The 66,995-nt window shown below is 41.6% G+C and overlaps 11 protein-coding genes and 1 long non-coding RNA gene across 16 annotated transcripts in view; 4 read left to right on the forward strand and 8 right to left on the reverse strand.

Moving 5' to 3' along the window:
• Positions 1-640: 640 nt before the first annotated feature.
• Positions 641-2,238, reverse strand: vhl (von Hippel-Lindau tumor suppressor). Its single transcript, XM_062473904.1, has 3 exons — positions 1,826-2,238; positions 1,457-1,582; positions 641-1,241 (listed from the first exon to the last, which is right to left on the reverse strand). Exons 1-3 carry the CDS (start codon positions 2,019-2,021, stop codon positions 1,021-1,023), a joined length of 543 nt encoding a protein of 180 aa, XP_062329888.1. The 5' UTR covers positions 2,022-2,238; the 3' UTR covers positions 641-1,020.
• Positions 2,239-3,233: 995 nt separating this feature from the next.
• On the forward strand, positions 3,234-5,605 carry LOC134029698 (vasopressin V2 receptor-like). The gene is made up of 2 exons (XM_062473993.1): positions 3,234-4,151; positions 4,332-5,605. Exons 1-2 carry the CDS (start codon positions 3,296-3,298, stop codon positions 4,538-4,540), a joined length of 1,065 nt encoding a protein of 354 aa, XP_062329977.1. The 5' UTR covers positions 3,234-3,295; the 3' UTR covers positions 4,541-5,605.
• A 5,258-nt stretch (positions 5,606-10,863) lies between these two features.
• crbn (cereblon) lies at positions 10,864-20,576 on the reverse strand. The gene is made up of 11 exons (XM_062465414.1): positions 20,472-20,576; positions 19,801-19,907; positions 19,478-19,680; positions 19,161-19,310; positions 18,118-18,280; positions 17,124-17,186; positions 16,878-16,962; positions 16,606-16,721; positions 14,764-14,828; positions 13,453-13,584; positions 10,864-12,561 (listed from the first exon to the last, which is right to left on the reverse strand). Exons 1-11 carry the CDS (start codon positions 20,536-20,538, stop codon positions 12,378-12,380), a joined length of 1,335 nt encoding a protein of 444 aa, XP_062321398.1. The 5' UTR covers positions 20,539-20,576; the 3' UTR covers positions 10,864-12,377.
• Positions 20,577-21,058: 482 nt separating this feature from the next.
• On the reverse strand, positions 21,059-22,130 carry LOC134029848 (uncharacterized). Its single transcript, XR_009931689.1, has 4 exons — positions 22,041-22,130; positions 21,912-21,938; positions 21,406-21,428; positions 21,059-21,315 (listed from the first exon to the last, which is right to left on the reverse strand). It is a non-coding gene; the product is annotated as an uncharacterized LOC134029848 (long non-coding RNA).
• An 810-nt stretch (positions 22,131-22,940) lies between these two features.
• Positions 22,941-27,819, reverse strand: pa2g4a (proliferation-associated 2G4, a). Its single transcript, XM_062465428.1, has 13 exons — positions 27,628-27,819; positions 26,543-26,671; positions 26,142-26,247; positions 25,308-25,377; positions 25,096-25,188; positions 24,895-24,958; positions 24,692-24,770; positions 24,504-24,582; positions 24,258-24,391; positions 24,056-24,150; positions 23,839-23,966; positions 23,621-23,674; positions 22,941-23,504 (listed from the first exon to the last, which is right to left on the reverse strand). Exons 1-13 carry the CDS (start codon positions 27,707-27,709, stop codon positions 23,442-23,444), a joined length of 1,176 nt encoding a protein of 391 aa, XP_062321412.1. The 5' UTR covers positions 27,710-27,819; the 3' UTR covers positions 22,941-23,441.
• Positions 27,820-28,158: 339 nt separating this feature from the next.
• On the reverse strand, positions 28,159-42,538 carry erbb3a (erb-b2 receptor tyrosine kinase 3a). The gene is made up of 29 exons (XM_062465439.1): positions 42,223-42,538; positions 38,417-38,574; positions 37,835-38,021; positions 36,988-37,113; positions 36,749-36,811; positions 36,519-36,637; positions 36,107-36,248; positions 35,835-35,948; positions 35,600-35,717; positions 35,398-35,471; positions 35,197-35,287; positions 34,722-34,739; positions 34,034-34,251; positions 33,748-33,880; positions 33,348-33,441; positions 32,831-32,985; positions 32,687-32,740; positions 32,423-32,564; positions 32,208-32,327; positions 31,914-32,012; positions 31,630-31,815; positions 31,360-31,515; positions 30,994-31,069; positions 30,764-30,910; positions 30,507-30,604; positions 30,208-30,393; positions 30,021-30,080; positions 29,642-29,912; positions 28,159-29,398 (listed from the first exon to the last, which is right to left on the reverse strand). The coding sequence occupies exons 1-29, from the start codon at positions 42,302-42,304 to the stop codon at positions 28,536-28,538; spliced, it is 4,350 nt and encodes a 1,449-aa protein (XP_062321423.1). The 5' UTR covers positions 42,305-42,538; the 3' UTR covers positions 28,159-28,535.
• A 1,618-nt stretch (positions 42,539-44,156) lies between these two features.
• Positions 44,157-49,138, reverse strand: arf3b (ADP-ribosylation factor 3b). Its single transcript, XM_062465450.1, has 5 exons — positions 49,045-49,138; positions 47,254-47,543; positions 46,922-47,032; positions 46,460-46,584; positions 44,157-46,177 (listed from the first exon to the last, which is right to left on the reverse strand). The coding sequence occupies exons 2-5, from the start codon at positions 47,399-47,401 to the stop codon at positions 46,016-46,018; spliced, it is 546 nt and encodes a 181-aa protein (XP_062321434.1). The 5' UTR covers positions 47,402-47,543; positions 49,045-49,138; the 3' UTR covers positions 44,157-46,015.
• A 612-nt stretch (positions 49,139-49,750) lies between these two features.
• On the forward strand, positions 49,751-51,936 carry fkbp11 (FKBP prolyl isomerase 11). Its single transcript, XM_062465503.1, has 7 exons — positions 49,751-49,824; positions 49,943-50,135; positions 50,383-50,445; positions 51,206-51,293; positions 51,392-51,425; positions 51,530-51,600; positions 51,680-51,936. Exons 2-7 carry the CDS (start codon positions 50,022-50,024, stop codon positions 51,886-51,888), a joined length of 579 nt encoding a protein of 192 aa, XP_062321487.1. The 5' UTR covers positions 49,751-49,824; positions 49,943-50,021; the 3' UTR covers positions 51,889-51,936.
• On the reverse strand, positions 51,922-55,162 carry ccdc65 (coiled-coil domain containing 65). 2 transcript variants are annotated; one of them, XM_062465483.1, is made up of 9 exons: positions 54,655-55,162; positions 54,328-54,541; positions 54,038-54,205; positions 53,753-53,922; positions 53,493-53,631; positions 53,188-53,385; positions 52,861-53,079; positions 52,543-52,695; positions 51,922-52,435 (listed from the first exon to the last, which is right to left on the reverse strand). In XM_062465483.1, the coding sequence occupies exons 2-9, from the start codon at positions 54,469-54,471 to the stop codon at positions 52,142-52,144; spliced, it is 1,485 nt and encodes a 494-aa protein (XP_062321467.1). In that variant the 5' UTR covers positions 54,472-54,541; positions 54,655-55,162; the 3' UTR covers positions 51,922-52,141. The 2 variants fall into 2 exon arrangements, with proteins under 2 accessions (XP_062321467.1, XP_062321475.1); XM_062465491.1 differs by lacking the exon at positions 54,655-55,162 and having other exon boundaries at positions 54,328-54,648.
• Positions 55,047-56,623, forward strand: LOC134023411 (small ribosomal subunit protein eS26-like). Its single transcript, XM_062465518.1, has 4 exons — positions 55,047-55,185; positions 55,829-56,006; positions 56,234-56,364; positions 56,514-56,623. The coding sequence occupies exons 1-4, from the start codon at positions 55,072-55,074 to the stop codon at positions 56,547-56,549; spliced, it is 459 nt and encodes a 152-aa protein (XP_062321502.1). The 5' UTR covers positions 55,047-55,071; the 3' UTR covers positions 56,550-56,623.
• Positions 56,624-57,765: 1,142 nt separating this feature from the next.
• On the reverse strand, positions 57,766-64,249 carry LOC134023381 (zinc finger protein Eos-like). Of its 2 annotated transcripts, XM_062465463.1 has the most exons (8): positions 63,987-64,247; positions 62,965-63,016; positions 62,742-62,846; positions 62,342-62,611; positions 61,917-62,084; positions 61,647-61,796; positions 61,414-61,545; positions 57,766-61,192 (listed from the first exon to the last, which is right to left on the reverse strand). In XM_062465463.1, exons 2-8 carry the CDS (start codon positions 63,002-63,004, stop codon positions 60,309-60,311), a joined length of 1,749 nt encoding a protein of 582 aa, XP_062321447.1. In that variant the 5' UTR covers positions 63,005-63,016; positions 63,987-64,247; the 3' UTR covers positions 57,766-60,308. The 2 variants fall into 2 exon arrangements, with proteins under 2 accessions (XP_062321447.1, XP_062321456.1); XM_062465472.1 differs by lacking the exon at positions 61,917-62,084 and having other exon boundaries at positions 63,987-64,249.
• Positions 64,250-65,577: 1,328 nt separating this feature from the next.
• LOC134023430 (limb region 1 homolog-like protein) overlaps positions 65,578-66,995 on the forward strand; it is a 9,191-nt gene continuing 7,773 nt past the window's right edge. For 2 of the 3 annotated variants that reach the window (XM_062465550.1, XM_062465560.1), the window contains exon 1: positions 65,580-65,828. In XM_062465550.1, coding sequence (XP_062321534.1) covers positions 65,763-65,828 — 66 coding nt within the window. In that variant the 5' untranslated portion in view covers positions 65,580-65,762. Of the gene's footprint in view, positions 65,829-66,995 lie in introns of all 3 variants that reach the window. The other variant, XM_062465568.1, reaches the window with a different exon arrangement.

Raw genomic sequence — 66,995 nt, forward strand, 5'->3', positions numbered from 1 at the left:
AAAATACAAATAAAACATTACATTTCAATATATTATATTATTTTGGAACAGTGACATGTATATTCACTGGCACTAATTTTTATCAAATACATAGTTATAGTATTTTAAAAAAGGGATAAAGAAGACTAAACTTACTGCTGTTGTCTGAAAGGACTCGGGTCCCAAGTTTTCTTCATTTCCATGGCCTGCATACTTCTGCCACTTGTCTCACAAAGCCAGGGATAGATTGTGTTTCTATGTCACCTAGCAACAGTTCTGCAACAGTATTCTTTCTCCGTCAGTACTGGATATAATTTCAGTTACTTAAGTTACACATCTAAGCACATCTGTAAATGTAGAAGTTAGAAAGAACACACACACATACCAGTTCAGAGTTGAACCAGTCTATTGTAACAATTCATTTTGGTTAGTCTAATTATGAGTGTCCAATATTCACCTTATGCAACAATACTAGTGATTATCCCTGACATGTCAAACTGCCCCATATAATACCACCCATTAAGTCCTAAAAGCTTCTCATCTGGCTTACTTTCAGGATGTCACACTTTCACTAATGGGTGAAGTGATTAAAATACAATTTTATGCACCATATTACCTGTATAGTAAAATGGGAAATGTATCCCAAAAAATGACTAAACCACAGATTTCAAAATAGGTTTAATATACAGTTATAAATATGTATATACAAATTAAAATATATGGTTAATTTACAAAAGTAGAAAAAGTAAGTTAATATTTTCAGTAAGAAAATAATATTTTCAGAACCACTGAGCATAACGTTGTGATTACTAATCCTTGTATCTTGTTCATATTATACTTCTCACATTTACGCTTCACAGGATTGAGGTCAGTGTTATCCCACACAGGTCCATGCTACAGGGCATACTGTTAAATATTTTGTTGAATATGATGTAGAGCAGATAGTGTGTGTGTGTGTGTGTGTGTATACTTTTTACAGTTTTTCTATTTGTAGGATGTTTTATCAACTCAATCAATATCTTCACCAGATGGCCTAACTTCTCAATGCAGCTGGCCTCCTCCCTCAGCCTGCTTCTCCTGGTTTGGCCTTTTCTCCTCCAGGTGCTGTCTCACACGCTGGCCAATGCGTTTTAGGTCTTTCAGCATACTAGGTTGATCCTCCAACTCCTCGTGTAGGCAACGGGCTATTTCAAGTCTCCTGTAGTCCTCTGACCGCACAAGCTGCCGGACAACTTGGAGGGCACGCTCCTTCAGACTGAAAACTGAAAATGATAAGAAGGTGTTCATTGAGCATTATAACACTGGGATACACAAGTCAACTGAAACGGTGTGAACACACCTGCGAGAAAGCTTTCAGCTACCAAAGACTTGTTTATTGATCTTCTAACAGTTATTGATGTCTAATGATTTTGTCAGTAGGTAGTTCGAAGGATTTTCCCACCTCAATAAATACTTAAATAAATGACGTGATGTTTACCTGGTAAGGTGATGTTGATGAAATCCGCCTCTCCAGTTCCTGTCGCTTTAGGCAGGAACAGTTCTCTTGTGTTATTAACCTTGAGTGGCTCGTCTGTCTCTGCGTCTCTGAACATCCAGGGATGGCCTAGGCAAAAATAGCAGAAAGCGCTATATATCTACCTTAACACTGTTTACACCAAGAACAATGGACATGTGTACTGTACATGGTTTGTTTTGACGGCGACATGCCATTGTTGGTCTACTCTTAATATAACAATGACAACTCAATCAGCTACCTGCGCTAACACACTGTAGAGCTAGAGCTAGCTAGCTCTAGGTACCTTGTCGTATAAGATCTACCAGGCTAGCTTATTCTTTCACGACTTACCTACATACGTGTTCATTTTTCGACCTGTTCCTGGATGTAAATCAGCATAGGCCTGAGGCTGTCCGCTGAAATTAATCCAATACATCCGTGCTGTTCGGGGACTTCGATTACAAAACACAGCATACGAAGGTATTCCGGTATTCACGGACCTAACATATTGGAGCTGTTCGTGCTCATCTTGAACTTCTTGAGGCATACTGTATTGTAGCTTGCCGTCGCTAGTCCCTCTCTCTTACACGTAAGTTCGTACAGAAGTAAATTACGTTTTAAAATGTACCCTACCAGAAGAATAAAATACGTTAAAGTGGAGTATTTCTACAATTATCAAACATAAAAGAAAAACAGTTTGACATAAACGTTTGTCGCACATATCCTTTTTCACAGGCGTTGTTTACGTTCTGTAGCTAGTCTTCCTTTTCTGGAACAGACGTGGTGCGTCAAGCAACTGAGAGATTGTATTGGTCGTATCTAGTGTCAATCAGGCAGAGTCAACTCACCGTGAAGCTAGAGGACTACTTGGGAGAAGCCATTACACTTGGGTTCAAAGCCACTGTCAAAATTCGGATCACTAGCCTATGAATGTCCCATTTAACATAAGAAGTAATTCAGTGTGATGTTCATGCATAGGACACCGAAGAATATTTTAGGTGTCCTGTGGTTCTTATTTAACATGTTTTAGTCTGTTTCTATTGAGGTTGACATTAGACCTACCAATAAAGGAGCAAAAACGTTTAACTTTTTGTTAAAGGTTATTTTAAGGGTAATTATCTCACCCTACAATAGACTAAACATTTAATGTAATCTGGATAATTTAACTTAATTCAAGAACACAAAGTTAAGTAAACGTTCATATTTCAATAGGCCTAACACTGATTAGGTAGGCCTATCTATTTGTCTTACGATACACTGTCAAACGTGCAACTCCGATCATGAAACATGTAGACCGAAGAACTTGATTGTGGCAGTCGGTGGTGCTGATGGATAGCTCCACCCCGCTTCGATACGCGGCTCTATAAAACACCGATCGACAGCTTCAATTCTTCTCCAACAAACACAGACTTCTGCGAACCTAACTTCTTCTAAAATAACAGCTATCAGTGAGTTTATTTTTATTTTAACTTTTCTTGTATCCTATTCAAACACTGGTAATGAATTCGGATTGACTACTCACGCAAAAAAGAAACAAACAATCAATTTGGTATTCTGGTAATAATTGGAATTCCACAGCTGAATGCATATAAGGTCTCTTTTCAAAAAGCTTTAGAATGAAACATTCTAAACTGCGTGGCTAAAACAAATGAATGTGTTTTGTTTTAATTTGGCCCATGTTTTCATCTGAGCATGCAGGACATTGGGTCAATGTATAAATATTTCTAATATAAATATTTACTTTTTATTTTAGCAAAGGCAGCCACCTAAACTACTGGTGTGCATAGTCTTAGGAAGGCCTTGCCAAAGTTTTCCATAAGTATGAACCTGTTCAATGGAAGTAACTACAGCCAACCTATGGAGTTGGAGAACCTTCCCAGAGACGAAAATCTGGCTAAGGCAGAGATCGCGCTTCTTAGTGTGATATTCTTCAGCGCAGCCATCCTCAACACCGGGGTTCTGCTGATCCTCTGGAGAAGACGCAAACAAGTGTCCAGGATGCGCGTCTTCGTGTTTCACCTCTGCTTGGCAGACCTGGTGGTTGCATTCTTCCAGGTGTGCCCACAGCTCATGTGGGACATAACCGACCGGTTCATCGGGCCGGACCTTGTTTGCCGCTTAGTGAAATATCTGCAGGTGGTGGGCATGTTTGCCTCTACCTACATGATCGTGGCAATGACCATCGACCGATATCAGGCAATCTGCAACCCAATGGTCACATTCCAGAGGAGGCGTGCGCGTTGGAACATCCATGTGTGCGTCGCCTGGACGATCTCTCTTCTGGGAAGTCTGCCGCAGATATTTATCTTCTCGCGCGTCCAGTTGGCGCCGGGTGTCTATGACTGCTGGGCAGATTTCATTCAACCGTGGGGTCTAAAGACGTACATCACGTGGACTACCCTTGTAATTTTTGTCCTTCCCATATTCACCGTGGTGGTGTGTCAGGTGCGAATCTGCCGAGCCATCCAGATCAACCTGTATTTAAAGACGCACCAGGACAACGCAGGGATAGCCTTCCCTCTACCTTCAAGAGCCAGCAGCGTGGCCGGTGTGTCCAAAGCTAGGATCAAGACTGTGAAAATGACGGTGGTTATTGTGCTTGCCTACATCATTTGTTGGGCTCCGTTCTTCACTGTCCAGCTTTGGTCCGTTTGGGACACTGATGCACCAACAGAAAGTAAGACACACTTTTGATACAAAATGCGATTGTCATTTGCAAGCCTACAATTGAACTATTTTGTTTAAATAGGCCTACTTTATTAATACATTGTCTGGCTGTTTGGGTCTGAGTAAGTCTGTATAAAAAAAGTCGCACTTTTACCCACATCATTGCTAACCATCTCCTTTTTTAATACAGCAGCGACCTTCACCATCCTGATGCTTTTGGCCAGTCTAAACAGCTGCGCGAATCCTTGCATCTACCTGTTCTTCAGCGGTCAGCTACCTAAGAAACTGGTGACAGCTCTTTGCCAGAGGCACTCCGACAGTAATGACTCCATGCACGATGAGACTACAGCTGTGAGCTCGCTTTACATGAGCTTTAAAAGCCTCTCCGACTCAAAATAATTCACGTAGTAAATGATCGATAATGGGACAGCATGGAAAATCAGGACAAAGGTCCATTCAGCCACTGTGTCGAAGCAGTGCAGATGACCGACCTTTTCCTTTCTAATCTGACCCCTTGATATCATGGTCAAGGTATGCCAAGTGAACCATCGAGCTGCGTAAGCACTCGCCACTGAAACCAGAAATAGTTTGGATGAGCCCGAAAAAAGGAGGGAGCTAAACAGAAATACGCTGTAAAACCTGGTGTTGCCGAAGCCGCAGCTGATGGATAAAATAAAGCCTTAGGATCGCGGCGATCGTGAAGCAGAGACAACAGACAATTGTGTTGTTGTCGAAACTTCAGTTTAGTTGTGAATATTATATTATTTAAAAAGACTATGATACCATCATTGAAAGTCTTCTGTTATGCCAAATATCAAATTTATTTTGTGTATATCCCACATAGGCCTACACACAAAATAACAAGCTACAGTGTATTGGCACAGCTGAATCAGGAATCTCAGGCTATAGGCATAGGCCTATAAGTAAAAAAAAAAAAAAAGACTAAAAAAAATGTCTATTTTACGACCAGGATTCATAGGCTTTATCTTCGTGAGAATGTAGGAAAATTCCAGAAACTCTTAAACAATTTACTTCCTGTTTGATAAGTCTGTTGTGCAATCCTAACATTTGTTTTTCAACACCAATCCCTGTTTAGTAAGACCAAGAGACCAAACACAATGCCAATATGCACACAGACGTTGACTCACAGTTTGTAACGCATATTAAATTCCTTAATTCATTTCACAGCCTACAATCATTCAACTGTGAAACACATTAACTACATCTCATTCAGATGCTGAATAGAAAAGCTAGAGAAATAAAAGTTCATGAGAAGTGGAACTGTTTCGTGCAATGTTTTGTCTGCATTAATGTCGTCTTAAAGTGTCTGTGTATTTATGTGTTACATTGTGTAAATCTAGGTGCATATTATACTGTAAAGTTTAATCTTACTCTCTGTATTGTATTTTATAAAGAAAGACAACTCTCTGAATGAATAATAAAGTGTTACATTCCTGAAGAAGTATGCTGCTCTTCAAAACTGTCATATGTCTTGTCATTTATTGTGAAGGGACAATATTACACCAGTTTCATACTGGACATATGACAATGGTTGTTTCTTTCTGCTCCTTTACACGTTACAACAAATCATCTCCATGATCTTGATTGGGTGGAGGAAACAAGATCAGTTTCCCAGATATGGATTAAGCCTAGTCCTAAAGTAAGAGAAAATGTAAATGAAGATCTCCATTGAAAACGCTTTTAGTCTAGGACTCAAATCTATTTTTTATTACATCGGCCAGTATTTAAACTTTTATACGACACTTTCCAAAACAATCTTATGAAGGACGTGAAATGTTCACATGGTTGAATGAAATGAAAGTGAATAGATTAAAACAAAGTTATAAAGTAAGATACGTACAATATATTAATCGTCCGACAAACACTATTAAAATATCCTACTAATGTATCAGGATGAACAATGTATTTGGTAGCTGTAATTACGGATATAGTGTACAGTGTGACAGAGCATCCATCTATCCATCCTTCCATCTTCTTCCTGTTATGCTCTCAGGTCCACTTAAATGCTACATCATAATAAAAGCCTCTCCAGGTCCATAATGCATAATTCTAATATCTGTATTATTGATTTAGGTCTGATGTATAGACATACACTCACAAAACATGGGACAAACCTATGGATAATTGATGTGTCCTCTACCAGCATGTTTTATGTGTGTTTTACACGTGTGGAGGAAAAGGTGGGCAAGGGGGTGCAGCCTTTTCCAAAACAAACACCTTTGTCTGGTCTTACCTTGCACAAAATAATCAGCGAGGATAAGAGGTAAAGCAGTTAGATGTTATGACCAACTGTGTTGACAGCAAAGAGAGCAGACACTAACCCTCACTGGACCATTAGCAACTCTGATGCCTAGCTACTGGCATTATTCCAAGTCCAAAAGCAGTCACAAGGAATTGTATTTTCACAGAGAATGTTTATGTACTAGTTGTCACAACTACCTCAAGAGGGTATGGTCAGTTTTAGATATGTGTCTGTCTATGCAGATGATTAGTACAGATGATTATCTCAAGAGGAAATGGAAGGGGGAATTGAACCCTCTCTTCCCACATCTGTGGAATGATTCATGGCATTTTCCATAAAGAAATTGTCCTTATAGCACTGCATTACTGTTTGTGTTTAGAAGATGTGAGGGACTTTATAAAGACTTAATTCCTTTCAATATTTTAAATGTAAAGAGAAGAGGTTGCTGGTGATATACCATCACTGATACTGAGGGGGAGCTGCTATTGCATGAGCTGTCATTTGGCTCGACATCATGCGAAACAGGACTGATTGGAGGAATAGGGGTACTGTTGTTTACCATTGCTAAATAGCAATTGTTACGTTTTAAAGATTCAGCAGCTAAACCTTTTAATATATTAGAACAGTCCCTTTTGAGTCTGGCAGTGAAAGTACATAATGTCACCTTAGAGAACAGTTCTTGTTTATTTACAAATATCAAGCATTTGATGGTTCATCAGCATCCATTCTCTGACTGTCCTATTGCACAATCAAGTCCAATCAGAGCCCTATTTATACCCACACAGTGCCAGCAGGTGAGGAAAAGGAGAGAGCGCCTGTGGGCGTAGCCACCGCTGATGTACTTAGCTACAGCTAAAGTGGATGAATTGACATCACACAGGTCACACAGACTGGGTGAATGAATGAATCTTTGGAGCTATTAGAAGGCCTATTCCTTGCAAGGCTTTGTCAGGGTAACAACAAGGTACTGTTACATCAACTTTTTTTGCTGTGCTCGTCTACTCTCTACTGGCCACTTAATGGCATGTCGAGCTGAAAGGAAATAGCTCACCCAGGAAAGCAAACTTGTGTAATTCGTCCTTTAGGCGAGTGGGAACACCTAGAGCCACTTCCTTCCACCAATCTCTGAATGTAGCCCAGATCATTTTGCTATGAGTTTTAAGTGGGAGTCAGGTGGCTGAGCGGTGAGGGAATCGGGCTAGTAATCCGAAGGTTGCCAGTTCGATTCCTGGTCATGCCAACTGACGTTGTGTCCTTGGGCAAGGCACTTCACCCTGGAATGTCCCTGTACTTACTGTAAGTCGCTCTGGATAAGAGCGTCTGCTAAATGACTAAATGTAAACTCATTGTCTGTAAAGTGTTTATTCAGTTTTGGTAGGTATATTACATCACAGAGATGAATGTTTCTGGAATTTAAATATTGCAAATAGGACTGCACTTTCCTGTAGGAGAGAGGGCAGTTTAATTGGACAGGATGAAAGCAGATATGCTGTAGATACAGAGGATAAGTGGGACCAGGACTAAAGTCTCTGGTGGAGCCGTGTTCTGGCGGTCAGTGCAACAACATGAACAATTCTCTCATAAGGACACACTTCACCCAGTATACATGCTGACAGTACACAAAGACAAATGTGCTCAAAAGCCTTCAGAGGCCAGACATTACATGACATTTAACAACCTTCTTTCCCATGAGCACCTTTGAAACAGGATTAACTAGCAGGAACATCAATATGGGATGTGAAACAAACAACGAGCTGCAGAAATGGACACAATCAGATGACACTGGGGTCAGTTCTCATCACAGTATGTTTCTGATCAAACACAGCACAGCCCAGCCACAGCATTCCATGCACTTTTATCGGAATAACACACGCTGGGTACTGAGGTTTAAGGCAAATAGCGGTAAAACAATCTAATTTCCTGTTGAGAAACCCTGCAGTGTGTTACACTGATAATCTGACATCAGACACCAAAGTTATTGTTGCGTAAACTTGGAAATCCGCACCAGGTCCTTGGATACCTCATACATGCTCTCAGAGTCCTCTGGCAAGCACAGTGGTCAGGGTGTAAATCACACCTAGAAATTGAAGATGTAGTTATTAATTCTAGGATAGATCCTTTTCCCCAAATAACACTCTTGCCAAAGGGGAGGGGATAACTATGCTGAATGGAATCCTTCTATTCTTATATGAAGGTGTACATGTGATTGGGCATATGTGTGTACGTGCATCTGTATGTCAAAGCTACATTTGTACATAAAGACAAGTGCCAACAGAATAATCTGTCTCATTACAGGGTGCAAAGTACAAACACACAAAAAAAATTTACTAACTACTTCCTCCTGCTTGGGTGGCATATTTATTAGAATTCACATAGCATCAAATTACTCATAATTGCTCTTTTCTATTCATGCTTTATCCCTCTCTGTTTCAAATATTAAAGGATTTTTTCCACACTGCACATTTACTCACATACATGAAAGACATTGGTGTCTGTCATTGTGCAAAAAAGGCTTGGTTAGTGCATGACACCCCTTCTCAAGTCTAGTTACAAATAAGCAGCAGGCCTTCCATCGCCTTCCTTTTCGAACATCATTAGTTGAGAATGTCTGTGTGACTTTCAGTTCACCAATTCCTGACACTGCATCGGATGTAGTGCAGTGCATCCAAAGCTAAAGGAGGTGTGATGAATAAAGCTGTCAACCTAAGCAGAGCATCGTGCTGTACAGTGTAAATACTTCCTGGACAGTGGAGGAAGAGGGAAAGACTGCGAGAGACAAAGAGGAAAATACAGACAGAGAAATAGACAGCAGACAAATGTAGAGGATGAAAAAGGACATCAACTGAATTGTTTTAAGGATCATTATCTAACATTTAATTATAGTTTCAGGGAGAACTTTTTAAGCAATCCTAAAGGACTTGAGTGATCAGAGTGAGAATTAGACAAGAATGAGAGACAAAAACAGAATCAAAATGTTACATTTTGTAAATTCCTGTAAGTATGGGCACACTTCCATAGTTCCTCTTTCCTGCGGGATTCTAACATCTACCTGGAGAACCAAGGCCAGGTGTGTGCCACTTGCCTCTTGTCCACACTCCCTCGGCAGAGCAAGACTGTGAGGAATGTAGACTACCGACTGCTGGTGTAACTACAAGCTCCTTTTTATGGTACAGAGCACCAGTAAACACACATTATACACAAGTACACACACAAACAAAAAATTCTAATTTTTGTAAAACTGGTGCTAGTGTAGCTGGTGTAGATCGGTTAAACTCACTTCTCAGATATTTAAACAGACCAAGAGCGCCAGCAAATCACTAGCTTTATGTTGGCGTAGCTGGTAGTGGTCTGTTCAGAATCCTGAGGGCACTAGGCCGTCTTAGCTTGCCACCCATGTGTTGGGTGAAACCTCACCTTTCTCACTCACAACCACCTTTCTTTCATGCATTCTCACATCTTGGTTCTTTTCATGAGCTCATCCCCCTCACATCTTAGCATCTCAGCACTCACAATGTGCACACATATCACAATGTTGTGTTTTTTTCTTTTCTTTTTTCTTTTCACACGCCTAAGGAGTGTGTCACATTTCTTTGTCGGAGAGGTGATGTGAGCAAGACGCCTGTGTTTAAACCCTCCAGTTGTCTGAGCAGAGCATGGCACACCACACGTGACAGAAAAGCTTTCAGGAAGTTTCTTGAGGAGCTTCCTGTTTTAAGTTGCCCTAAACAAGTCATTCCATAATAAAAACAAGGACTCTGCTGTCTGTTCTAAAATATTCCAAGTGATCATATTGCCAAAGTAGGTGTGGGTGGGGCACATCATGGCAAGATGAAGACCATCCACTGTCCACTGGCAAGCCTGGGATTCAGAAAGACATGCTGCTCATTAGAGTGGCCCGGTCTGGTTGCCTAGCTGCTAAAAGCCTGGATGTTTGTCTATTGTGTTTTCTTATATCAACGTATTAATGCTCAGTGATCACTGTATACTGTAGAGTACATCCTATTAGATACCAGCAAGACTGAGTTCATTTAGAGTCACTTGTGTTTACTAGCGTGATAGTTCCTTTAAAACCAGTGAATATTCAGCAATTTTCTATTCACAAGTCAACATCTTTTGAAATGATCTTACCTTCTGAAAATAAATAATTTAAAACAAGGGAGACATACTTATAAAGGAGTTATTGGAAAGTTTTTCTTAATCACAATGGATGGAACCTGGTGGCATTGCAAGGTTTATTACCAACTGAGAGGAGCACAACCTCAAAAGACAGATGAAAGCAATTTTGTTCATATTGTTCAAAGACCAGCTAAATATCCATTAGTGTCAATGTGAACTGGACTGAGAGTTCATTGCACCACATATTTTCTAGACTCATCTGAAATCAATCCTCCACTGAGCATTTTTGGGAAAGAAAATCGTGTCCAAGATCCGTTCAGCTTTATGAAACAACCACAACATGTTGTAATGTAAAACATTTATTGCATCCAATTACTTTGCTTTGTGACACTTCAAAACAAAGAAGTACTTGTTCCAACATTGGAAATACCTGTATGCTATGAAAGGGACCAGCAAAGATACAATGTTGTTATATCAAACCAGAGTTGCAATCATGGCTTGGTTACAGTTATATTTTTACAAACATGAGCCAAAATAACCTTGGAAGTGCAATTTTGAAGTACTAGAAGTACAATTTAAAAGCCACTGATAAAAGAAAAAGTTCAACTCTTCATATGACATTGCCATTTACCACTTAACGTTCCAGGTTATTCTATAACTCAGCAATAACAAACCTATAAGACACTGGTAGAGAACAAACAGTAGTCCAGTAGTACACCAACACACCTTGTCGTTAATCACAAACATCCCAAACACAAATAATCAGGGAAAGGATCAACTGGTGTTCTCAAAAAAGGTCTCTGTAGCTTCAGTGCTTTCTGCCCTAACCCAGTCATTTTTACACCAGGCATCGAACATGCTTAAGCCTTCACTCACAAATATGAAGAAACTCAAAAGTGATGCTCGTCTTCATAGGCCCAGTGTCCTGTGGCCCATCATTCTTTACAAAATATCAATATAAGTACAATTTCTCTACATGTATTTTACATATTCTCTTTTGACAAATCAATGTTATAATACAAAGAAAACGAATAACATGTCCCAAATGCATGACATAATAGCCAGACATGTTGTCATTCCACCTTGCACAAAATGCAGGCACGTCTGTGCCTGGCCACCAGACTAAACTCTCAAATATCAATACACAGCCTTGTGTCCCCAAGTAAAAGCAGAAGATCTCCCAAAATAAACAAGTTCTATCTTTAATCTTGAATAGTTTATCTCTCTGCTAAAGTACACTGTCTCAAAGAATGACGTAGGTCTAACTCTGGACCTGAATCCAAAGTGAATTTCTATTGATTAGTTTTTGTGAAACACTAATAAGGGGCTAGGAATTTCTCCTGACATGTGTGGAACCCTCATTGTCTCTCCCAGCTTGACTGCATGTAGGGTCACACACACACACACACACACACAATCACCGTACGGTGGAGTGGAGGCAGGGTGATGCATATAGTACCGAGCATGTGTTGGTCTTTAGCAGAAGTAGCAGTAGATGTAAGAGTAGCATGCAATTAGGATGATATGCCTGCCCACATCACTAATGGTTTCACCCTCTCCTGTATATCTGAATACCTTATCCCTCCCCCATTATTTTGTTTTAGGACAAAACAGCCCCCTCTCTAGTTTTTTCTTTCCTTCCTTTTCTGTGTTGTTAAGTGTCACTGAGAGGCTATACGACCTTTACACTAACATGATAGATTTGCTGTCCGGGTTTTCGTCAAGGGTGGGTTGGAGGCACTGATTAGTTGGGGGGGGGGAGAGCAAGAGTGAGACAGGAAGAAAGCGAGGGGGAGACCTTTGTCAAAGGTTGTCTGGTAGAAGACCTGGGTGCAGAGGGGTGTGTGTAGATCCTGGTCACAGGCAGAGCAGGCGAGAGCCTTCGTCCCCTTCATCCCCCTCACTCTGAGGGATCCTTGGCAGCATGGCAGAGCGGGTCAAGCCCCAGAAGCGGGCCGGCGACAAGTCCTTCTTTGTGGCTGTGAACTTCCAGCCCATGTGAGAGCCACAGGTCTGGCACTGAGCAATGGTCCAGGCGTACCTGGCGGAGGAAATACGTATTGTGGTCTGTCTTTCACAACCCAGCAGGATTGGGTGAGGAGTGAGGCTAACTGGTGGCTGATTTGTCGCTACAAAGACAGCTCTCCTCTCCCTTTCTCTCAAATATTGAAATTACCCAGACTGTGGTTAATCAATGCAATCCCTTCTCTTATCTCCATTTTCTCAGCTACCAGCTCATTTCCTTCACCGATCTAAGTCCTGGCAGCACTTTGATGTGGTCACAACCAAGGCCAGGCACACTGATGAGAAACTGCAGCTTACATCTGACACCTGTCCAGCTGAGACTATTCTAAACCTTGGGGCTAAAACTGCATTCTGGAGCTGTGGTCAAGCAACTATGCTTAAATTATTTTTCTCTTTCTTCCATCCCCACCATACACACTGTGAGCATAAGTAGAGGCAGTTACAAAGAATGGCAGTAAAATAACAAATGTACTTCTTGACTAGGTGCTGTTTAAAGGCTGGGGTGTTAGACTTTACAGGAGTGATTGAGCTGCTGACACAGAACTAGCCTCTCACTCAACCCTCTCCAGATAAGTCAGGCTGGGTCAATACCACCTCAGTTAACAATGATACATAATGACAGACTGGTCTAGTACCCACTGGAACACTTAGCAGCCTAGGAAAGATGAGGGGAAATAGAGAAATGGAGGAATTCTAACAAGGCACCACATATTGTACTGATGCAATGCCAAAAAAGACTGTCCACCCTGGAGCCATAGACTTGCAACTGCCTATCTATGGCAGCGTGGGATTACTTCCAGTCCAAATATAGTAAGGAAGCATGTCCATGAACTGCAAACACAAAGCCAATTCATCATTTTAACAGTAATATGAGTAAGGTGAAGGGGGTGGGGGTAATATGGGTTACCCTGGAAACCAGCTGTGCAGTGTGGATGGCCTGCCGACCAGGTTGAGGTTGCTTGCTTTGTAGACGGTGAGGGTCTCGTGGACATAGCCATGAGGGTTAACATAGGCTGCCATGGGGCCATACAGAGAGAGACTAAATGAGGAGAGGGAGGGAGAGAAGAGGCATAGAGAGAGAGAGACACACACACAGACAGAGAGATACTGTTAAACAAGCTCTAATGGTTTAGCATTTAGCAGTTAGCATCCTAGAAGGGCTCGACAGAGCTGAAAATAAAACCATATTCAGTTACAGTGTACTACACTACAAGATTTAAACTGAAAACTCATCTTGCCGTCAATTTGTTATTGTACAAATCAGAACACAATTCCAAATGAAATGTATCCGGTTAAATCTATAATTTAAGATCTATGACAAGTACAGAGTTTATGAAGAGTACTTCTCCCTCCATCATGTGAAGGTGAAAAATGGGTGAGACACCTCAAGTTAAGTTGTCAGATGGAGGGTCTGGTTGTTCTCTAGCAGGGCAGCACAAACACAGAGCACACGTACACACAGGAACCTGGATAATCTCACTGGCTCTCCTCTTGGTTGCATGCTTGCCTTAAAATGAGATTGAAAATCCCAAACACGCACGTTTCCGTTCCTTGTGATGGATGCTGGATCTTTCAGTCAAATCAACAATTTCAATTGAACAGGCCAACTATCCCCATGACTAGACAGCCATTAACAGAAAGGATGGGTGAGTGGAGGTGTTTAAGAGGGGTCATCTTCTTCACTTCAGCTTTATTCTGATCAACTGTACACTGTCTGGCCTCAAAGAAACACGTAATTGTTCAATCGAATGCAGGCTTCATAGTTGATTGGAATCTGTGTGTGTGTGTGTGTGTGAATATGCACCAAGCCTGTGAATGTATATGCCCTTGGAGGTTCGTCAAATGCCATACTTGTGTGTCCACAATTGAACTAAAAAGGTCAGAATATTAATCTCCTGCAATTACAAGATCCTGGCCTCTAGCCAGAGGGTGGACTGAGAGGTGGCGAGGCGACACATGAAACAGGGAGGGTGCGGGACATGATTGAATTGACAGATGAGAGACAGCCTGATTCCATTAGTATCAACGCCAGTCTCATCTAAAGCTCTGGTAACATAACCCCCGCTGCTCAGTTGGCCCCCATGGAGAATGGACTGGGGAAAACACACTCGCACAAAACACAATCAATAATGTGAAGACAGTGTGTCAATCCAGCCTCCAGACACATCCATCCCGGGAGTGAGACCAAAGTGAGACACGGACCCAACCTCCAGCTCACCTGAAGATCTCATTCTTAGTGGTGATCTCTGTGTCGTGGCAGTTCTTACAGCACAAAGAAGTGCACTGTGGAAGAGAGAATAGCCACAGTTTAACAGTTGTATTGCCATGAGGACTTCATGTTCAGTACACCAGGCATGCAGCAGCAAAATAAGTTCTGATAATCGTACCAGCTGCCTCCCCTTCTACATGGTTATGTAACAGACACTGTAATTGGCCCAACAGATGGGTATGGTCAAAAGTCGGCCTCTGTGAAGCCTCTTTGTAAATGTGTGACATCTTCAGACTGCCCTCTGCAGATTATAAGAGTTTAACACCAGCTAATCACTAACATACAGGTTCCCAACATATTGCGATATGACGGAATGTTGTGGATCTATCTGTTTAATAATGTATAAGATGTAGGATATGAGTTGATGTTCTATCAATCAATCAATCAACTTTATTTATATAGCACATTTAAAAAACCACAGGGGAAGCCAAAGTGCTTAACATTGAGACATAAAATAAATAAATATAAAAAACAAACAAACAAGCTCACTGCAAGTGCTTTTTAGGGAATGACGGAAAATTTAAGGTAAGTTAAAGGCAAGGGAGTAAAAGTGCGTTTTTAGAAGAGATTTAAAAACAGGAAGCGAGGAGGCCTGTCTGGCATTTAAAGGCAGCTCATTCCAAAGCTTGGGTGCAGCAGCGGCAAATGCTCTGTCACCTCTGAGCTTCAGCCTTATTTTAGGGACTGTCAGCAACAGCTGGTCGGCTGATCTTAGGGATCGAGATGGACAGTAAGGCTGAAGCAGATCGGATAAATATGGTGGAGCAAGGTTGTTCAGGCATTTAAAAACAACTAACAAAAGTTTAAAATGTATTCTGTGGTACACAGAGAGCCAGTGTAGGGACGGCAGGATGGGAGTGATGTGCTCACGCCTGCGGGTCTGGGTCAGCAGGCGTGCAGCAGAGTTCTGCACAAGCAGCAGACGGGCAAGGGAAGTCTGACTGATCCCTATGTACAAGGAGTTACAATAATCAAGACGAGTCGTAATAAAAGCATGGATTAATTTCTCCAAGTCAGGTCTTGATAAAATAGGTTTCACCTGGGCTATTTGATGTAGTTGATAAAAGCTTTTTTGTACTACACCACTGATCTGTTTCTCAAATTTAAAATCTGTATCAAACTTGACCCCCAGATTAGTGACACAGTCCTTAAGATACAGTGACAGAAAGCCAAGGTCAACGTTGGGGGAAGAATAACAACTTGAGTATGTTGTTACGCAAAATGTTTTCTATTTAATGCACTCATTACAGTCTCTCACAGAGAAATAGAGAGAGAGACAGAAATAGAAGAAAACATAGACCCAAACCTAGAGGTATTCCAGAACTTAACAGTTTAATAACTATGTTCCAGACATGTGTGCCGTGCTTACGCCACTGTCGCACTGACAGGGTTTCCCTTGGGCTGTTGATGCAGAGTGAAGGCACTCAACTGTGTATGCCAGAGGACCTTGCTAAATTAGTGTTGGAGTAGAATGGTCTTACTGCTGTGCAAGGGAAGTTCTGTTGCAATGGTGCTGAGGGACAGGGGCTTAAGATTAGGGAGATGTGCTTCATCACTGAAAGAGGCCCCTGGTCCCTGGCCTGGGGAGCATCTCACTAAGAGCATCTGAGAACCGGAGATAGGGGGGTAATGATCATCTCTATATATAGGCAACAGCTAAATATACCACAGCATATTAGGGAGGGGAGGGCTTCAAACAGGTCACAGCAAGGAGAGAACAGGTTTGTTTGTACGAGGTAGAGTGTCAGGCGGGTTAGGCATGTAAAGCGTGTGTGCGTGTCTCCTTCTCACCCGGTCCATTATGTCCAGCTCACAGCGCAGCCTCTGGATGGCACTGCCGATCTTCAGCAGCTGAAGCCTCAGGGCATCGTCTATGGGCAGACAGGCTGCTACTCGGTAGGAGAAGTCTAGGCAGAGAGAGATGGGAAGGGGCAAAGAAAGAAAGAAAGAAAGGTTGAGAAGCTGTGTCAAGTTAAAGAAATAAGACAAAAGAGAAAGACGCAGGTACACGTATTATCCAGATATAAGGGTAGATATAGAATTCAACTCATCAAATTACTGACCAATGGCATTTGTAGGGAGGGAATCATCCTTCAAGTTCTCATCCCACTCGTGAAGCTGTTTCTTTACTCTGTTCATCAGAGTCTCCTGGGGAAACACAACCCCAGGACATAAGATTGATGAGTGAATGAGATGCTTGTCTTCATACATTAGAACCCATACAAAAGTGTACAGTCAAAATATGTTACAATGTTCTGCAATGTCTCTGTGTGCCATTAGGAGAACCACTGATAGCCTGCAGTACTCACAGAGTCATAGAGGGCATAGACCCAGGGTGGCCATGAGGTCATATTTGCACACTGGAACTTCCTCTGAGGAGAAAAGAAAAGAGTTGCTTTTCCAGGAAGCCAGAAAAATATATGTGTCAACAGGTTATTAGAGATGTTCAAATTAAACTGACAAAAGTGTTGTGTCCATTATTGCTCTTCTTCTTATCTTGTTGTTTTTGCAGGCAACATTTAAGGTAAGGGACGATCCTTACCTTAAATGGCTTTTAAGAGGTATTGTTGTAACAAACACAGAAACGCAGCTGACATTGCATCAATGTTGCCAGGTTTATTTAACACCTTTCACATGTTCCATATTTATCTCCCTCTTGATTTCACCGGCATGAAGAGCACATATAACTGAAAATCTCTTCCAACATTCTCAACAAACAGTTTGCCTCCCCATCATGTAGCTCTCCAATCCCTGTCACTCCCACTCTCGTCACACTCTTTCATCAGCAACAAATGAAAGCAATAAAAATGCTAATGAGAGTTGAGATGACATGGCAACTATGTACTGTGACAAGGACACAGCCAATTTAGCCATTCAGCAGAAGCTTTGATCCAAAGCGACCTACACAATAGGTATGTTTCTCTAGGGTAAGTGAGTCATCATCAACTAAACCTTCTTGAAGAAAAAGTGACACCAGTGGCCACAGCAGTAGATCTTACACACTTCTCTCTCTCACCCACACACCAAACATCTTATACACTGACATTCACTCCTACCAATAGCACAGTTCATAATTTCACCATTAATAAAGAAATAGACATGGGATGAATTTCTGACATTGAATAACAGGGAGTGAAGAAAGTGATAATTATGTGAGTTCATATTTTGCAGGAAGTGTCACCTTAGCTTCTGTGGCTTATTATTTTTTAAATAAGACCCATACAAGTAGCAATCCAAAACCTGTGTGTGGTAGGGTTAAAGTTGAACAATACACATATCTATGTATGTGCATGTGTGTCTGACCTGGCGATAAGTGTTCCACCAGCACTGGGCCTGCTTGCAGTTCTGTGTGGGAGGTCTGGAGGAGGGATGCATGTGGAGGCGGGACAGGGGAGTCAGCTGCACTGCTGTAAGGGGGTCTGGCAGGATACACTCTGGTAGGATTTGCACCTTAGCCTGTCTGATCCTGGGAAGGGAGAGGAAAAGAGGGTTTGAGAGAGTTGCATCAAAAGACAACAGTATAATGAGAGATGTGCTTTGAATACTTATGAACTAAAAGATCCATGAACTACAAACCTACCTGAAAGTATTTATTTTTGTAAGAATTATACTGTCTACACAGCCTCATTAATGAGGAAGTGTCCTTCTTGGTACCGCGCACATAGAGACACAGCATTAAAACATCTACATAATGTAAAACATAACTTCCTTTAGCACAGATGTCCACCTTCACTCGACATAGTGATGCCACTTTAACGGAACAATCGCTACAACAAAAAGCAGCATACTTTTTTCTTTAAATCATGTCAAATTGATGCTCAACTAAATGTTCAGCCCTCCACACTTAGAGACAGTGAGTTCTCAAAGTGAGATCCATTCATTTTCAGAAGGCACACCATGACATAAAGAGCTTGTCGATGTTGAAAGGGGTCTACAGCAGGTTGCTTCTAGTGATAGGAGGCAGTATATATTTTGTTTTTAAACAACAACCACAAATTGTATAAAAGCCCTCTTAAGGTGATAACTGTTGTCAGATCCATTGAATACTTGTTAGTGGTGGTGACAGGGAACAGTGAGAGACAGAGATAGAGAAAAAGGAGCGGGGGGGGGGGGTCTTTTGATTTTAATGAGACTGTAAGGAACATGATGGGAGTGTGTCCTCTAGTGGTTACTTTGATATCCAATTCTTAATTGTAGCTGTGGCCCTTCAAATACACATTCTTCATGTAAATATCAATAATTATTTTATATACAAGGATCTGTGTGTGTCCATCTCTGGTCGAAAAAAACAGATAGTTTCTGATTCTGCTTGTTGATGTGAGGGTGATTAAAAGCACTCTTTTTACCCGTCAGCCTGAGTTCTGATCTCGTGGACCTTGAATCTCTGCCTGCCAATGGCCTTCACCTTCACAGTCTCGATGCCATACTCCTGCTCCTCTCGGTACGCATAGATCTCAGCTGTGGTCCCAAACTCAGCTTGTGGATCACCTGTGTCACTGGGAAGAATACAGAACATGCAATTGCAAGAAGATTCATTTTAGATACTTGCCTCATTGAGGTCTTGCCCTTTCGGGCTCTGTCTGAACATTGTCCCTGTCACTCCCCTACAACTTTTGACCCCACATGCTCAAACTGGATCTCCCTCTCATTCTTATTTCAGTACCTGTGAGCGAGCACGGCGAAGGTACGGTCTCTCTGGATTACAGTGCGCATCATGCTGACTTCCTGTGGCCTGAAGAGCTGCAACGGCAGTGTCTGCCCAGGGATCAACATGACTGATGTGTGCGGCAGCACTGGGATGGTCTGGCAACTATCATCATCATGCACTGTACGACCGTGGAACTCCTCCATGTCCACGCCCAAGTACTGGAAGACCCAGGGGGGTGAGGAACAGATATTCTTACAGTCCAACAGGAAGTTACATCAGGTGATTTATTAAATTAAGATCAAATTGTGTTAGGTACGACGTTTCCATGAACTACTCACTGAGTGTGAAGTGGGAAGACTTGGGTCAAAGTTAATGCTGGGCTTTTCAGCATCCTCACTGTCCCGGTCTTCGGTCTCCATTTCGTCCTCCTCTTCTTCCTCATTGCCTTTGTTTCACATGAATCATATCAAAAGGACACAAATGATATGTTTTGCATCTGAATAATCCATCCCATGCCTGCTGCTTAAGATACATCCCTGCTATGTGCTCTCATCTACGTTGATTTACCATAAAATGAAACTGACAGTACATAGACTAGGACTACGCTTCTTACATAATGCACTTCCTAATCTGTATAGGCCTATAATGTACATTCCATGAAACGCTTGGATAATTGGACATAAACTATGCACATTTGTGATTTGCATTAGATTTACTTTCTGTTTCACTTCCAGGGCACACAGGTACAATATACATTCAAACTAAATACATGTAGGCCCTCACTATACAGGCTTTGAAGAGGTAGATTCACATAATTCAAGTGTGTTGCGTGAATTAATGAGTAAAAACCGTGGCCTTGCTGTCTGACCAAGACCGAAACCAAGTAGGCTACATACTAGCTAGCACTAGTTAGCTAACGTCAGTGTTTGCAAGACAATAAAGTGCAATTAACAAAATGCTGTCATGCATCATTCAGCTGGTCAGTGATATATTGAAGCTCTGTAAGTACCGGGTATCAGTTGCAATTGGTTGCCCATGTTCTCGTTGTTGTCGCCTCCACCCCTATCGTCAGCCATATCCCACTGTTTACAAACTAAACACTTTTTCGCTGACGTATTTATTCTAGTTTGCTAACCAAGCGGGCTCATTGCTGCCACTAACTGGCCGAGATGGTGAATTGCCATTTCAAGGATCGCCACATGACGCACACCGTCCCATATTGGCTCAGATTCTTGTCGCATAAACATCAATAAGTCAGTAAAAAATTGCACACCTATATGCTCACAAATGATTTACATTTGCAGCCACGCTTGAGACCATTGACATGTCCCCCCCCCCCCCCATCTCAACGTCCTGTAAATGTGGTCGTTTCCAAATCAACCAAAGCTTATACTCCCTCTGCACAGCACTCAAGTCACACATTACATTTCGTCATTTAGCAGACGCTCTTATCCAGAGCAGGTCAACCATATACACAAAAACTGTACTATGGTACAGAATCAGTACTCAAGTTTCTTAATCTTAAACGGCCAATGGTGCAAGTACTGAGCGCAATCATTTAGAACATCTGAGCAAAACCAGAGGCTAGACACAAAGTCGTTTATAAACCATGTTTTTATTCTGGCATTTAAGAACAGTCAGTGCTGGGCTGGTGGCAAAGTCCAGATATGAGGAGCAGGAGACAAGTCTTGTGCCCTCCTCAAGCAGTCAGCCAGCCTTCATGGTAAGTTGGGCAGGATCTGGTCCTCACTTCATGACAAGCGTGGGTCCGGCACGTGGAGCGGCTCACAACCACAGGGAAATTGCCGATCTACTTGGACCTCTGCCTCATCTTTCGCCTTTTACGCTTCAGCCTTGAAAGAAAAGACAATCAAGATGAGCCTTTGATCATAATAGCTTAACAGAAGAAATTTTACAAAACATGCAGTTGCTACAGGACTCACCTGCGCATACGCTTCTTCCTCCACTGCAAAACAAAGAATATGTTTAGCACGTTTGCCTACCTAGCCTCCATTAGTTTCAGCAACAATACACACTAGCATTAAATCAAGATTGTTATTTTTTAGCAACTTAAAGGTGCAAATATTAACTTGCAAGGAATTAAGCCTTGCATGTTCTGCTTTGACCCCAAACTACTGCAAGTTTCGCACGTATTAGTAAATTAAAATACTAAACTAAAACAAGCATGCATTTACGGCGCAAAAGTAGAGGGCCCCAATTTAGCGAGCTAAACAACGATTCAGAACTTGGTTCAGAGCTTATAACCGACTGCATTCCAATTGAGGACGACATTAAAAAGGTTCATTCAAGAACAGTCTAAATCAGAAAACATTGGAAAAGGGCATTCCCACACGTTTGTTTCCTGGCTAGCTAGAGCTAGCTTTAAGTCGTTGACGTTATTGAGACAGGGGCGACGTTGTTATAACATTTCTGATATGGGTCATCTCACCTTGGCTCTCATCTTGTGGAGATGTGTCTGCAATAGAGAATGAAGTCAAGTTAGTAAAATGAATGGATGGGTACAAATAATCTAAGATACAATTCGATTCAAAAGAGGTGTATTTGTCTTAATTCTTACCGCTAAAGCGAGGACACCAACTGAAAGAGGATGTGACGACAAAAACAGTGGCGCTTTATACAGAAGTGGACGTCATATTCAATCGCCCAACACTAAGCTCATCGGGATATGTAGGCCAACTGTGGACTATAGGCTAAGAGTGCAGCGCTGTCATCTTTGTAATACTTGAACTACCGATTAATGTTCTAGAATAAAGAGATTTTAGATAATACTTACCAACACCAGGTAATACATATTACCTGGTGTTAGTTGTTTTTTTTTAAATCATTGATCATGCAATGTAGGCCTAATATATGAGCATGAGCTGACACAAACGAAAGAAAGCCCTTATGAATATAAATGTAATTGATTTATTTCATTTTATAAAAGCCCAACAGCAAAACAAATCAAGAAGTTCAGGGTCGGGGGACACAGACGATCTGGACTCATCTGATTCAGATCTTGTCATATTGTGAAGCACATACTGACTTTAATTTAACTTTTTGTTTCCTTCAGCTGCATTCTTGATGTTACCAACACTGACTCATCAGATTAGAACACGCAGCATCATTTAAATATAGTAGATTAAAGGTTTCCCCCCAAATCCATAATGTAATTTTATCTTTACAGATAAACTGTAGAAGTATTTTAAAGGGATTTCAAATACAATTTGGCTAATATCTGATGGAAGTAGGTGTAGCAGTGTTCCCAAAAGTGAGGCCGGGTGTTGGTACTGTAATTCTGTAGACTAAATGATACTCCATATAAATACATATAAAGTTAATTATAGTGAATTATATGCAATCATTAATAACAAGCAATCATCTTCCATCAACAACACTGCCATATCAAGCATCTGTAATACTTTTTGAACCCATGTATAACTGGCAAGACATTGTGAACAATTTAGCCAAAACAATATTTCTTAACAGTTTGTTTTTACCATTTTAATTTAGAAAGTTCATAACATATTACCCATGTAGCAAGATTTTCAGTCAGGTGCATCACCCAACAGTAAGGTGTAAAAACACATTTCTAAAAAATGTAAATAATCCAAAGTGTGTTTTCCCATTTTTCATTCCAGTTACAGTATCAATGGTCAGAGCAGATAAACTCTGTGGAAAAGTTAAGTTGTTTACTTAGATGTGAGGCTTTACCTTTGTGAATGTTTGTGTTTGGACTTGAGAATCCCCAGAATGGCATAGAACACCAACAAATGTGTATTCCACAAGTTTGGTGCATCCAATAAAAGATCATAATTAGATCCATCAGATTTATTTTGTGGGCTCAAAACCAGAAAAACATATGGGGACAAAAAAAACATTACAATTGGCAAATATGTAATTTCCTTTCCTAATTTTAAATGTTCTGTTATTTGGGGTGTTGGTATGAGTTTGCGTGTTTCCCAAAGACAGGTAGAATCTACTCTGCAGCCTCAGTCTCCTCAGTCGGCTGCCCAGTAGCTGTCTCAACTGTCTTGGAGGCCTGGAGGAGATAGAGGAGAAGTAGATGAGAACATACAGAACAAAAAAGAGAATTGTTTCTTATTTAATAATAGTATAGTGTAGATAATAATAGTATTCAGGAAAAACAAAAATAACCTTCTTTTTCTTCTTCTTCTGTGTTTTGCGACTTGCTGAGCTCTGTAGTAGAGTCTAGAGCGGAAAAAATAACTTGTCATGCCTCGAGGTACTACAAGTCATGGGGTAATATTTGTGTTATTTATGTAGCGCAACAGTTTATTTAATAAAATGGATTGCGCCCCCTGTGCATTCCAGCAGTCCTGAATGTTGAATGTGTGTAGGCAGGCGGGTCTTACCATGAGTTCAGCATCCTGCACCTCGTGCTCTGACTTGTAGAGCTCAGGCTCAAAGGGTCCATTGGTGATTCTATGTGGGCCATTGGCCATCAGCAGCACTGTGAACTTAAACTGAGCCACACACTCTCCTGAGAAAGAACAAGACTGTCAGAACAAGAAAGTGGGAAAGGCCATGCATCCAGACACTGTGCAAGAGGGGAGAGAGAGCGAGACATACCTTCCTTGTCATTGAGCACGCTGAAAGGCTGTAGGAGCTCATGTTTGGCACACTCCACCACACCCAGACGGGCCTTAGCTTCATCCTCAAATGCCCTGAGGTCAGGAGAACAGGAGAGCTTAAACATGAAACTTTCAAACAAAAAAAGCATTTGCATGGTGTCTGACTGCAAAGGAGAAAACAGAGTGATGTCATACTATACCTTAGGGTGAAAGGCATGGTGTCAAAACGTCGTTCCACCTCACTAAAGAACATGCGGGAGGTCTTCATCTTCAATCCATACTGCTTGCTGGGGTCCCTCTTATATATAGTTGTCCTCTGTCCTCCATCCCTGGCCTGGAAAGATAAGGGGGAAAAAAGTAAGATTTTCTAGTAGAAATTCCGTTTTTTTGTACATTTCTGGTCAGAAATTTCTAAGAAAAGAAGGTAAACTGATCTGAACACTCACTTTTCCTTCTCCAGTACTGATCAGCACATCAACAGCATATACCTCATGCACCTCAAACTCTGCCTTCTCGTGGTCCTTTCTGTCAATAGACAGTAATTGATAGTCATTGACACCAAGATGTTAAAGACAAAAAACCTATTCTTCTAAACTAGTCAGCCTATGGTCTACATAAAAAAGTAACACCTTACCTTTGCTGGTCTGTGGGGTTCTGAATGATAGTTTTTTCTCCATCGATTACATGTTGTTTTAGCTGATGAGACAGCATACCTTCAACAGAAATTTAAGATAAATCATAATCTTACAATTAATTTGCTTGGACTCATAAAGGAAAGTTTGACTCAATTTCCTCTATCTGGCAAACCAACTTTCTAGTACAACCTCTGAGCCTCACCCTCAATTGGTGAACATTTGAATGATTGGGCAATCTTGTTCCAAGCCTCTGTCACCTGAGAGTTCTGAGAAAACGATAAGAATAAAACTGACAATGAATGAAAACCAAATGTATTCATCAACCAAACTTGAAAAACTGGAAATACTCAGTTGTGTGTACAGTTTTGGTTAGGTGTGAAACACTAGCAAAGGGGGATGCTACCTGGTTGCCAGGTTTGACCAGGCGCAGAGCAGCTTCTGCACAAAGGTGAGCTGCTTTGATCACATCTGCTTTACGGCCTGTAACTGGAGTCTCCTAAAGTGGAGAAAGGGGGGGGGGGGGGCAGAAGACAGGTCGGGGAAGACTTGTTACACACAGAGGGACTTCAAAATGACAATTTCTACAGAGAATTTTCTTCCCTCACAAGAACATACCTTAGTGGCTCCAATAACAAAGCTATGAGCAACATTGGCAATGAAGCCGTCAATATGGACGCCAAGGTCACTAAAAAAAAAGAAGAAACAGGTAGACACAGAAACTTGATCATCGGGATGAATAAAAGCTAAAGTGGGTAACACTTTCTCAGCCCATCACAGTTGGGAATATCTTTGTGCTTAAGGACAATATTGGTTCATTGAATTTATAAATATCAATCACATTAAGCATTCAAAAAGTCATCTGCATACAGGTCTAGACAGAAAATGCATTTACCTAGTAGTAGGAACATGCCAAAGGGATATACCAAAGGGTGAAAGTTGTTGATGAGTCATGATAACCTACACATACTTACTATACTATAAGGTATTCTCTTGGCAGTACCACAGATAATTCCACTACTGTTCAGAGGTAGAACTTATTTAACAATATTTCTTTAGACATTAGATTTATTTGATACAAGACATGACTGGGATGGTCAACATAGAGACAAAGACACAGTGGCAATCCAACAAGTAAGATGAAACGGCTATCTATCTACATGCATGTTATGTTCAGGGGCTATAGTGAAACCATCATTACAATTATGCCAAGTCAATAGGACTGATACAAGTAGACTTGGAATGCGAATACATTTTAACATGTCAAACCTTAATTGTCGTTTGCCACCATACACAGGGAGACAGGAGCTAATGCTTTAGACATCAGGAAGAAAACCCTTCAGACCCCTGATAACGCCACAAGAGAGAGACGAGCAAGACAACACACACTTGGGAGACTGGAGACACAAAGGACATAGGGGGAGGAATGTTACTATGGATGGAGGTGCCTACATTTTTACCAGATCCCCATCTTTAAGTGTGTAGTCAGGATCACTCTTCAGGGGAGAGAAGTGGCAAACACAGTTATTGACTGAGACGCTGGTGGGGAAGGCAATGCCTGGAAGAGGGAAGAAAGAACCACCAAATCTTCATTTGGAAATCAGCCACTTCGTGTGCATGTGTGTGTGTGAAAGAGATCTATCAAAATGTCCTACTAGTACTTTCAGACACCTAAGCAAAGTTCATGCCCCCTCTGAATCTGTGAAAATTCTACATCCAGATGATAACTGAACTCTTTCATGAGTGAAGCCCTGATGTGACCTACAAGAGTCCTTGCAAACAGTCTTATCTCTCTCTCTCTTATGTTATGAGCTCCATGTACTTCTCTCCTTGTCCTGACCCATGCCCCTCACCTTTTTTTATGTCTTTCTCCTTCTTGAAGACCTTCCCAGTCTCTGCCATGATATGAGCATCCCCCTTCACACACAGGCTGAGGACGGAAACCCCTGCTGTGGCTGCCTCCATCACCATTCGTAGGGCCTCTAAGTAACAGACAGGAGATGGGGTAATGTGTGAGATTGAACAATAAGAAAAGACGGAAAATAGCATATTTTATCCACAAAAATGACTGCATGATGAGGTAGGCTTACGTCTATGTTTTTGGTAGTGTCGGCATGTATAAAACATGTTAGGGCTACCTTTGAAAGTTACTACCTGCCTATTTAGTTAACAGCAAGTTAAAACAACGTTGGAATGTGGAAAGATGTGTTCAGTCAATTTTGCCTTTATTTGTCATTGTCAACTATTACTAAAGTAGCTAATACCTTTAGTTAGCAAGCTTAATTACCCCAGACCCGAGTCCTGGGTTTTTATAAATCAGGAGGCAATGTCATTGGATAAACTTATTTTTTTGCGGTTATCGCAGCGCGTCTAATAACTGTTACAGTTCACGAAAAGTTTGAATGAAAACATAAAAAACGTTGCAAGTCGCTCCTTGGAGTTTTTGCAGTTGTGAGTTAGCGTAAGTTTCTATGGAAGGTGCTAGTCTTGATGTAAACCAGCTCATTTAAACAGAGGAAGTTTGCTACCTAGCTAGCTAGCTGACTAGCTGGCTAGCTAGCAGCTCAGGGCCACATACAGCGGGAATAGCTACTGATACTACCGGAATAGTACAGTACAAGCTTGCTATTATCTGGATCAAATTAGAGGACTGCTTCATTGTTAGATACCAAGCGCTAAGTGGGCTTCATTTGTTTTAGTTTTTTATCAATTTCCATTTACTCTTAGCACGTTACTGAATTGAGACTGGCATGTCAACGCAAAGCACATGGCTGCTCGATTGAGGTGACAGATAACTTAGCGTAGCTAGCTAGCAATCTACCAGTTATCTAGCTAGCTAGCAAGCTAGCAAGCTAACTACAAGCTGGTGGTGGTGCACGGCGCGACAGGCCAAGCATGTCACCTCATTCTTGTCACACACATTGCTACGATAACTTACGGTTGGCGATGTCACCTCCCATTTTATACTTGGTGACTACCAAATCCTCGGCGATAGTTTGCTCTTGTTCGTCATCAGACATTTTAACGGCGGATTTCTTTACAACTCAATGTGTTAAGTAACCCAACAGACACACTCCCAAGCTCCTAACTGTCCGATCTCTGGTCAGGTCTAAACCCACTAAGCCAGCCCCTTCTCCGCACATCCACCCACTTCAATGCGACGTAAAAGTTGCGTCACAAAATTACAAACCGCCAAAATGCAGTTGCGCTAGTGAATCAGTAATAGTTTCATTCTTTACCATTTCCCGTAAGTTTGTCTTCACATAGTCGCACAATTAAGATTGTTCTAAACCCCAAACGTTAGTATTGAGACAAAATGGATACATGTACTTATGTTCTTCGAGATTAGTCCACCCATAGGCCTACCTAGACTATTCAAATACTAGCCAGCTAAAAGCTTATCTAATAGTGGCCTACTCTTTCTAGCATGGAAAAGCTGAGGATGTAGGATCAAACGCTCAATTTCAAACATATTGAAATACCTTTATTTTTTCTGAAACAAAAACAATATAATGTAAGATGAATGATTCTGTAAGTCATGAATAAAATGTATGAAAAAAGACAGTTGTTCAAATAAATTTTGTTCTTACATAATGCACTACAAATACAACAAAGCTTGTAATCTGGCCATTTATAGTAGTGTAGGCTACTCTGCACTCAGTCCCTTTATTGGTTGTACTGTTTTAATACCAGAGTTGGCACAAAAAACACACAATGGAAATGTAAACTTGTAACAGACACATAATTGATCAAAAAAAGTGATTTGGATTGCTTGCATTTGTCTGGTTCCTTCATTATTTTCATGGAAATGCCACAGCTACATGCTTCTTATCTCTTACTTTAGCCTCACGTCCGCAATGCATTGGGCTTTAAGAACAATCTGCTGTGCCAGTAGTCTGGATTGTCAAAAGACTGATCTCCGCCACCAGGCTCCCCAACCCCAGCACGCACTTTCACGTAGGTCCCAACCCCAGGGTGCTGAGTCCCCTGCCTACCAAAGGCACCCTCATCTTCTCCCTGCATGTTTTGGTACTCGACTGAGTTCCCAGCTCCAAGGACCGCCATGGAGTCCATCTCCTCATACGCATACTCCTCCTCCTCATCCTCTCCTTGCAGCCTCAATCCATCCCTGCCACGAAGAGCCTGATGCAGCCTGGGCTGGCTGTTAGTGTACTGATAGTCATTCTCTACATATTCATTGTCTACAACCTCTTTCTTAACTTTACGTCTAACTTTCAGACGCTCCTCTGCAGTTTCACTGGGTTTAGGGACATCTGGACTTGGGGGGTCGTTGGTTTCTGTTTCAACACTTCTAATGTCCATGTACTCATATTCAACCCCACCAGAACCCTGCTCTTCGATGTTGTCTGAATCATAACTGTCTTCTGTACTCTGGTTGTCATAATTTTTGGTTTGGCCATCACTGCCCTGACAACCAGATGTACGGTTACCTGTGCACTCTGTGCCTAGTGGTGTTAATGAGGAGCCTGATCTCTTATTCATCTTTAACCACTGTGCGCCATCTTTAGGGTGACTAGGATGTTGTCTGGTTGTCTGGAGAGATATCATGCATGCCTGTTTGTTCATATACTCATATTCTTCACTGGCACTGTCTGGGTCCTCTAATAGTCCTGAGGAGCGCTGGGGTAACTTGGACAATGTTCTCTCGTGAGGCAGGGTGACTTGAGAGGTGGAGAGTAGTAGGCTTTCTGGAATAATAATCACAGAGATTTGGATGAGTTATAGGAAAAGGAACATTACATTTTTTCACATACTTGCCATCTACACTCATATTATATTGGTGTACTTGTAAGCAAGTTAGTTACACTGGCTCAGAATAATTGAGACATACTGTATATATATAAAATATATATATTTGTATTATTATTTACAATACATATATTATACACCCATTTATCTTTAGGAAAATCATGTGTGGGCTCTGTAAGTACCTCTCTCGGGGCTGTCTCCTAGACCAGGGAGCACATATCCATTGTGGTCCTCCTCCCCCTCTGTATCTGGGGAGAAGGTCTCTGGCGGCCCCCCTGACATGCTGTCTCTCTGAGACATGTAGGCACTGTCTTCTCGATGTCGCTTCCTCCTGAGGCTGCCAGCTAATGAGACATCCTCGCTCATCTCGAGCTCCACCACGGTGCCCCGGCCCTCAGAGCTCTCAGACACGGTGCGAGCAGAGTTAAGGCGAGAACGCGATGGCCACATGTACTGTATACAAGAATAGAAAAGATACTTATGTGTATGTAATGCTAGACATTTGTCAGTAATACATCAATAGGATACAGGGTGGATAACAGATGAAGATGAGAGACCAACCTGTCCTGGATTTTCAACACCTGGGGTCATGGGCAGGTACCCTGCCATGCTGGAAATCCCCTTAAGAATAAAACAGAATGGGATGGATTAGGGACATGAATATCTGTCTATAACATACCCCATATGTATCTATATACATATTGTATAGATAGAATGTGATGACGTGATATAATGGCCCTTCACCCACCCTGTGGCTATCCATTCTGGAGAGGCGAGGGAGACTCTTGGACTGTGACATGTAGTGAGGAGGCGTGGCCATGCCAGATTCCAGCCCCTCCTCATCCAATCCTTGTAGCTCTCCATGTAGGTCGCCCAGCTCTGGTCCCCGCTGCTGTGCCTCATCCAGACCTGAGTCTGACAAGCTGCAGTCCCCCTGGTGGTGATAAATAGCAACCACAAATGGCTCATATAGAAGTAACACATCCATTACCAGGTAAATGAGACAATCCCCAATTTAGTTTTATTTCTCCTCATTCTCAAACCTACCTTGATTACCAGGTAACGGGGTGGGTCTCTTGCCATTCTGGTGAATTCATTGGCCAACTCCTTAAAGGTTGGACGGACATTCTCATCAATCATCCAACCTAAGAAGAAGAAAAAGAGACCAAGGACAACGTGAGAATGTATAAATACCAGTTATTGAACATTAATGAGTGTAGATGTATTGTATAATTCTCGAATGCTAGAATGCTAGTCTGAGTGCTGGACAGAGGAATTGAGGATGAGGGAGTATGGTTGCTTACACTTGACCATGACCATATAGACGTCTATGGTGCAGATTTGGGGCTGGGACAGACGTTCGCCCTTCTCCAGCAGATCCGGTACTTCCTGTGGACGCATTGTCGTGTAGGGCTCAGCCCCATAGGACATCATCTCCCACACGGTCACACCTGCAAGGAAAAATGTTGACATGAAGTGTGTTCTTTTTAAAGTTGTAATCATGATAGCTCAACTGTCATGCATTTAGACTCACCATAGCTCCAGACATCACTCTGATGTGTGTATCTGCGGAATAAGATGCTTTCCAGAGCCATCCACTTGATAGGTGCCTGTGGTCAGAGAAGAAAGTATGTAAGTATGCTCTCTTTTAGAGAAGACAGAAAAGTCCATGTTTTTTGAGAAAAAAGGGGGGCATTTTGAACTACTGATGAGAACCGATCACAACATATTATATAAACGTAACTGATAAAGTTACTGATAGGACAATAAGGTTTTCCTTGTGGAAGGTACCACTCAGGACCAGAATCATCAAAGGTGTCATTTGAGCACGGCTAACATCAATGAGGACTCTCTGGTAACAGTATGTTTCCCTACAGGGAGTAGCCATTTCAATACAAACCTTGGACTCATTGTAAAAGTACTTCTTGTCGTCAGGGTAGAGCAAGTCTGCGATGCCGTAATCAGAGATCTGGACGATGAAGTCATTCTTCAGAAGCACGTTCCTGGCTGCCAGGTTCCTATGGACCATCCTGTGTTCTTCCAGGTAATACATACCCTGTAGGGGGAGAGATAGATGACACGTCACAAATACCATTCATATACACACAAATACCATTCATATACACACATGAATTCAAAGACATACAGATACACACAGAAGATGTCTCACCTTGGCAATCTGCACACACCAATTGAGTAATCTCTGAGGGTTAAGGCTGTCTTTTTGATGCCTGATGTGCTCCAATAAGGATCCCTGTGTGCTGAGCTGGGTGACAAGCTGCATACTGGCACCTGGACAGATGCCCAGGAGCCGGACCACATGAGCATGGTCTAGACTGCCCATTGCCAACATATGCTGCAGGTGTTACAAGGGATCATCAGTAAACACATTTACTGATGTGTGTACACAATATGTGTGAAAATATATCTGGTATAATGTGTTGGTTCTCTCACATCAGTGATTTCATGGAAGGCCTGTCGGCCCGTGCGATCATGAATAGTCTTGATGGCAACTGGGAGCTTCACTGAGTCTCCCTCTGGCATCCATACCCCCTGAGAGAGGTGGAGAAACCGACAGAGAAGAAGAGAGAATGATAAGAATATACTGTAGTGACAAAGGAGTGAGCCAAAGGTCTCATACCTCTACATTCAACACTGGAGATTAATAGTAGTGAGGATATTGAATAGGTTTGCATAAAAAATCGGGAGACAGATCACTAACATAGTCCCAGTTTGCTTATGTCATACCTTGTGGACAGAGCCAAACACTCCAGTTCCCAGCAGCTTGATTTTACGGAGCTCTGTGATCTTCAGGATACGAGCATGAACTTTGACTCCTTTATCACTGGGATCTAATGGCTCGAAACTCTGAACACACACACACACCCAGAAAACATGTTAGCGCATGTGCACTGTTACAGTACTGATTCAGAAGCTCACACCCACTCTTTTCTCTGACTCACCTCTCCACTTGCCATGTATCTCCTCATAGCCCTCTTGCGGCGGATAGCAAGGCTGCGGCGGTACAAAACACTCATGATGAAGATTGAGGTGCCAACAAAGCACGCTAATATCACCCCCAAAACGATTCCTGTCGTGGCTCGGCTGGATGGAGACACAATGGGAGAAATGTCAGTCTATGAGTTTTTAACATGAAAGGTTTTGGTTCCTGGGTTCTCCTTTTATTACTAAGGAAGATATATTGATAATCTTGCACAAACCCTCACCTAGAGGTGGATCTGTCAGGCTCCAGACAGTCCTCAATGCCTGGGCCTAAGCACCTAGATGTACAGAGCGCAGAATAGTTTAACACACACACAGTCAGAAAGACAAACACACACACACACAAGCATAATTACATAATCTCTCACCCCAGGGTACAGTTGAGGTGGCAGGGTTCACATTGGCGTTGATAGTTTGGGTACTTAAAGATGAGCCCCTTCTCTGACATCACCCCCTCAGGACACATGGACACACAGTGAGGACCGTCCTTCAGACTGGCACACACAACACACTCATCTGCACCCTGAAGAAAGAGGGTTGAGAAAAAAACATACAGTAATGCACAGAATGTCTACAACATATTTTAAAATGTAAGTCACAATTTGGTGACACCACTTGGTGGCAGTAGTGTACAAAGAGCTGAATGGACGGCAGTCGTGGAAGTGTGACTTGTCTTATAACAAGGGCATAGGTTTGTTTTCAAATGTGGGTGGGACAGCTTTTTTTATAACTGCGGATGCGGGTGTGAAATAAAATTGTCTTCATAAAAATTAGGGTGCAGATTTGCCATTTTCAAAAAGTGTACATACATAACATGTTTCATGAAACCTATGTCCTTGTCTTGTAGACATTTTGAAAAGACAAGGTTGGTGGTGGAGGACATACCGGGCCTGTACAGGTGGGTTGTCCTGTCTGGACCTCACACTCAGAGTGACAGGATATGCACTTGCCTTCTTGACTAGCAAACTCACGTCCATCTCTGGGAAGACAGAGAAAAGTTTACAACACAAAAACACACACATTTAGCAGACACTCTTATCCAGAGCGACTTATAGTAAGTACAGGGACATTCCCCCCGAGGCAAGTAGGGTGAAGTGCCTTGCCTAAGGACACAACATCATTGGCACAGCCGGGAATCAAACCGGTAACCTTCAGATTACTAGCCCGACTCCCTAACCGCTCAGCCACCTGACTTCCCTGGACACATTTGCTGTATATATTTGGACACATTTAATGTATATATTATGTACATTCTGCTTGATGAAGGGATGAGTACACTACTGACCCTGATAGAAATTTGCACATTGGGACGCATGTGCCTCCTCGGCTGTAGTTCTTACAGGAGAGACACTGGTTGGGCCCAGGACCCCAACATCCCTCAGAAGAACACAAGGCGTCACACACGTGGCCCTCTGCAACTACACACATGGAATACAGAAAACATGATGACAGGCTGTGAACATTATGTAAACATTTAATGTATCAATAAAAACAATAATACATACTGCATGACACATTTCATACGTTTTATACATGACACACACACACACTGTCCCTTCCCCTTTCATTACCACAGTTGATCTGTGGTTGGTTTTCCTTGATGTCGATGTTCTTGTGGCGGCGCATGGGCCGAGAGCTACTGTTGAAGAGGCGTGTCCAGTTGACTGTGTCATGGTAACACAGCTGGCTGTTTCCTGTGATGTAGACACCGCCGTCGTTGATCCTGTGTAGCGAGCGCAGACCCAGGGAGGTCAGGGTAGGGATCCTCATCACCAGCAGTGAGTAACCCCTGAGCACGAAGAGGAGTAGGGTAGGGGTTACCATGGCAACGTGACGGCAGGAATAAAGAGGGGCCAGAGGGGTCAGGAAACAGCCAAATCAAACAAAGGTCAAAGGATTCAGACACGCACAATTATGATGGAAAAGAAAACAATTGACAGAATCAGTCACCAAAATGAAATCATTGGATTTGTTCATTCATAATGCAATGAGAGTGTACACACAGTCCAGCTGCTTCACAACCATCCCATACTCCCTCATTGGCCTATATAATGACCATATTAAGAGCAATAGACATATGAAAAGAAATGAGTAAATATCCCACCACCACCAATTGATTTGTCGTGTCTTGGATGTTTCTTTAAAGGAATATGTTATATTAGTAAAAGGTCAGCAATAGCTTGTTTTGGTTAAAAGGTCTTGTGATTATCAATAAGAGGAACCAGGAAGCCCAGTGCAACACATGACACACTACTGTACCTTTTAGAGCTCACTCCTCTAATGTAGCCAACAGGGGGAAGACAGAGGGAGCCATGAGAGGGGGTACAGGACATGACACAACATGACAATAAGACACAGGACATGCATGTCATGGAGATGTGATATGTATGGAGTCATACAACATCGACAATAAGACACAGGACATGCATGTCAAGGAGATGTGATATGTATGGAGTCATACAACATGCCAATAAGACACAGGACATGCATTTCATGGAGATGTGATATGTATGGAGTGATACAACATGACAATAAGACACAGGACATGCATTTCATGGAGATGTGATATGTATGGAGTGATACAACATGACAATAAGGCACAGGACATACATGTCAAGGTTTAGTCTACAATGCAACGCAAAACAAAAGGCTAAGTTATTGGTCCAGGTGACATTGTGCAATAGGAAAAACTTCAGTTCTAAATAATAAGGATAGAAGTCAAATGATTGGTTACCTGTAGAGCTTTCTTCCTTGTATGGTTGACAGGTTGGAGAACACAGACAGATCAGACATACTTTCAGGCCATGACTGAATACTCAAAATATCTGGGAATTGGAGATATGATATAAGATTCAAAGAAGGGCATAAACATCTTGGAACTTACTGGAATAAAGACTTTCCAACGAGCCACACATGCAAACAGACTCACACATACCTGTGATCTCTCTCACTGTTTTAAATATTTTCAGTTTCTCTGGATCCAGAGCTGTGATGTTTTCGTAAGCATCACTTTACAAAAAAAAAGATATTTTGGACAGGGAGTAATATTTGAATGACAAGAACAGTAATATACAGTAATATAGTACCTTTGGAGGTAGCCAATTTACAACTTTGATTCTGTCACTACAGTTTCTTACCCTTTTATTCCGGTAACCAGGAAATGTAGGCTTCCTTGAATCTTGGTGCAGTTAATGAAGCTGTCAATATTCCTAGAGTCCACTGTCTGTCTTTCGTCTGTGCCTGTACCAACACAAGCTAAAGGAAAAGTGGAGAGGGCAGGGGGAGGAGAGGAGAGAACAATATATCTGTCAATAGGATTGCTATTGGGGCCAATGAGTGAGGAATTGTTACATAGGAGTATGTGTAAGATACCTTTAGGACAGAGGCCTCCACAAGGCTCACATCTCTTCACTCCTTTCTTCTCCACCTCCATCTTATTAAGGGGGCAGCTGCTGACACAGGAGCTCCCATCTACCACAAAGTTGGCTGTGAGGAAAACAGAGAAGGAGTGAAAAGAATAAGAACTCTTTAGATAACAAATTAAAGCTACAGTGAAATAGAGAACAAAAGGCTTATAAACTTGATGTTTGAGATACGAGTTGTGATGGTGTGTAGTGGGTGAAGTAGTCTGTCTGAGAACTTACGGGGACACTGGGCCACACATATGGAGCCGTATTGATACTTGGCATTAGGGTTGTCCTCCACTTTAAAGGTGTGCTTGTTGTAGATAAGGGTCTGGGGACACTGGGGCACACAGGAGCCTGAGTTGTTGAAGTTTCTACAAGCCTGGGAGAGAATTTACATTTACATTTATTCAATTAGCAGACGCTTTTATCCAAAGCGACTTCCAAGAGAGAGCTTAACAAAAGTGCAAAGGTCACTGATCATAACAACGAGATAGCCCCAAACATTGCGGGTAGCCAAAACATGAAGCATACATTGTGAATTGTATTGATAACATACAGTAGCTCACATATTTAGATGTGTTTGTGTGTGTGTGTGTGCGTGTATCTCTATGTGTGTGTGTGTTTGTATAATGCACCATAGCAGACTCACAAAGCAATCTGTATCCAGGGGTCCAGTGCATCCTCCTGCACACTCCATATGACAGCACTCACTGGGGCTTTTACCAAAACAGCGGCCGTTACATTGGGGGGCACACACTGTCTTGGTCACTGAAAAAAAAGATGCCAGTTAAAACAGTTGCACTTAAAACTCACGATAAAGTGTAAGTACAGAACTCACATCAGGAAGGTGTTGTTGTGAGAGCATTATGAGAGACTTACATATTTGGCAGGTTTCATTGCTGGACCCCCAGCAAGTGCCCCCACACGCCTCATCACAAGATGCTGAAATAGAAGACACATTACCAAAACCAAGTTAGAAATAATTTGTACTAATTAAGCTGGTCTCCTTCACTAAAGTTTCAATAAAGGTAAAAATTCTTCAAAAGAACCTTTACTCTAGATGTTCATTAAAAAAACATTGAGTCCCAGGTCTAGCCAGCATTAACTACTGTCCTCACCTATGGGTCCATTATCATTAATTATGACCTCTGAAGCTCCATCCTTCACTATGTCCAGCCAGTTCACCTGAGGGGAGTAGCTAAGGAATTTATTATGGATGATCTGGACGCCTCCCTCCAGTATTTCTGTGGAGGTAACGAACACATACAATCACAACCACAAACACACACACAGACACAAGACATACATATGTACTACAGTTAAAAGTGATAGTGATAATCACTAAAACATGGCAGAACATGTGTATGGATAACAGATCAAAATCTGGTGTGAATAAAGGCCTTCTGCTTATATTTTAACTGACAGTTGATACATGTTATGGAACATTGCAAGGACTTCCCATTAGGAATTTGCTCACACCTGACGCACTCATGTATGTGCTCTTCTACAAACTAACAGCTTCTTAGAGGGTGTGTTTAGCTATGTGGGTGTGGGAGTGCCAACAGTTAACATCCAACTGGCCTGGCAGCCTCTCATTCTGTCCAGCCTCCCACACACAAGAATCAGAATCAGAATGGGATTTATTCGCCATGAAAGTTTGCACAGACAAGGAATTTGCTTTGGCAGGAAGGTGCATACAATAAACATATAGGGACCTAAAATTTAAATATGTGGACTATCTATACTAAGGGTACATAAACTAGCAGTGCTAAGTGGAATTAGAATTCAATAAAATATACAATAAAATAAAATATAAGTTGCAAGCACGTACATACTATGACTAACATACTGCCAGTCAAGTCAGAGTGGGAAGCCTTTAGTAACATACTGTTGATCATGTCATAACAACAATTGCTTGTTTTTTTAATGTGTGTGTGTTTGTATGTTCCTTTAAAGTGCGTTTACCTGTGAGGTGTGTGAGCCCCAGTTCCTGAAGCCCGTACTGGCCATCCTTCTGGTAATTGACAAGGACTGCGAGGGCAAAGCGCCCCTCATACAGAGTGGTACCTCTGATGACTCTCAGCTGGTCCAAGGGCAGCCGGCGGAATTGGTTAATACCTATCAGAATGTAGCCTGTCACTTCCCTGATAGACTGTGGGGGAGTTGGGAGGAATAATTAAGAGTGAGTATATAGAGATATAGAAGATTACACTAAGACAAGTCTGTTATTTTTGTATGTCAGCAGAGCTCAATAATTTTAAATAATGTATCGAAACGCTTGTTACCAGTATTGTGTATGATAAGCTAGCTACTCAGCCACAGTTGGTTTACACCTTGGTTTAGTCATGGCAGTGCACTATGGCAGTGCAACAATGTGGTGGGATGAGGGACTTGTGCACACTAGTCAGTGACATCACTCTCTAGAAACAGTAATAACAGGCCTGTTTTGGTCCACCAACTTGGGCCTGAAACAGTTGGTCTGAGAGAGGTTGGTAATGCATAGGTAGCCATTACTGCACAGCTATTTCTTGCACACACGCAACTCACCTTCAGAAAAGAGATATCTCGCCAGTGTTCCATCATGGTGATCTCCAGGTTACCCATGACAATCTCGCAACCAGTGTACATCTCCTTCATTAGTTTGTATTGCATTTCAGAATTTCCTGTCACACTCAGGGAATTTTTGGTGCCAGTACATATCACCACTAAGGAGAAAAAATACAGTGATTTTGTTATCAAATTAATCTATAATTCCAAGACCAATGTCAATGTTAAATTCCCTGTGGCATTTCTGAACAAAACTAACATTGCTGCCAGTTTCATTGCTAATCGTTGTGTCTTGTTCTTAATTGCTTGGACTACTAGTCAGTACTGAGGCAAATTATGTGATTTATGTTATATCCAGTGATAGAGTACAGGGTAGGCCTTTCTCTGCTGCGAACATACTAGGCCTTGTTTACAGACATTTACAGAGTTCAGTCATTCAATGTCACTTAAACAGAGACTGCTTTGCTATTCAAATCTCAACCAGATGTCAACAGGGAGACAGAGAAAGAGAGAGAGAGAGAGAGAGAGAGAGAGAGAGAGAGAGAGAGAGAGAGAGAGAGAGAGAGAGAGAGAGAGAGAGAGAGAGAGAGAGAGAGAGAGGGAGAGAGAGAGAGAGAGAGAGAGAGAGAGATGGAGAGGAAGAAGGAGAATCTGTTTTATAATCCATTTCAAATGTTAAGTGTGTGTTTGTCACAAGGAAGTCAGTTGGTCAGGAAAAACAATCAGTGAAACCGGAGCAGGTGATTCTCCAGAGAGCATGGCTGTGCATGATTACAGTTCAATGAGCAGGTGAAAATGCCATAAAGTCCAGATAGCAGCCACTTTATTGTATTTGTGAGGCAGGAGATAGGGTCACAGGTGTTGTTAGCTCCACACTGAAGAATGTGAACATCGACATTGATCCTCACCCACATCTTAGGGCTTTGGCTATGTGTCAGAGCTCATGGTACATTCCTGGCCACTTGTTGGCTTCCACTGGCTTGCATGAGAAGATATTGGTGCTCTTATCCATGATCAGGCATGTTACAAAGCAATTGTGCTCTGAAGTGTACTGTACATTGACCAATACGTTTTTTATCACAGCCCAACCTAGGCTAAGTACTGGGCGCAGCCAGCTATCAGTGGATGGCTGAAGCTGTTGACAGTAAATGTCTTGAGGTGGCTCTTGAGAAATAGTCCTGGACATTTGTACCTGTAAAAGGTATACTCCAATAGATGAAAATGTGTTGCAAACACAATGGTTGCACAGACAAGATCCAAGGCAATGTTACATTTTCAAAACATCCCCAAAGGAATGGGCACATTCTGCATTATGAAGAAGACACCCCAACCCCCCAACCCCCCCCCCCCCCCCCCCCGACACACACATACCCGACACACAGAGACACAGCTAAATACATGAGTAACACACAACACTGCAGCTGCAGAAGTTAAGAATCTCAATAGGATGAGTGGGTTCCCCCTCTCAAAGAGGTACTTTCAGTGTTTGCAGATGGATAACACAGGGGGAGAGAAAGGGGTGGAGTTCATATAATGCACTCTCACATACAAAGTCACACACATACACACACGCACAATGGCCCCATTTTGAAAGGGCGCTAAAACAAGTCTTGTAGTACATCAAGATTCCTGCCCAAGCCCGCCCTCTCTTCTTTTCTCTCTCATTTATTTCTCTCTCAAAATCTCAAACCGATACTGTACACAGACTGACTTAATTCTCAGACTTGTTTAATTCTCATTTGTTTAAATCTCAGATTTGTTTCAATCTGACTCATCATCACTCTTTGTTCTTTCTCCATCTGAGTGTCTCGTTTTGTGTCGTGTGTATGAAGTAGCAGTGGAGAGTGAGGTAAACTGAAACTTGGCACAGTACACCAAGAGATTACCGCATACCTCTCTAACTCTCTTTCACACACACACAAACACAAACAAACACACAGAGATATGCAGAGATATATGCACACTGACACCTCTGTATAACATCTATACATTACAACATAAAAGTTTCATCTTGTTGCACAGAAATGTTTGGATGTTTACAACGCTACAATACCTGCTTCACCAAATGGAAAGACAAGGTATTTCAACAATGGGAAACAGGAGTTACACAAGAGTTGTAAAGTATTAAAGAACAAATAGTAAACACCACAACATTGTCTCTGGAAATGACCGCTTTGTACATTAGTTCTTTGTAGAAGTGAAAAACAACCCAATCAAAGTCCTTCACGTTCAATCATCATCCAGATGTATAGGGACTAGTTTGAAGGGTCCTCAAATCAGAGCATGCCTAAGGTCTGAATTATATTTTCTACGTAAGAAAATCTGGTTGAATAGGAAATACCCTTCACAGTGAATAATTGAAATGAGAGAAAGAGAGAGCGAGAAAGAGAGAAAGAGTTTAAGAAGATATAACATTTTAAGGAGACAGAGATATAGTGTAACTAAGCCAAGTGTGAGATAAGGTAAGCTTTTATGTCGTACCAATTGTCCTTATCTCTCAACCTCATGGTGTAATAACACTGGTCTTGCAATCTAGATACAACCAACCCTGTGCCCTGTCCCTAATTCTAAACAGACTGCAAGGCCACCAACAGAGATGACTACATGAGTACGGAGGGCAGGAGTAAAGAGTATTACTTATAAAAGAAATTAGGTCAGAAACCCATCATTGTAATAAACTATAACACCTTGTGACAACTATTTCTGAGCATGTTTTAGGTATTATTTTGTAAATAATACCTAAAACGTAAATGCTGAATAGTTCTGAACCAGGGGGCATTAAAATTGTGCAGTATATGTGATGGATCAAAATCCCAAATCATTGTTCTGCTATGAGTTCATAGGTTCGGACGCTGAATCTATTTACCTCAGTGTATTTCCCTGAACTGATGCCAAGGGCTCTGTCGCCTAAGGTCTGCCCCCTCCCTGACCTGTTTCTGACATTGTTTACCTGTAGTGAAGTGCACCACCTTATTTACCTACTGCCAGACGATGCAGCCTTCATGGAGCCAAAGTTCAGCTTGTGTTCACCACCCAGACAGATTCCAAGCACAACATCTCAATCCCTCTACACACATAAATACACACACACTGATTCATTTGGGATTTGCTGCAGAGATTGCAACTGCCAATACTCTGGAGACCAGTTCAAGTGCATTAAGAGCAAAAAAGGCACAAAAACCCTCAAACTATGTCTCAGCATGTTCTAGGAAGGAACTCCTTTTTTGTTTGCTAGTTATAGCAGTGAGAATAGTACGTGTGGACACAATAGAATCACAGACAATTGAGACAAACATAGCCAAGAAGCAGGCAGAGTACTGAGAGAGGCAGTTGAGTCACTGAAAACAGGTTTTCCACCAATCAAACTGGTTCTGTCTCTAGGGTCTGAATGACAGCACCCCTGATTTCATTGTGAGAGAGAATGTAAAAGCCTTTTGAAGTTGTTTTGCACTTTACAAAACAGATGCCACTTAACTAACACATTAATTATGAATTAAACAGTGACAGTAACCATTTACACATTTATTTTATCCGCAACTTCAATGCTAGTCATTCATTTGGGGTTTAAGTCCATTTGTCCATACTATTCTTCAAAATGGAACACTTTAAGGACTGTTAGATCTGAGTTTAATTAAATCTGGATCCAGGGGGTAATTTATTTCTTTGATATGAGGTGGGGGGTTGTTGTTTTATCGGAAATTATCTCGTTTCTCAGGTTGACCTATACATATTTCCCGGTTTTCAGCATAAGTACACTGGGCATATACATTGAACTAAATCAATTATCTAAACACTTCTGGACCTACCTTCCTGGGTCTGAGCACCGGAAGACCGGAGAAACAATGGTAGCGCGACGCATAGGGTGAGCACCTGCCGGAGTACAAGCATCCTTATTCCAAACACTGGTCCTGTTTAGCAAACATAACGAACTGAAGAAAATACCGGAGGACCTTTTTCTTCTTGTTTGTTCAGTTAGTTCATTTATTAAAATAAATCAATTTAACTATCACTAAGTATATGTCCTCATATCTCAACAACAGAGGCGTTTCAACTATTCGCAACAAAAAAAAAATGTACCAAAGTGCAGTCTCTGAGTGTAACGAGCATATGCTTCTACGCAAATGTAAATGGTTACGAGTAGGCTTGTCACAAGCCATGGAATCTCACAACTTCTTCGATGAGTAAGACCATAGTCACTGATTGGCGAGATGTGTAACCAATCAGAGGCAGAAGCGACTTGTCTCCTTGAGTTGCATGAATTACATTTAAAATAACAGATTTGATCAGATGGATGTAGATATTAAATAATAGTAGCAAGTTGATTTGTCAATGTGACAATTAACCATTCTGAAATATACCGTGCATGTTACATGGTAGACAACACTAAAATCATTAGATCTTTGTAATGTTCATCTGAATAGCTTAATTACTGGATATTTGTTTCAACATGCTACAATCAATAAGCTGTATAGGCTAACTGTCTATGTAATCAACAGCTTCGACATGGTTTTGGCTTCCTAACTCCGTGCAGAGTCCTTGTCTGGAGGAGAAAGCTGTCGGACCACCATTGACAATCTGCCGGTTTGAGCCTACATAGCTGACAAGCGCCGCAGTTCACCATGAAGGGCCGTATTGTACCCCGGTATCAGCAACTGGTTTTAATCACTCTTTCTTTGAAGGGTGCTGGACCAGAGAAATCACAATGGCCACATTGTCCACTGGTCAATTTGACTTTTCAACCCCTACAAACGCGCGTACAGAGGGGGCAAACAAAAAAGCATTCTCTAATTTGCGTCACTGAAAGCTATACTCAAATTTCATATAACATGTTATTGTTGTATGAATACGCAATGATAATATAATGGATCATTATTTAATCCACGTCAAAATAAATCTCTTGTGATGAACAGAAGTGTAATAAACTATCCTTTGAAAAAAATAAATATATATATTACAAAATTCACAATCCAATGAGAATCATATTTTGACACTTGATTTTCCTTATTTACTTATAGTTCTACAGTCCAGAAAAAGCAAAAAGAGAAATTAACTGTGGTAGAGCATGGAAGCAGGACAAGAAGTACATTGTTTGAGTTGAGACTAATTTCTGGTTTGGCAAGACAAAGAACAACATCTCCCCTTGTTGTCTTGTACCTTGAGCTTATGCAAACAGTCTTTATGGGTGAGTAAGCCAACCAGAAGGCTCCCTTGGAACTTGCTCTTCCTGTACTTCCTGTCTGTGTATGTGTGTCTGTGCATAAGTGTGTCTTTTTCAGTATGTGTGTGTAAACCTGTGTGTGAATGTGTGTGATAGAGGAACAGACAGGTGCTGATAAAACAGAGTAAAAGTTATTTCAGATTTGACAAACAGCTTGCCCTGACTGATTCACCTACACAAAATGCATTTCCTGGCAAAAAAAACTTGAACCTTGACACTGACTAATACATAGCATTATAATATATATGATTATACATCCTTTATATACCTTATATATATCATTAAAAATTTACCAATACCAATAAAATATAATAACTAAAGGTTAAACAAGGAAGTATCTATCTCCTGGATCTCCTGAGAGAGGGAGCATATGTTTTGAGAAGGTGAAGACTGACCTCTTCTGGTCAGCAAATACTGCCATCAGAACAGAAAAATTCTGAGTAAATTTACACAGTTGATAAGAAACTAAACATTAATTTCGGTCATTTTATAATAATATTCACACAAAGCCAAATGAACAGGCCATACTGAAAAGTGGTTTTATTGTCAACACAGCAGGTTCATCCTGTTTCATTTCCTTATGTCACACAGACTGTTGTGTTGCCAATGACAGCATGGACCACTGAGTGAGGTCATCACCCTTTTTAGTTAGACAACACACTGGTACAGATAAGTTCATATATGATTCATTAATGGTATGTTGTCTTGCATTGATTATCGTTTTAGTTCGCATTTTCATAAACTTGGCTGACCTGCTTACCAACTTTATATAGGAACACAATTCTTAACATTACTAAATATAAGGCCACAAAACTCAAACAATTCAACAAAAGTTGCAAAGTTGACACTGAATGTAAATACTGGACTGTTTTATTTGATAGGTTGATAGTGTACTTTGTACTGTCCTCATAACAGTGTCCATGTCCACACATAAACACTGTTTTGACGGTAACAACTTAAGTTTGCTGGTATTAGTGGTAGAAGGATGGCTTTACTGCAGTTTGACAGAGTCATATCTTGCTGTGCTGATAAACCTTTATAAATACAACACACTGATTGATTGGTTAACTTTGTGTGCTCTGAATACACTGTAACTGTACAGACAGATAAAGAAATAAGATGTCAAATAATAATTATTGCAGTCATTCGCAAATACATGAACATTCAATAATACTTTCTTTAGCTATCCTTTTGTTGTATTATGTCGTTAAAAGATTATTCAAATAAGAAAGTAAGGGAATAAAAGTAGAGCAACATGATGTTATTTGACTCATAACTGAATCCGGAAGGAAGCCAGAAGACAGGCAGGAATAAAGTAACTGTACACGTGTGTGCACGAGGTTTGTGTGTTTCAGCGAGTGTTCAGATAATTATGATAGCAAGACTGGTTACACAATGACATCCCAGACCGTATGCAGCTACAAAATTGAAGTATTTACTGACACTATCTATTGTTGACAATTTAGGCATGTAGCTTTTTACTGAGACTATTAGAATTTTAAGCAGTGCAGGTAAGCCATGCACTTCCAGCAACATCAGGAAAGAAGTGCTGCACATTCCCCTGATCACTGTGGAGACATGGGAGTGCATGCAGCAATTCGGCCAATTTCACGACAGCTCATGCAGGTAGTAGACTGACAAAGAGTGAAGGCAGAACTTATTATTAAAAGAGTTTGGCATGTGATATATGATTGTTTCCAAATCCACCTAAACCACCTGTTAACACATTAGCACACAACACTACCATCTAATACACAAAAATTAACATATTATGCATCCATACTATGCACATACAAACACTTATTGCTCACAATAAAGAAAAAGTGGGCAAAATTAAAAAAACATAATAGCATTGTATTTTCTGTTACTCCAATGACATGGAGAAAGAATAAAACTGTGCAAGTTACATCAACAAGAACTGACATTAGGACTACTGACTGGTGACCAAAAAGAGCAAAAACATTCAGAAAAACAACAACAAAATATTTGAGGATGTATGTTTTAGAAGTCACACTTTTTTTCAATACTGTGTGTGTCTTACACTAACATATATCTAACGTTGTAGCAGAAGGTGGACATGGGAACAGCAGAGGTGTGTACCATGCTTGCTTGTGTTTATGTGTGAATAACGGTATGATAGTCAGTTCACAGTAAGCCCTCTAAGAATCTGGAAAATAACTATCAATCACTCATTTGGAAAAAATATGTAACAAACAAAATCAAAACAAACTCAAACAAAAATCTCGACCCAGCAAGCTTACCCATAACCCGACCCCCCCTGCCGCCCCATCATCCACACCCTATGTCATTCTATCCACCTTTCCCCTTAACCAAACCCCCGATACCCTGTTGAGGTGTCTTGCCTATCTCCTTTAGGTCCCTCACTTCTTGTTCTTAAGCTGATTGGCCAGCCAGTCAAGGCCCTCGTAGAGACCATCCCCACTAGTGGCGCAGGTGGCCTGGATGTACCAGTTGCGGTGGCGCAAGGAGTGTAGGCCCAGCTTGTCTGTGATCTCTGCTGCATTCATGGCATTGGGCAGGTCCTGGTAGAGTCAGACAGTGTTCAGTGTTAGATGTGGGAGACCTACCCACTATTCATTCATCATTCATCACTAGTCATTCATTCACCTGTCTATTCAACCTTTCACACATGAATAGATGCAACCACTCACTCACTCATTCAGGGTAGTGTAGATATGGATGGGTTCACAAGTAGTTACACTAAATTGCAGTTTGGGTTGAGGTGTGAGGGTGGGGTCTGATTTGTGTAATCTATTCAGATGTAGGGTGGAAAATGAAGCTGGGGAGATGAGGTCTTGTCTTGCCTGCTTGTTGGCGAACACCAGCAACACGGCGTCCCTCAGTTCATCCTCCGCCAGCATCCTCATCAGCTCCTCCCTTGCCTCATTCACTCGCTCCCTGTCATTACTGTCCACCACAAAGATCAGACCTAAGAGAGAAAAAGGTAAATATGGATAGAGGAGACAGGGGTTTATGTGTAATAGAAAATGGGTTGCTCCTTGTTTCAATCTGTATCCACACAACCTTGAAAGTGTTCAATGTGTTTGTGATTGGTCAACGCTGCTTACCCTGTGTGTTTGTGATTGGTCAACGCTGCTTACCCTGTGTGTTTGTGATTGGTCAACGCTGCTTACCCTGTGTGTTTGTGATTGGTCAACACTGCTTACCCTGTGTGTTTGTGATTGGTCAACGCTGCTTACCCTGTGTGTTTGTGATTGGTCAACGCTGCTTACCCTGTGTGTTTGTGATTGGTCAACGGTGCTTACCCTGTGTGTTCTGGAAGTAGTGTCTCCAGAGGGGACGGATCTTGTCCTGGCCACCCACGTCCCACACAGTAAAGCTGATGTTCTTGTATTCCACCGTCTCCACATTGAACCCTTACAAAAATGAATATAATAATAACTAATATGAGACTAAATATGAGACACTAGGCCAAGCATAGGCTCTAAATGACAGAATTGTATTGATTTTCCAGAACTCCAACAGCCATTATAAAATGTCCAGGCTAACTGCAGGACTAAAGATACAGTACATCCTAAGCTATACCCATCATTAATATGTAAGTAGGGGTATTATATCAGCCTTAATATGGACATACCGATAGTAGGAATTGTGGTGACTATCTCTCCCAGTTTAAGTTTGTATAATATAGTGGTCTTTCCTGCTGCGTCGAGGCCCACCATCAGAATCCTCATCTCCTTCTTCCCAATCAGACTCTTCAGCAGATTTCCAAAAATGTTCCCCATGATAGAGACTGTGATCCTTTCTTTTTATGAATGTGCAAGGAATTTTTGGTAAGGACTGATAGCAGTGTCCAATAAATGTCAGACTGGCTTTCAGCTGCCTTGTTCGTCCAATCAAAAACTGGGATCGGATCAGGAGAAACAGCTGAAAAGGCATGAAAAAATAATAGTTAGACTACTTTATCCATTTTTGTTAATTTATGGTGTTCTGGCCCTTAAGGCCCTTTCTGTGTCTCCAATGATTTTGGTGATGATAAATCATCACAGTTCAAAAAATGCTTTGTCATTTGTCAGTTTTAACCATTGTCTCTTACATATCTGGTAGATTGGAAATCACACAAACACCAACGTCCACCTAGTCCTACACTCCCTTTTCAGGAGTCAAAGGAGCAGACTTCAATAAATCATTCATGGATTGTTTGTGAGCTATTATTGGTTCTCCCCCTCACACACAGACAACTGAGGCTTAAATTACTATCAAAAATTGTAATTAATGTTGAAGCAGACTCATACACCCGTGCACCTACAATACATACTAAAGTCATATTTAGACACACACAACAGAGAGGGAGGGGAGAACTATGCTGGAGCCATGTCTTCAGGCTGGAGCACAATCTGTTCATCTTTATCTCTCCTTCACATCGACCCCCCAGAATGTGCTACCAGCAAACAGAATGAGCGACCACCTCCAGGACACATAGAAGACAAGTCTTCCATAACCAACACAATACATACTACATTGTGCTTTCCACACATACATTTGGATGGTGGTATACATTTGCAACTTGCAAGTATCACTGGGGGATTGAGAGACTTTGCCTGGTAAACTATCCTATGACACCTTTCAAATGGCTTCTAATTTATAGACCAATGGTGGTATTTGAGATAACTGGTTTCTACAATATTCAATTGATTGTAATGTCCAATAAAGGTACGTTTCCCCGAGACCCCTGTCCATGGTCCTGACAGTGGGAGCAACACCTGATTCCCCCTCTGGCTAACTTTGCCCTTTAATCATCAACCAGTAATATTGTAAATATTTGATTAATAACTTCCCTTCATTCATTTCCATTGTGTTTTTTAAATAGACGACTATAAATTTAAGTGGATTATGTAGGCTAGTGCTAGCTCCACAGCGTCTTGAGGTCCCGCATGACATTCAAACTCCAGGCTTACACTGTCCATAGGCGGCTATAATGTTCGACTAAGGCAATGCGTGAAAAGACGAAACAGTACACTGACATTCTAGCAAGCCGTTATCAATCGCAGTGGACTGCATCACCACAATAACTGGGCCCACGTTAAAATGGCAGCAAGAATTTACCACGAAATAGCTCAACCACCTATTGTTGTGAAGAAAACCGAAGCATGATCTGCTTTTTATTTGTATTTTTTTTGCAATAATATATAAGCACTGAACGCGCGCAAGAAGACAGCGCGAGCATACTACAAGTCATAATAATATCCACCCCCATTCATTCGCCATGCCAGCCTGCTACATCAAGCCAGGTCTTCATGTCTGGACAATAGTACTGCATAATACATATCAAAACACAGTTCAGGTGTTCCTCAGAGGGTTGACTAATTTACACTGTATAGTTTTTTTTTCTTCTATCTTACAAATTCGTGCCTGCATCTTTACTCACCGTCAGCGCTGAAAGGAACGAGTCGTATTGGGTAAAAAAAGAAATCTCACGATATCCTGCAATTTGCCTGTAAACCACTCTCGCGATACCTAAGCACCTTTACAGTAAATCGCTAGTTGTAGTTTACCGGGAATAACTTTAATCAATGAATTTACCAGACTGTTTTATTTTTTTTTATTTTTACAGATTGTAAAACATTTAATGAACTTTTCCATCTGATACAATACACTAACACAGAATAGTGTCAGAACAGTTTAGTGAAGACTGCATGGTCTATCACCTGTACAGCTGGCCCAAGGGTCGAAAAGCAGGAGATTCTATTTCGAGAAACCATCGCTAAAGAGTCGGCTGTTTAATGAATCACTGGAGGTCTCCTATATGTTGCACGGTGGTGCTAGCAAGAATTATCCATCGATTTAGTCAAGGAGTCCGAAGCATCTTATTTAGGCTATTGTAGCCAAACCCATTTCAAATATTCAACCTAGAAGAAATGGAAACAAATTGAGTTGGAATGGACATACTCCACAAACATTTCAACCCTTACCCCTAAATGGTGATGAAAACGGATATCATTGTGCAAATTACAAAACATACAGTAGCCTATCTGGCGATCTCTGTTGATTCCACTTCTCACACATACACCTTCACTAATTGCTGCCCCCGTGCGACACTATATAGCAAGTGCAAGAATTTATTCATCTAACACAAGGGACTTCTGGGATGCTGGCGGAATGTTTGAGGCGGTCTCGGGCGACCCAGGTGTTGCAACAACGTCCCCAGGTCTGTAGCACCGTTATCAACTGATTATTATAACACATCAGCCTTAACTGGCTTCAAACCTTTTTTGTTATCAGAATTTGAGTTTGACAAATTATTAGTGCCCTTGGCCTGTTCATAGTGACTGTAGAGCTGACAAAGGACAGTACTCTAGGAAGTTGGTCGGCGTTGTGCAACTTCAAAAGTTTGATTTAGCTACAATGAAAGCAAGGACTGTATTTTTTCTAGTCTTGCTCGATGCAATAGTTTTTGTTGGGGCACAGGACGGCGAAACTGAACAGAATGTTGTGGAAGAATTATTGGTGGAGACCTTGGTGAGTTTTTAAAATAGAATTTATCTTTAAATTATTGAAATGTATTTGATACATTTAGCGATCAAGCAACCATTATTGCACATAGGTTAGGCTATGCGTATTGCCAGATAATATTGACACAATGTAACACATCTGGATTATGTAACCATAATGTAAATACCCATTTATAATTTGAAAACCATAACTCGAATGAAACAATGTATCGTTCGCTCGTAGCCTACTTGTTTACGTATTCTGTTCTCTCCAGGTGAAACCCGAAACATGTTCTGTGTTGTCAGAAATGGGAGATACGCTTCAAATCCACTACACGGTAAGAAAACTGAGAGAAACGAGTAGTAGATGTTCACATCATTCGTTCTATTAAAATTATTTTCCCTTTAAGTGAACTATAGGCACGCCCTGTCGTAGGCTACTTCGTAGGCTACGCAAGCGAAAGCGTTTTTGGCCATTTAGATGAGCATAGCCAAGCATTTAAATTCGTGCTAGTCTAAATTAGCCTATATTTAGTCAAAAATATCTAATGCATGATTGCTGTTGCTGTGGTCTAAAAGGGACGTTGTTGTCTATGTGGCACAGAACCATGTGCACACTGCCTTTGGTTTAGACTACAAATCCAGCTGTTCCAATAGAATAGACCATTTGAGGGAGGGCAGATAAAGCTCATGCCGTCATATAAAACTGTTTTGTTGTTTTTCGTGAAACATGAAACTTAGTTTGTCATTGTGCCTGCGTCGATACCTTGCTATCCCCAATAAAAGCGACACGTTTTATGCATGCCAGACATTCTACTTTGCAATGCAATGGGAGGTGCAACACGTCAGCACTTTGTCAGTAGGGAAGTAGTCCAAAGGGCTCTCTCGCATCACGGTCTGTTATCGACTCAGACACTCTAATTTCGTTTCCTATAGGCTACTTAACTAGATTGCTACTGTAGAAAACATACATTAATATTTTTTTGGTCCTTACGCAGACGTTTCAATATTTTGTGAAAATGTAGCCTAATCAGTGCCGTTTTAATTAGTCGTTTTATTGTGTCCTTTGTATTGTGTAAACTTTATCTGTTTCAACAGGGTAAACTGATGGATGGCAAAGTGATAGACTCATCACTGTCCCGGGACCCCCTTGTTGTTGAGTTAGGGAAGAGGACTGTCATCCCTGGTAAAATTTTGGATTGAATGTAGCAGATGAAAATGTAGCTACATTGTTATTATTGTTGCAATTTGGTGATTTCATTGTATATATCATATTCTTAACAGGTTTGGAGCAGAGCCTGGTGGGCGTTTGTGAAGGGTTAGTATTGTCACAATTCTGCTGTAGGACAGTTTATCTCCTATATATATACTGTATATTGTAACATGAAAATATGACACCATCGAATTTGTAATATCCCCCAGACAAAAAGTCAAGGCCACTATTCCAGCTCATCTTGCCTATGGAAAAAGAGGATACCCTCCCACTATACCTGGTGGGTAAGATTCCTACACTCACTCTCTATCACTAAATCACATACTATCATGACTAAAGATTTGTTCTGGTTGCCTTAGGTGATGCTACACTAGAATTTGAGGTGGAGGTAGTCTCCTTGACCCAGCAAACTCCATGGCAGAAAATGGTGAATGATGTGTTCCCCCTGGTGTGTCTGGGCCTGGTGCCTACACTGCTAGGCTTGGTGGGGCTTTACCTCTATAACAAGGCCAAAGCCCCGCGACCCAGCAAGAAGAAAGCCAAGGACAAGAAGAGCAAGAAGAAATGAAGCAAAATAGGAATATTATTTAAATAATAAAAAAGTATTATAACGTAAGCATGAATGTTTTTTGTTTTATTTGGAAGGTGCTTACAATATGTTATGTTTGCAAATAAAATTTGTGATAGAATTTCTAACATATTCACAGTTCATCGTTTCCATGTGGTCACCACCAAACACATAACCCCAGTCAAGTTCATGTATGTTACTGATCTGAAGGAGAAATGATGCACAACACGGGGACTATCCTGGGGCTGTCCCTTTACAGTATACGCTGCACTACATGTGATGCCTCTATAACAGTGTGGCGCTTGCGTTGGCCATCCTTAGACAGATTGGCAATGAGTGTGGGCCTGGAGACCATGAGCAGGGGGTTGCGATGTCGTAGGATCTCATCACTAACAGATATGCCATCCAGATACTGACGCAGAAGAACTCTAAGGTGCTCATTTTCTTGGGTCATAACATCTTTCTCCCGCTCCAGGCACAGACGCTCCAGAAGAACTTTGTTGTAACGGTGCCAGAACAGCTCTAAATCAGAGTAGTTCTGCATTGCCTGGAAAATATGTTACAAAGATTGGATTAGGCGAGTGGCTAATTTCTCACAATTAAAGTGACAATTATGTAACAATCATTGAGCACTGAAATGGCGTGTGCTACAACCTTTGCCAGCTCCCCGTGGGGGGTTTCCATAGCATGAGCCCTCGCCTGGTTTTGCTCCTCAGTGGTAAGAGAGGAGGTGTAGAAAGGAAGGACTTTTTCATGTTCCGTCTCCAGCTTCCGACACATCTCTGCCAGACGCAGCAGCTTCTCCCCCTAAACCACCAGCAGGACACAAGACAGATGGTGGAAGAAGAAATGACACAGGGCATAATATGCATATGGAAGGTTGGAGTAACTGAAACATGGGTTTAGCGTGTGTATGAATGTGTGTGCACTTCTAACTTTATGTTTGCACATGCACACAACGACACGTTACACCTTAACTATGATGCCCTTCAGTTTCTTGGCCGCAGCATTGCTGTGGATGGTGAGGTTGGCAAGTTGGCTCCTCTCGGCTGTGCGAGCACGACTCAGTTGGGCCTTGAGATGGCGGGATTGCAGAGTGACCTCTTCCCGGGTGGCCCTGAGCCGCTGTGCAGCCACCTCACTGTCTTTCTGGGAGGAGCTTAGCCTGGAGCGCAGCATGGAGATAAAGTCCTGGGAGAGGAAGTCAATGCAATTAGTATTAAACATTCATTATCAATCAATGAGATTTGACTAGAATGGCCAGAAAGTGTGCCTTGCCACATTACAGATTGTGTTGACCTGCATCTTTTGAAGCCTTCTCATCTGTGTGTCGATCTCCTGGGCACTTCGCTGGTCACGGGTGCGAAGCGACTCAAAGGCAATATGACGATCCTCTGTGGCCTCATTGTAGCTGCGGAGGGCCTGCTGGAACTGACACCAAAGGTTCTCCACTGTTCCCTCCAGCTGGATCCGCAAGGCATGCTTCTCCTCAATATTCTAAAAGATGTGGTGCATTCAGGGTACAGGAGCAAAGTACAAGGTCTTTACATTTGTGAATTATCGGTGGATAATGATCTGTTTGCGTCAGCCAGGTCATGACCTACTCTATTTTTGATGACATCTCTGGTGCTATGATAATCTTGTCGGGCTTCATTGTCCACCTCAGTGTAATGTTGCTCCATAGCAAAGATAACATCCTCCAGGTAGGCAAACTCCTGCTGGTGCTGGGACAGGATATTCTCTCTGTAAAGCACACACAGGCAGCTGTGAGTTCACCTTCAGTCAGATATGGTGTTGAGTGAGAAAGTTTTACTTTCTCCCACAGATCCCCACAGACTCCACCCACTACACATTACACAAAGACCTCTCAGAGTTGAACTCAGAGCCCAGCTCATTCAAGCCACTGTTCCATTGCTGCTCTAGTGAAGCCAATCTGCCCTTCTGTAAGGCCAGCAGCCGATCCACACACTGCAGGTGGGAGCGCAGGGCCTGGGCTGACTGCCTCTCTGCCTCACTCAGGTCACACACCAAGCACTAGTAAATGAACACAGAAAGAGGAGATAACAGTGACAATGAGAGACACAGAACAAAAACAGACCTAAAAAAAAGTTTGTGGAAAAGCCTAAACATATATGCCTAATTATCTCACCTGGATGACGCTGTCCTTTCGATCTAGCACCCTCTCAAAGGTTTGGCTAAGCACAGCAATGTCGCTACGCAGTTCAGTTGCTCGTGTCTGACGAAGAACTGCCCTCCATTGCTGTGTCAGCTTGTAAAGGTTTACTGCACTATTCCGCTCTTCCTTCTGCAGCTTATCCTGATTGAATCAGTAAAATGGTGTACTTGATAACAATGTACACAATACACATTAGAAATATCGAGAATTTCAGTCCAGAAATGTTGACCTCTTTTTTTCTTTATACTATGTCATGTTCTTACCTTGAGGAACTGAGTGAGCATGTCCTCTTTCCTTTTAGCCATCTCTTCCTCTGCTTGTGCCCTCTGCTGCATATATAGAAGCTTCTCCTCCTCTGTCATCCCTGCCTGCTTGCCACCTCCTTTTTTTGCTCCCTTCTTGGGCATGGTTTTCTGAGGTTTTTGGCAGATTTGGTGTCACCCGTGGTATCTGGCCCTAAAGAAACTGATTCTGAAACTACACACAACAGCGCTTAAGAGTACAACTAATGCATAACAGAAACCTTCAAAACAAGTAAACTGACTGAGCAAAGACGAAAGACCATTGTTTTTACTTAGCTATCTACTGACCTTCACATCAGGGTTTTTCTGACTCCGCATTAATTTTGTGTATGGTCTGGTCTCCTAGCAACTACACAGCTACATACTAGCGAATAGCAATGTTATTTTGTATTTTTGGACCAGCCATAAACTTAGTATCTACGTTTTATATTACATATTTATTTCAAACTGATTTACATCTACAACCACTGGATATACATAACAAATATTTAGCTGATTTCTTCCTAGTTAGAGAGAGATTACGGTAAAAAAAAAAAAAAAACTTGAAGAACTACCACTACTATTTTCCTGCCTAATATCCCTCCGCAACTACAGACGTATTTAACATGAAAAAAATAATATTTATGACAATATTGAGCAAAGGTTTCGCTTTAAAATTATATAAAACATTTTTAATACATACATTAAATAAATAAAGACATTCAGATGGGGTTTTTTTCAGACCATTTTGAACGTAGAGCGTTGACCTGGTTGACCATAGATTATAGTTCTGCCTGTACTACCTTTTCCGGTCCTCTTTCCAACCTCCTGTCCAACATGGTGAGTGCATGGCAGAGACACTCGTGGCTCCTAAAACCAAATTATTCTTTAAAGAGACGTTGTTGAAGAAGCTGTGTCCTATAACTTAGTAATACTTTAAATTCATGAATATGGGGAATGTAGATAGCTGGACAATTCGGTATTTTTTTAGGTAAAATCTACACTGACGGAGGGCAACGTGTACGGAAGCTAACTTGCTAATAAACTAGCTAGCTAGCGTAGCTTTGTTGCAATGAGTCTAACGTAAGTCATGTTTGCTCAATTGGGTTAATAATTCGTTTAAACGTCAACATTAAGGCCAGTCAAAGCTCCCCGACAAACTGTAACGATGTAAATTGATAAAATAAAAAACATGTTTGGATTTAATATCGTTTTGGTACTTAATCATTAGCCTAGCTCACAGCGTAAGCTTCCACTTGAACGCAAGCATTTCTGGCTACAGTACGCGATTATTGTAAATGTCAGGACGTTCAATTAGTGATAAATTGCAGAACATTTGCTAAAATGCACAACTGTATTTTAAATGCCCCATGATGTCTCTAATTGCATTGATTTAGCACCACACTGCACAGAACCAAGTTTGTAACACATTTTAATATCTGGAATTTGTTAGTGATGACTTTTTTTCAAATTATTTAATCAGACTAAGAAGAGAAGGAATAACGGACGTGCCAAGAAAGGCCGTGGGCATGTGCAGCCTATCCGCTGCACCAACTGTGCCCGTTGTGTACCAAAAGACAAGGCCATCAAGAAGTTTGTCATCAGAAACATTGTTGAAGCTGCAGCTGTCCGGGATATCTCTGAGGCGAGCGTGTTTGACTGTAAGTAAACTTGCACAGGAGTAACTTGCATGCGATTAATGGGTCTTGGCTGCTTTTTTATAGATGAGTTAGGCTTCACATGTGTTGTTTCATTACTTGTGTAATTGTAAGAAATTGAGATGTGTATGCTTGATGAACACTTTTCATTTAATGGAATTGTTCTGCTTAGTAAATGATGTCCAGCTTGGAGAAGCTATGCTCATGCTGTTTCTTATGTCCTCCTGAAGCCTACGTCTTGCCCAAGTTGTATGTGAAGCTGCACTACTGTGTGAGCTGTGCCATTCATAGCAAGGTGGTGAGAAACCGCTCTTGTGAAGCCAGGAAGGACCGCACTCCACCTCCCAGGTTCAGGCCAAGTGTGAGTATTCTAAAGCACTATTCTATTGGAAAACAGATCCAAAGTACCAGTTTATACATTATATTGACATGCTCATAGACATTATTCGCAAGGCCATTTAAAGTATTACATTCGGTCCAAGTGCTACATCTGACTTTTTTTCTTTACAGGGTGGTCCACCCAGAGCTCCTCCAAAACCCATGTGAGGCAGATTGTCTCGAAGACGATGTGACCCTGTGTGGGGGGAGAAAAAAATCTAATAAATAACATCTTTACTAAAGTGGCTTTTCATTCAGTGGCATCACAGGCTGCACAGCCAGTCCAGTAGTTTTTATTTGGAATAGACTCTCCTTCAATACAGTACAAAACTTACAGTAGTTTAATCTTGATTACACAAATACATAATTACATTATGATACATGTAAAAAGGCTCTGCAGTAGTTAAAGCGAATCAGTACCATTCAGAGGGGTAGGAGGATAAAAGTTAGGGTAACAAAGCAGATAGTCAAGTCAAAGGGAACACAACACAGTGCAATAGAGAAACTTTGAAGAGAAAATGAACATTTAAAGTTAGTAGAAAAAGCCACACAAGTAACAAAATATTTTTTTGAAGCTTGGATGGATGTTGAAAAGAACAAGCTGTTTATTTGGGGGAGAAGATACTTTAAACCGGAACCACTTGAACCGCAACTGAACTGCGGTCCAGTGTAGCACAAACCCAATTCAGCCTGCCCACCCTCTATTTTAGAAATGTTTGGCTAAAAGAGAACTTGCAGAAGAATAATGTACAATGAAGAACTAATTTGTCCATTTCTAAGCCAGTTGTCCAATTCTTATAAATTATTTTAAGTTCCCTTTACCCTACAAAAGTCACAGCAAACTGATGGGCTTGATGGTTATAAAGGCATGTGCAGGGATAGGAAAAATCTATTAGCAGAATAGGACCCGCATTACCATTGAAAGATTCCATCATAAACGTGTCTTAATTCTTTGGCAGATACCAGTATGTGCATCACTGTGCATGCCATTTGGCTTTCAGAAAGATACAGAAGAAAATGTATGTAGATGAACATGATTGGGCATAGTTGTCTGAATTAAATTTAGTGTCCCTGTGATATTTGGTCAGCTGTGTGAATTCAAGTAATGTCTGTGTAGTGACATTTTACAAACTGGTTAAAGAGTAGAATGATTAGAACCAGTCAAAATAATTGAATGTGTTTCCATGTGTAGTACATTAAGGAACAAGACAAACTATGCATGATGTAGTTTCAGTTTTTTAGAGCACACCAAGATTTAGGATCCAAACAAGTTGGGAGGAAAACCTTAGGCAAAAGGCACAATAGTAAAAATTTACAACACATACAAACTACACCAACAAGACAGGATTGTACCCGGGGTCCCATTTATCTGCTTATTTTTATAAAGCATCATTTTCCTCAGATGTAAATAGCTCTTGATGTATATGCACATGAGTTGGGGAACATCACAAGCTTCTATTACAACCATCACATTGTCATGCAAATGCCAAGTAAATTATACATTATGGTAAGGGAAATATTTTACAATCACAATTTGTTGCTGGATTTGACAAACACGATGATGCAATTGTTCAATTTGTGATTCTGTTTTTTTTTCCTCTTTCCCATTCAGTTTGACCTGTCCATGCTCCCCATTGCTGAACAGTCATTATGTGTCCATTGATAAGGCATAATGTTAAGAACAGCATTACAGATATTGAGGTTAATGCAACCAATTGAGTGCAACTATGCCTTGATATTGTGATGGAGAACATAAATGTTGTGATTGTTTTGTGGTCAATATTATGATATTGAGGATAAAATTAGTTTTGCAGCCCATTTCCACAAAACGTAATTTTCTGGTGGCAAAATTACCTAATAAATAAATCATATTTAGTTAGGATACATTACTGCACTTCAGGACCTCAGGAAACAAAAACAAACATCACATGTTCAATATTCCCCACACCCACCTAAAAAGAGGCAATTGTCATTTGAGGTAAAACATTTTGTCATCACATTTGGAAATCTTGAGAAATGCTCCATTGACTTGGCTTATCTGTTGTAGCTTTATAGCCTAACTCAGACAAACAACCCACTTCATTTGTTATATGACCAGGCAGAAGGACAAACCAAGTCTAAAGCAGACCTTCTTGACCTACTGTCTCTTATGATTCTATTTACATGAAAATAATCCTTAGTTCATTTGATCATAGTGGTGCTGTAGAAAATACTGTTTACCATGATGCTAGATCATTGAAATAAGATTTTTGTGAATGTCAGTGCTGTAACTGGAAAACAAATACAGAGAATTGAAAAAGAAAAAAAATCTCAAACATTTCCAAGTCAATTCTGTAAGTACATAACTTGTCAACCACCAAGGACTGTGGCCACATAACCACTTCACTCATACACATCATAGCAGCAGGTGGCGATCGTATGCACCTAAAACTCTTTGATATATGCCTAAAAGTGCTTCTTTCCCAACCTGTCACCTTTTCAAAGTTTATATTCAATTTAAATGGTCTTTAAAATGGTATAAATCAAACCTTGGGATAATATCGGGCATCAGGAATACCATGGGTCCTATGTACCGTGGTCTGGGACAATCTATTATAAATTCTACATCTTCAAAATGACCAGCTATAAAACTATTGAACCATAAAGATGTGCTGGCTCTTAGTGCTGCATGCCCCTTAAGTGAGGTCAGTGTCATGAAAGGCACAATACAATGAAAAACATCTAAACTGGTTTCAGATCTCACTTGTAAATAACAGGGTATAATTTTGGTTTATCTCATATCAAGCAAAGCTGAGGGAAATCATGAATGGAAAAATTGTATTCCCCCTTGTGTCTCACATTAGTCCAACATAGTGGCAGTGGAACTCTTCTTTTGAGGAATGAGTATTTTTACAAACTGCACAGAGAAATGTGCAGGTCATAAATTCGTTTTTCTATAAAATAGTTTAATATAATCATCATATCTCGGCAGGTATCAGTGCAACAAAAGCAATCAGAGGAAACAAAAAACATACAGTAACCCATCCCTTCTCACATTCACACTCCTAAAACCCTTCAACTCACACTCATTTAACTTACTTGACGTCCAAAAGACCACACACACACAAACAAACAAACTTGAAAAGTGCACTCCTCATTTGAGACAAATTACTCAAATCCTTCTAATCATTTGACTTAGACCTGGTCTCCTGAGTCTGGTCTGCACCACAACTATCATTGAAATAAACAATCTAATGTGCATAATCTACACAACAGTGCTACTCATTAGGGGCTCAATGTGTGTTTGGGAATTTACAAGATCTGTGAACAAGTGCTTCTCAAATGGGTATTAGTTAAACCAAAAAATTCCAGAAAAGTAGCTTGCTGAATAAGACTACAGATTTATCTTAACTGCATTACAAGCCACAAGCTTATCAAAATGCACACTCTTGTTTTTTTGCATTAGCTAGTTAAAGTGCATAAGAAAATAAATTCAAAAAGTCACAGATATAAATCACATTTGAGGAGTATCACTGTTTTGTGCACCAGGTTTGACCCTGGATAAGAGAGAAGGTAGACCACACCAGAGCAAGGCACTTCTGAGGATAAAAAAGTGCATTGACTCTTCATCTACTGACTAATAAAATCAATTCGAAAGTGCTTATCTTTTCTTTTAAGAATTTATCCATAGCGAAAAGTGCAAAGTGGTGAGCCTCCTTTCCAGAATGATGCAATTATTGAATAACTATCCTATTTGGGGGTCAAAGTTTCCATAATAACAGTGACAAAGCCCATGTAAAATTCACTTTAAAAAGTAGTTTCATATTTCTATATCATAAATTTAACTTTCATGATTGTACGGTGCAGACCAAACCCAACCAGGTCCTTTGTCTGAGTAAAAACAGCCCTAGGTAAAGCAGCCGTTCATCCAGGAGCCCTCCTCGGTCCTCAGCCCAGAAGGTGCTCACCACGTACAATGTGTGAGGAGAACTCGTAGCGGTCCTGGCTACGGTGGCCGCAGATATTACACTCGAAGGGCTGGCGGAAGCCATGGCAGCCCATGTGGATGGTGAACATGACGTGGTCCAGGAAAAGCACCCGGCAGTGTTCACAGCGGAAGGAGCGCACAGCTCGTCCCTCCCCATCCACCACCCGGAATGCTTCCCTGGAGGTGGAGGAAGGTGCCATGGGCGATCCTGGGGCTTGGGGGAGGGCAGGAGGAGCAGGGGCAGCTGGGTGGCCCCCCTCTTCCCTTTCCACATCCTTGTCTTTGGCGTGGCTGGGGCTGTGTTTGTCCCTGCCCCTGTGGTGCAACAGAGGAGGAGGTGGAGGGTGGTGGTTGGAGTGGAGGTGGTGGAGGTTGTGATGGTTGTTGTTGTTGTGGAGGGGCAGGGCCGGCGCTGTGCTGCTGTACACCTCATCCGGCATGCTCTCTGTGTCCGTTGAGTCCTGGCAACCATTGCTAGGCGATGGGGCGTGACTCCGGCCTGGGGGCAGGTCTTCGTGGCCCTCAGCCGCCTCCCTGCCCCCAACACCTGTCGATCCAAGCCCCGCCCCAGCCCCTGTGCAGTCCAGCCTGGGCCCTAGAGGAGCCATGGGGGTGTGAGCTGAGCTAATGACTGGCCGGAGCTCCGACAGCCGCAGGGGTCGCAATGTGTCTGACCCCCCTCCTCCTCCTCCTCCCCCTCCCCCTGGCAATCCCAGGAACGCTCCTCCTAGGCCGGTGAAATGTGGCTGCTCCAGACCCCCATGGTGCGTCTCCCCATCTTTGTCAAAAGCAGCGCTCTGCTCGTAAGGTGTGTCTGCTAGTGTGAGACGTGTGTGCTTCTGTCCTGTGGAGCATGATACAGAGGAGGGCACACTTATTCTCATGACATAAGTCAAATGTTGCTATTGTCATGTCAAGACATTCCAATTTAGGCAGACTAGATGGCACAAGAGTAGGAACCAGCTGGGAGCAGTACAATATAGTCTGCACCTACTGTACATACTATGTCGTAAATGAGCCGTCTTGCTTTCTTGCTCCCTTTCCAAATCCTAGTATGGTGCTCACCTACAAATTTCTGTGGTGTGGATCTCTTGCGCTTGGTGATGCTGTTGGTCAACCGGTCAATGAACGCCATCTTGTCTGAGGATGGCTGCATCAAAGAGTCGGGCATAAAATCTAGGTCCCTTAATTCCTCTCCTGCAGTGGGCATCACATACACAGGGATATGTTACATTTGCATATTAACACAGGTAATGTCTGTGTAGTTGGCATGTATTCCTCGACGTGAAATACTATACCTTGGTTGTGAGCATTGGGTGGCTGCGTAGTCTCCAGGCTCTGGAGGTAGCTGTGACAGCGTTCACGGTGCTCCTCCAGGGTGCTCTGCTGCTTGTAGCTGCGACCACAGTAACTACACTTATAGGGCTTACCCACAGTAGGGGAGGACACTGGGGACAGAGAAACAGGGAGCACACATTATTATAAGGCACTCAGGGGGCGGGCAGAAACGACTTTGTGTCAATGAATGAATAAAACATGTGAAATGTGTGCGTGTGAATCCCTCTCACCCGAGTGGGTGCGGAGGTGGCCAGTTAGAGCATCTCTTCTGCGACAGGCGTAGGTGCAAAAGGGGCATTTAAAGGGCTTCTCCCCTGAGTGCAGCTTAATGTGACGCAGCAGGTTGCCCTTCTGAGTGAAGGAGGCACCACACTGATTACACTGGAATGGTCTCTCACCTGAAAAAGAATTACACCCAATTAATCACTGTTTATATCTAAACCTAGTCATTCACACCAGTATGAAATTTCACTTCCCATGTTAGCTCACTCAAAATACTATGAATGACTCTAAACATTAACCTTAGTTGATTAAAAAAATAATGTATACAAGTTACAAGTAACATTGCTAATCTAAATAATCTTGGCCTATCCTCTTCAGGGCAAACTTTGAAACATCACTGGTTTTACATACAAATTATTAATTAGTCAGTCACCTGTGTGGCTGCGCTTATGCACCATGAGGACGTTGGGGCCGATGCAGATCATTCCACAGATGTCACACTTGAGCTTCCCGTTAGGCAGCCTGATGGCACCGGCTGGCATTAGCTCTGGACTGGCATGATCCCTGTAGCCTCCTCCGCCTCCTCCTGTTTCTCCTCCCTGCTCAGAAGCTCCCTCCTCTGCCCGATCTCCCCTCTCGTCCACTAGACCAGCACCACGAACCCCCTCCTCATCACTGTAAAGCTCGACCTTGATGGAGTTAGCTAGAGATGGGGATAATATCCAGGCAAAATGAGAGCTGAATTATGCATCTCTGGCTTGATGAAAGTAGAACACAAAACATCTATATATCTACATTTGAACAGGTATTGATATTGACAATTCAGCACTCACCACTTAGAGAGCGGGCAGGGGAGGTGTGCTGGCTGTTTGGGGTGCTTACTGTTGGACCTCCAAGGGCCCCTGAGAACTCCCTCTCCATTGAAGAATCTCCACTGCCTGTAGTCCACAGCATACACAGTACACAATCTACACATGTTCTCACTGCCCTTGTTGTTACACGTACACAACAAAACAGCTGACTGTTATTTCCATGCATTCATCACTGTCGTATTACCTGACATGTAGGATCGGCCATTGCAGTCGTCAGCATCCATGCTCACACAACCTGTATGCAAAGGAAACGTGAAGGTCAATATACTGAATTCATTTAGTAGATGCTTTTATCCAAAGTACAGTACATGTTTGTGTGTGTGTGTATGTGTGTGTGGAGGGGGTGTGAACCTGTGAACTCTTGAGCTACAGTCAAGTACTCTAACAACTGAGCTATACCCTCCCTTTCCCAATTTATTGATCATAGTTTAGTTGACCATTTGAACACAAGCTTATGAATTATTATGTTTGACCTTATTGTAATGCTAAAAACAAGGTGAAGAAGTTACACTTGCCAAACAAATTTTTCCAATGTTAATTAGGGAGCCAATTATACAACCTAGCTATAAAACACCGATAAATAGTTCAAACGTGCTGGGTTACCCTTGAAATTGTCCCTGATTAGCGTTACATAGGTAGCTACAAAACAGAGGTTAATTATTATACACCATCGGAACATGCACCTGTAAAATATATTAATAGCAGCAACAGCCTGGGTCAGCTAGCTAGCTAGCTGGGTATGTTGGTGTTGTGTTTAGCAGCTTACGCGCATGCTAACTCTAGTGCTGTTGGCTAGCTGGCAAGCTAACGAAGTGGTTAGCAAGTTAGATAGTAATTTAACATGGCAACTGACAATATCAACACAATATAATGAGTAAACACTGCTTTGACTGTCGAACTATAAAGAAGTAAACTGATATTTTATTGTGAGTGTCTAATGGTACCTTCTGATTAGCTATATAGCTAGCATGTACGTTATGTAGCTAGTAGTGGCTAGCCTGCAACGGGAATAATGTTTCTTACAGTGGTTGCTATGGCACCCACCGCCCAGAAAAATGCGCTAAGGCTAGACAGCTAATCAGTCGGCTAGCCTCTCTGTCAGATGGCATCGTCAGACATAAACTTAACATTACCAACACTTTAACTAAGTCGTAAGTTAGTTAATATATCTCATAATGACATGCCTTCTTTCAGATTTCCTTACCTTTAATGATAGGCCTCGTCTCTATGATTTTATGTTTCTGGTTCTTCGCTTGTTTTCTCTTGCGACGACAGCATCTCCCGGCAGCGTTCACCTCGAATTCTAAACAATTTCCGGTCCGCGAAATACCGGGATACAGACCCTCTTAATCCAACGCCAATCTCCCATAACAGAGAATCGAGAATATCGACTTTTCAGAAGTATAATGGCTGTGAGGCCTGTCGTTAAGGGCAGTACATCACTAAAGTGAACAACTTGTTGCATACAACACCAACAGTCACTGTGCTGTGGCATCATCTCCAAATTAACAAATTTCCCAGCTCCCAGTAGATTTTTAGACATAGCCTACTGTCACACTGTTGTTGTGAGTTCCGTTCATCTAGGTGAGCACAGCAGTGGCGCTGTCAAAGATAACTTTGGCAACTTAACATAACCTATGATTTACGCAATCATTTTTATATCTTACAATTATGAGTGTTTATTCTGTTGGAGTAAAGAAAACACAACAAAAAATACAGTAGGCCTAACGTTACATGAACGATAATATACTTTAAAAGCAGTCACAAATCCTACACCTGAGGCTGAACTGTTTTATGCCAGTAGATGTCACTGTTACATGAAAGTATGTGCATGTATGCGTGCGTGTTCGTGTGTGTGTGTGTGTGTGTGTGTGTGTGTGTGTGTGTGTGTGTGTGTGTGTGTGTGTGTGTGTGTGTGTGTGTGTGTGTGTGAGAGAGAGAGAGAGCGTGTGTGCGTGTGAGGGTAGCACTCGTTATGGGTTTCTGTTTGGAGTGAAATTCCTTTTGCCTTAAAGGACAACGTTAAAGAGACTATAGTGTTCTTCTGCATGCAGTTAGATAGACAGTGTGTCAGTGGAGTATGTTTGCTCGTTCCCAGGAGTCCATGCATTGTCAATGATCTTGTTCTACTAATAATTCTATTTATAATCAATTGTTTAACGTGTTCAACTGAAGGGGGTGAAAACATGGGCAATTTACATTCCAGAGAGAGTGAAGGGTTAAGTGTAATTGGTTTTCCACAATATTATATCCACAAACTTTAGGTAGAACCTATCAAGTTTGAAAACAAATCCAGGGGACTGAATTAGGTTGGGACCTGCAGGATGCCACCTGTGTCGATATTATTCAACAGCTTCATAGGGAAAGCCAGAATATCACGTGCAAAATATTTGCATTCACTGGTGGCTACAAAGTTGTTAAATGAGTGCGTCACCTGTCAGTGTGTTTCTCCGTATCTACATCACAAAGCTTGTAGTGCATAGGTCACTACACAGGATGTCAAATGAACGGCTTGATAGGTAGAGTATATTTTTTTTTTAAGTTGTCAGGTGATACACGTTGATAGTAAGACCATACTCTGCCATCTCGAGTTTTTAATTACATTTTCAGTATCCTAATATTAAACTGGTATAATATTTGCAGTAGGCTACTTTGGGATACTTGAATATTTAATTAAATCACAATTTAATGAATTCCTTCCAGTAAAATCCCAAGTGTTCTTGGCCAGGCTCTTTCACGCCCACCACCCATAACAAGCGGCAGCGCAGTAGGCGGTTGGTTTCCTATTGAACAGTTCCCTACAGTTACCTCTAGGACTGCATTGCTCCGCACACGACTCAGTCATTGAACAACATAAGCAACGACGACAATACATATTGCGCTAACCAAAACAGCAGTGCCTGACGGGCGACCTGCAACAGCCTACTTTGACTGTAGCATAATCAGAGTTTAGCCAAAATTTAGCGATATGGTTGTCAGAGGATGGAAGCACCAGACGAAGTGTCCGTTCGGGAACAGATTTTCCACGACCGAGTCAGAGAGACCATAGTAAGTTGATGACTGTATATTCTGTTGTCATTTTAGTTCTGGGTCATTTATATGGAGCCTGTTGGTTGCTTAGTTGTCAGTTGTATAGGTATTTGTCAATTATTCAAGGGATTGTCTGGGGACGATGCCTAGTTCATGTTTGAAGCCGTGACATTGCTGAATGGGTCTGCCCTTGTCTTGTTCCTTGTCAGCTGTAATCCTTGCTACAGTTTTGTTCATTACCATGTTGTTTTGTTGGGTTTCGTACAGAAATCTGCTTATGACGATTCATAGAAACGTGAGGGCAGCTTATGTTTGTAGCCTATGTACTTTGCTGCCACTCTTACAGTATTGTGAGCCTTAATTGCATTAGTTCAGACTTAACTCTTTGTGCATTAATTCTGAACATTTACTGATATCGCTGTCCACAGAGTTAGGCTACTTCTTATTGCAGTAGCTGAGCTTCTTATTGATTGTGAAATATCACTCCAGTATGTTGGGTGAAGTCAGGTAATTTGGAACATCAGGCATAATGGGACAAATACCATCTTGTGCTCTTTAAAGATGAGCAGACAAGAGCTGAGAGGGACAAAGAAAACCAAATAGAGTGAAAAGGACAGACCAATGGAGTGACAGCATAGAAGGGTCTTGTGCGTCAGCTCTGGCCTCCTAAAATTGGGAACACTCTGGCTCACTGGAATGGAGCAGGTGAAGGTGCCCCTAGACAGAGTTTACTCCAAATAACAATAAAAGTCAGTACAAAGAAGACCTTGGGTGTAATATACTGTTCTACATGTAGATTCCGGGGTGTGATAGGAATGTGCTATTGCTAAGGATGTATGGAATAATGGAAATTCCGTCCATTTAAGTTTTTTAGGGATCCATGGTCAAATAAAATGCTTTGAAGTGAACCATATGGTTCATGACATCCTCACTGGTTAGGCATTAGTTTTAAATCTCTGTGTTGGCCAGACTTTGGGACACTAGCAGTGTTCACACTCTCATTCATGAAACAGCTTTATGGCTTTTGGATTTTAATGTCTCTTTTCTAACTCCCAAGATTTTCAGTCAGTACCCTGAATGTAGTCTGTTGATATTGGGGTTGGCTTTGTCCTGGCGCAGACTAGTCTGTTTCAGTACTCCAACACCATGACTGCTGTTCATGTACTTTGAGACTTGCTGAATATG

Source organism: Osmerus eperlanus, chromosome 1, assembly GCF_963692335.1.
Source record: "Osmerus eperlanus chromosome 1, fOsmEpe2.1, whole genome shotgun sequence".
NCBI classification, from domain to species: Eukaryota; Metazoa; Chordata; class Actinopteri; order Osmeriformes; family Osmeridae; genus Osmerus; species Osmerus eperlanus.

What these genes read in the sequence shown, in the direction of transcription:
- erbb3a (XM_062465439.1), bottom strand. Translation starts at nt 42,304, where the DNA reads ATGCTTGTACTCCGGCAGGTGCTCACCCTATGCGTCGCGCTACCATTG. An exon ending in TGGAGGCCTCTGTCCTAAAG is followed by an intron (nt 35,718 to 35,834) that starts GTATCTTACACA and finishes CTTTTCCTTTAG; the next exon opens with CTTGTGTTGGTACAGGCACA. An exon ending in CCCGTTACCTGGTAATCAAG is followed by an intron (nt 30,394 to 30,506) that starts GTAGGTTTGAGA and finishes TATCACCACCAG; the next exon opens with GGGGACTGCAGCTTGTCAGA.
- LOC134029698 (XM_062473993.1), top strand. Translation starts at nt 3,296, where the DNA reads ATGAACCTGTTCAATGGAAGTAACTACAGCCAACCTATGGAGTTGGAG. An exon ending in CACTGATGCACCAACAGAAA is followed by an intron (nt 4,152 to 4,331) that starts GTAAGACACACT and finishes TTTTTAATACAG; the next exon opens with CAGCGACCTTCACCATCCTG.
- arf3b (XM_062465450.1), bottom strand. Translation starts at nt 47,401, where the DNA reads ATGGGGAACATTTTTGGAAATCTGCTGAAGAGTCTGATTGGGAAGAAG. An exon ending in CACCACAATTCCTACTATCG is followed by an intron (nt 47,033 to 47,253) that starts GTATGTCCATAT and finishes CATTTTTGTAAG; the next exon opens with GGTTCAATGTGGAGACGGTG. An exon ending in TGGTGTTCGCCAACAAGCAG is followed by an intron (nt 46,178 to 46,459) that starts GCAAGACAAGAC and finishes TGACTCTACCAG; the next exon opens with GACCTGCCCAATGCCATGAA.
- crbn (XM_062465414.1), bottom strand. Translation starts at nt 20,538, where the DNA reads ATGGCTGACGATAGGGGTGGAGGCGACAACAACGAGAACATGGGCAAC. An exon ending in GTCTTCCCACTTCACACTCA is followed by an intron (nt 19,681 to 19,800) that starts GTGAGTAGTTCA and finishes TGGGTCTTCCAG; the next exon opens with TACTTGGGCGTGGACATGGA. An exon ending in GGTGGAACACTTATCGCCAG is followed by an intron (nt 17,187 to 18,117) that starts GTCAGACACACA and finishes TTTTCTCCTCAG; the next exon opens with AGGAAGTTCCAGTGTGCAAA.
- LOC134023411 (XM_062465518.1), top strand. Translation starts at nt 55,072, where the DNA reads ATGGGGTTTTTTTCAGACCATTTTGAACGTAGAGCGTTGACCTGGTTG. An exon ending in CCAACCTCCTGTCCAACATG is followed by an intron (nt 55,186 to 55,828) that starts GTGAGTGCATGG and finishes TTATTTAATCAG; the next exon opens with ACTAAGAAGAGAAGGAATAA. An exon ending in CTCCCAGGTTCAGGCCAAGT is followed by an intron (nt 56,365 to 56,513) that starts GTGAGTATTCTA and finishes TTTTCTTTACAG; the next exon opens with GGTGGTCCACCCAGAGCTCC.
- fkbp11 (XM_062465503.1), top strand. Translation starts at nt 50,022, where the DNA reads ATGAAAGCAAGGACTGTATTTTTTCTAGTCTTGCTCGATGCAATAGTT. An exon ending in CGCTTCAAATCCACTACACG is followed by an intron (nt 50,446 to 51,205) that starts GTAAGAAAACTG and finishes CTGTTTCAACAG; the next exon opens with GGTAAACTGATGGATGGCAA. An exon ending in GAAGAGGACTGTCATCCCTG is followed by an intron (nt 51,294 to 51,391) that starts GTAAAATTTTGG and finishes TATTCTTAACAG; the next exon opens with GTTTGGAGCAGAGCCTGGTG.
- pa2g4a (XM_062465428.1), bottom strand. Translation starts at nt 27,709, where the DNA reads ATGTCTGATGACGAACAAGAGCAAACTATCGCCGAGGATTTGGTAGTC. An exon ending in GGAGAAAGACATAAAAAAAG is followed by an intron (nt 26,248 to 26,542) that starts GTGAGGGGCATG and finishes TCCCTCTTCCAG; the next exon opens with GCATTGCCTTCCCCACCAGC. An exon ending in TGGTCAAACCTGGCAACCAG is followed by an intron (nt 24,959 to 25,095) that starts GTAGCATCCCCC and finishes TCGTTTTCTCAG; the next exon opens with AACTCTCAGGTGACAGAGGC.
- vhl (XM_062473904.1), bottom strand. Translation starts at nt 2,021, where the DNA reads ATGCCTCAAGAAGTTCAAGATGAGCACGAACAGCTCCAATATGTTAGG. An exon ending in AAAAATGAACACGTATGTAG is followed by an intron (nt 1,583 to 1,825) that starts GTAAGTCGTGAA and finishes ATTTTTGCCTAG; the next exon opens with GCCATCCCTGGATGTTCAGA. An exon ending in CATCAACATCACCTTACCAG is followed by an intron (nt 1,242 to 1,456) that starts GTAAACATCACG and finishes TATCATTTTCAG; the next exon opens with TTTTCAGTCTGAAGGAGCGT.
- ccdc65 (XM_062465483.1), bottom strand. Translation starts at nt 54,471, where the DNA reads ATGCCCAAGAAGGGAGCAAAAAAAGGAGGTGGCAAGCAGGCAGGGATG. An exon ending in TGAAGGGCATCATAGTTAAG is followed by an intron (nt 52,696 to 52,860) that starts GTGTAACGTGTC and finishes CTGGTGGTTTAG; the next exon opens with GGGGAGAAGCTGCTGCGTCT. An exon ending in CCCACGGGGAGCTGGCAAAG is followed by an intron (nt 52,436 to 52,542) that starts GTTGTAGCACAC and finishes CATATTTTCCAG; the next exon opens with GCAATGCAGAACTACTCTGA.
- LOC134023381 (XM_062465463.1), bottom strand. Translation starts at nt 63,004, where the DNA reads ATGGATGCTGACGACTGCAATGGCCGATCCTACATGTCAG. An exon ending in ACCCAATGCTCACAACCAAG is followed by an intron (nt 61,546 to 61,646) that starts GTATAGTATTTC and finishes TGCCCACTGCAG; the next exon opens with GAGAGGAATTAAGGGACCTA. An exon ending in CACACCACAGAAATTTGTAG is followed by an intron (nt 61,193 to 61,413) that starts GTGAGCACCATA and finishes CATGCTCCACAG; the next exon opens with GACAGAAGCACACACGTCTC.